General features: G+C 45.3%; 2 protein-coding genes across 2 annotated transcripts in view; both read left to right on the top strand.

Moving 5' to 3' along the window:
• The first annotated feature begins 297 nt into the window (after nucleotides 1-297).
• FCRL4 (Fc receptor like 4) lies at nucleotides 298-29785 on the top strand. The gene is made up of 13 exons (XM_025860607.2): nucleotides 298-493; nucleotides 591-972; nucleotides 2763-2783; nucleotides 5488-5742; nucleotides 6805-7062; nucleotides 7362-7646; nucleotides 8472-8759; nucleotides 21565-21678; nucleotides 22763-22790; nucleotides 23718-23800; nucleotides 24028-24096; nucleotides 28254-28285; nucleotides 28385-29785. Exons 2-13 carry the CDS (start codon nucleotides 942-944, stop codon nucleotides 28499-28501), a joined length of 1581 nt encoding a protein of 526 aa, XP_025716392.1. The 5' UTR covers nucleotides 298-493; nucleotides 591-941; the 3' UTR covers nucleotides 28502-29785.
• Nucleotides 29786-44358: 14573 nt separating this feature from the next.
• Nucleotides 44359-60948, top strand: part of FCRL5 (Fc receptor like 5) — a 34214-nt gene continuing 17624 nt past the window's right edge. Inside the window, exons 1-5 of the mRNA XM_025860599.2 lie at nucleotides 44359-44505; nucleotides 55045-55065; nucleotides 56289-56543; nucleotides 58876-59139; nucleotides 59417-59704. Of these exons, the coding sequence (XP_025716384.1) occupies nucleotides 44475-44505; nucleotides 55045-55065; nucleotides 56289-56543; nucleotides 58876-59139; nucleotides 59417-59704 (859 nt within the window). The 5' untranslated portion in view covers nucleotides 44359-44474. The remainder of the gene's footprint in view (nucleotides 44506-55044; nucleotides 55066-56288; nucleotides 56544-58875; nucleotides 59140-59416; nucleotides 59705-60948) is intronic.

Here is a 60948-nt window from a genome sequence, read left to right as displayed (position 1 = left end):
AACATACCGTTACAGAATCCTGATGGATTTGTCAAGACGTTCCTGTAACAGATTTTCGATTCTAGAACACTAAGTTAAAAATGTTACAGTCCATTCTCCAGGAAGAGCGAGATGAGGCTATCATTTATTCTGCAGTCTCTGTCCTACTCAGATCAAAGTGTGTCACTTCCTCTGAGACAAATGACTCAAGATATTTTCATATGTGTCAGACAGGGTATGAGTTGTCTTATGATTCAGATGCTTCACCATATATGAATGGTCAGTTGGAAGTGGTCCAGCAGAGGCCTCGGGGTTCAGAGGAGTGTCTTTCTGCATTGAAAGAGGACCTCTTGGGGCGCCTGGGTGGCTCAGTCAGTTGGGCGTCTGCCTTCAGCTCAGATCACAGTCTCAAGGTCCTGAGATCAAGTCCCTGCATCGGGCTCCCTGCTCAGCGGGGAGTGCACTTCTCCCTCCTCTTTGCCCCTCCCCCCGCTGCTTGTACACGCCCTCTCAAGTAAGTAAATAAAATCTTTTTTAAAAAAAGAAAAAGAAAGAGAACTTCTCCAGCTCTGGAGTGATTCAGGTACATCCTTGGATTATGTGAATCTCAGCAGGATTGCAGTCTTGTCTGGTATCTGGTAGCAGAGAGAATGTGTTGCCTTGTCCTTGGAAGACAGTGGCTGGAAGTTTCTGAAAATATGGTAACTAAAGCTTTGAGGAGCTTTTCACACCAAGAAGTCAGAGTACTACGTCAGGCATTCTGTTAAATAGTGACTTTCATCCTCAGGAGTCTCTGACACCAGGTAACATGCTGCTGGTATTTTAAGAAAGATTCCTCTACTTCCCCTTTTCACTTTATGACTGCACGAGCTGTTCTCAGAAGCACCTTGCTGCCTCGCTGCCGGGCGCTGGGCCTGCCCCTTGTTTGAGCTGTTGCTCGGGATCCCAGGGCATATGCTCCCATGCTCCCGTGGGCGTCTCTGCTGTTCCTTGGTAAGTGCTGGTGGGGAAAAGCCTCCGCTCGAGGAGGAGCCAGGGCCTCTCCACGAGCAAAAGGCTTCCTCTGTGGGCTTTGGGACAAGTGGATTATTTATGCTCCTATTTCAGAGCCACAGAGAATGAACAAAGGGGAAGATACTGAGGGGATTAGGGGGGATTGATTTCCAAAAGTGCGTCCGTCACTTGCGTTTAATTGCCTACAAAAAATTCCTCCTATTCGAGAAGTGGGCTAATTTTTCCATATTAAAAAAATCTACAGTTAGGGGCTGCCCGGCTGGCTCAGTCGGTAGAGCGCTTGACTCTTGATCTCAGGGTTGTGAGTGTGAGCCCCACGTTGGGTGTAGAGATTACTTTAAAAAAAAAAAAAACTTAAAAAAAATCTACAGTTAGATTCAGTTACCCCCCCAGTCACAGATCGTGAAGACCCAGGCTGAAAGATGAACTGAGTCTGTGTGAATGTCCTGATTGCGAGCTGATGTAGAAAGAGCTTCTGCTGGGAATAGTTATTTCCTTCTTGGCATCCTACGATCATGCCTGCTCTGATAATTGCAAAAAGCAGGAAAGGAGCAGAAATAAGATGGTTTCCCTTCGATTATTTCCCCCTGCTTCTGTACTATTTTCAATATTTGTCCAAGCGAGGCACTGATTTCCTAGTAGCTCAAACTAGGGAAACAAAGACCAGGCAGTCATACAGTAAATATTTATGAAGCGTGTTTGCCTTATTCCCAGCTGCATGTCCAGACCCTAACTAAAGGGACAGTTATTAGTGTGGCTGGCACATCATGGGAACTCGGTAAGAAGTGAATGAAGGAGGGCACTGGGCACAGCGCAGTGCTAGGCAGCGGGAAGACACAGGGATGTGGGGGACAGTCCCTGCCCCCAAGAGCTGACCCTCTAATGAGGAAATCAAGGTACAAATGCAAGAGCATTTGACTTGAAAATATAGACAAAAATATTACACAGTGGGTTATGAGATAATGTGTGATAATTATTCACTCTTGCTGATAGTAATTAATAATTAATTGCTGAGCCCTGACTATGCCAGACGCTCTTCAAGGAGTATCCCATGTATTGATCTATCCAGTCTTCTAACAATCAATGAGCTGGAACTGCTATAAATCCCATTTTACAGATAAGGGAGCCAAGGCACAGAGACAGTCTCCTGCCTTAAGCTCCGTGCAGTGGCAGAGTCGGGAGGGAAACCCACCCATGGCATCGGAACCACGCTGTTAGCCACCCTCCCGCGCTGCGTGTCCGATTTCCAGCCCCAGGGAGCTGTGACTGCAGTGTTCTGAGCCTAGAGCAGCGTGAGGGCACTGCAGCCCAGAGGCATCCAAGAAGGCTTCATGGAGGAGGTGGCTTTGCTCAGGGTGTCCGGGCTTGGGTGTGACTTGACTTTCCTTGGTGCTGAAGGAGACTAACGATCCGGGCAAGGAGACGGTGAAGCCCGGTAGGATTGGCAGCCGCAGCACAGTCGTGTCTGACGAAGAGTGACAGTGGCCATTCATGGAAGACTTACTAATTCAACTCACTGAAATAAGATTACGAGCCCACTTTTATGGTCCCCATGTGACCGATGAGGAGAGGGAGGCTTGGGAGCTTGCCGTAGCTCGCCCAGCACCGCACGGCTCAGCTTCAGGCCTCCGTGGCCCTGGCTTCTCCGGGTGGTGGAGCTGGGCGCTCCTCTCCCGCCCTCGGATGGGCTGGGGCGGGCAGCGGGCTCTCTGGGTGGGAGGGCTCGGCTCCATGCCTCTTGCTGACCTTGGCCCTCACCTCTCTTGCAGCCACAGTTGGTGGACAGCTCGGTAAGTAGGTCCCCTTTTCCTTTTTTCTTTTATGTTTCTAGATATTCTAGTGACCATCTCTGCACGGAATGCTGGTAAGAGGGGTGTGGTACCCGCCGCCTTGTCCTGAGGACTCCAGGCAGGGCAGCGTCACCCCATCCTACGACCCCGACCCTAGGAGCTGGGAGTCACACTTTTGGGCCAAACCCACCATTGTGTCGGGTGAGCCTAGGGGGCCTGGGACACAGGACATGGAGGTCAAGGAGGGGTGTGTGGGGTGCTGGCTAACCTGACAGAGTGCACAGCCCCTGGAAGGACACTAGGAAGAGGCTGAGACCCCAGTGGGGTTGGGGGGCGGCCCAGGGTGCAAACAGCTCTGCTTCTCCACCCTCCCTGGCCCAACCCAGCACAGCCACAACCACTTGCAACCACTGCACCCCAAACGCCAGCATGCTGTGAATAGCTCAGATCACGATGCCTCTGAGCACCCATCCTCTGGTCAGCAAGAAGGCCCCCTTTCTGGGGGAGCCGTCTCCAGGTGTTGTAGTAACCCCTGAAAATCCCTTCAAGAGCACCAGGTTCATCCTGGGGGCTGCTCGCTGTCATCCAGCCCCAGCCAGCTGGTGTGCACCTTCTCCCTGCGGCTCCTGGCTCCGCAGTCCTTCTGCTCGGTGCTGTGGACACAGACCATCGTCCACAAATCGCTGCCCAACTGGGAAGAGACTGTAACTTGACAGGACTTTGTTAAACACTCCGGGATGGAGAAATAAAATACAGAAAGTGTCTTAGATCAGCTGCTAGACGTGGTTAAGCTAGAGCTCACTGACTCAGTCCCAGCCTCACGAGGCCCTGACAAGATGTGTCTTCTTGCAGCACACGGCGGGGGCGGGTACGGGACCGGTGAGGAATCTGGCTGCACCCCCCCCCAAGCCGGAGCTTCCCCTCCTTGGGGCACGAGACCTGCTGCCCAGTCCCCGCTTCCCACCCCAGAGGCTTCCCAGGAACACACAGTGGGGATTTCTATTCTCTCCTGGAGAAACACGACTCACTGGAAACACGGGACATTCTATGCGATCCTCTAAAGAGAGAAAGAAAAAGTCTGCAGAGACACATGAACGTTTGCATTACCAAACAGAATATTGAGCTGCTTCATCTAAAACAAGCGTTCAGGTTACTCTATGATCTCTGCCCCCAAACAGGGAGGGTATATCTCCTTTACATTTGGGTGTAACTAAAAGATCTATTTGGGCATCCTTGCAGACAAAGGTAAGAATACTTCAAGTCTCAAGCTTTAGAAAAGCAACCATTTGTAGGTCCTTAAAAGTAGATAGTCCCCCTAATCTGAGTGTCAAGGTACTAAAGAAAAAACACACCTCAAGGGATTCCACTTAAAATTTTATGGTAAATTACATACCCCCATAATTGAGATTTTTAGTTTTGAAAAATAAAAATAATGCAAATGGAAATAATCTGGCTTATTTTCTGCTTCACAGAATTTAGATTACCACAGGCAATTTGCAGAACAAATTGAATCGAATATTGATTTTTTAAATGTGGTAGCTGTCACAACTTCAGGCGTCCTGATGGCTCAGGGCGGGAAGCTGAGGGAGGAGGGAGGCACCTAAAACTGTAAGAGAGCCCCCCCCAGCCCGCCCCAACCTTGACCTTGCTTTGCTCCCTTACTGCAGGGGTGAAACCTCCCACAGCACCCCCACCTCCAGCCCCCGCCTGGCTCTGTTCCCCTGACAACCCCTCACCCAGAACTCCATCCTGTGGCCACTAACTATTCCCAGCATCCTGAATTCCTGCCTCTCCGCCAGAATCCGAGAGGGCACCTTCCAATCCCGTTCCCTGGTGCAGCCGCACGCGTGCGGTCAGCCCATCAGCCCACGGATCTTCCAGCGGGCTGGACAGCAGCAAGACAGGGGAAGGTGTGCGAGAGCGTGTTTCCAATAGGGAGTAACATCTCAGGGAAGAACAACGTCTCTTTCCTCTTAAGTTTATCACTGGGGCCGGCCAGTTAGACAGACAAAAGATAGGTGAGCAGGGGAAAGATGTGTATTCCCTTTTCAGAGGGGCGTGCAGAAACTGCGAGCCAGGGAGACAGGACTTGGGGCTGGGACACCGTCTGAGCAGGGAAAGGGCTGGGAGGAGGACACCTACGGAAAAGCAAACGACGTTCAGGAAAGACAAGCCAGCCCTGTGGAGAACAGAGAGATGGCAGCTGAAGTTTGTGACAGTATCTGTTGAGTCCCTGGTGATCAGGGTCAGGGCTTCGTGGCAGCTCCTAGGGAGGCGGTTTATAACAGTATTCTTTGGCGAGGCTCTGCTGTTAGGCAGGTATGGGTGTTCAGAATAAAATATGAAACCGATTCTGGAATACTGTCAGCTCAAGATACTTTTTAGGCCACGGTGGTGTGTTCTGGATGCCTTCGGTGACCCCAAGCACGGGCGGGCAGGAGGGCGTCCCGAGGGACTTCCCTGAGGGCCAGCCCGAGTCTCTGCCCTCCCACAGTGCCTGGGGCCTGCTGGGGTTCTCCCCTCAAGGCCAGCCTGCTCCTACAGACCGCCGAGTGGCCACTACACTCCCAGGAAAGGCGGACACAGCTGGAGAACCCACAGTCCTCCCGGGGGGGTTCCAGGTCCTCGGCTCTGTCCCACACAGAAGATTGAGCTGCGGACCACAGGGGTCTCCATCACAGACTCTTGTCTCTTCCTTCCTCAGCACCTACACCCAAATCCGTGATTTCCCTCCATCCTCCATGGACCACCTTCTTCAAAGGAGAGGCAGTGACTCTGACTTGCGATGCACCTCGCGTCCACGCAGCAGAGAACATAAAATGGTACCGGTGGTACCTCGGGACAGAAATGCTACATGAGACCCCAGGAAACACCCTCGAGGCCCGTGTCTCTGGAAGGTACAAGTGCCAGACCCAGGGCTCGCTCCTAAGTGACGGTGTGAGCTTGATCTTTTCTTCAGGTGAGCAAGAGGGTGAGTTAGTGCAAACGTTAGAAGTGGCTCCGGTGCACCTAGTCCCCAGGATCTGGCAAGACCCAGGCTCCTTCCTGCTACTCTAACCCCCGACCTCCTCCAGCCTCATGTCCTTAGTGCTCCTCGTGTCTACCGGTGTTTTTCACAGTACTCTTGACATTAGAGTTTCACCATCTAACGGTAATCAGTAGACCTCCCTACGCATTTACACAGTGGAGGAAGGAGTTCATTTTAGGGGGTTCAAAACAGAAGCCACCTTAGCCCCGGCCCTCCGGGCATGCACAGCCGCCACCCGCAGGAGAAATGACACAGACAAGAATGCACTGAGCACCGAGCAGGTGCAAAAAGTGGCCTCCAACAAGAGTTTGGAGGAGGGGAGTCTCCGCCCCAGGCCTGTGTCCCCACCTGTCCTGACACCTGTCCCTTCTCTACTCCTGCTTTCCCATCGCGGGGGCACCACTCTTCCTGTCACGATTTGCCTGCTTTGCAGAGAATGATTTGGACCACTGCACAGCCCTGCGCTGGGGGAGAGGCCATCCCTCAGTCGCCTTAGACAGAGGGGAGAGAACTGACCTCTCACGAGGATCTGAAGAGCAGGAGCATGTCCGCATGGGACCCATTCCCCATCCCTCACCCCTGGGTCTGTGTCTGACCACAAGCCTGCTGCAGAACGAACCCCAGCACACAGTGACACTTTTTAGTCTGTTGCCTCCACGGTGACTCTGGCTCTGGGACCCGGGGAGCAGGCTGGTGGCGATTTTTAACCGTGTTCAACAATGTCTGAGCGTCGCTCACCTCCCACTCGGCTCTCCGTCCCCACGTTAGAATCCTCATACTAGGAATCTGTCCGTGAGTGTGAAACAGGGTTGGTGTGTTTGGGACTTATGTACAAAACAGGTCATGAGGATTTGGAAGGAAATGAGTGAGCCTGGGGCAGGAACCTAAATCCTGTGGAAGAGAAAAGAGAACCAGTCGAGCCTCGTGAGCCAAGCTGCACGGAGGAAAGGGGTGTCCCTGAGTGACAGGCTCTCGTCTCTGTGTGTTTTCCAGAATGGCTCATCCTTCAGGCTCCACACTCCATGTTTGAAGGTGACACGCTCGTTCTGAGATGCCAGGCGAAGGGGAGAGAGAAACTGGGCGCTGTGAAATACACCTGGAATGGGAAAGTTATCTCTACCTCTGATAAAGGCCAGGATCTTCTGATACCACAAGCCAGTTTGAACAACAGTGGCTATTACCAATGCATTGGATTTCTGGAGAGAAATCATTACACCTATAGGTCAAATAAGAGAATTATTAAAATTCAAGGTAAGCTCTTCATTTCATATAGATTGCTGAGTAATGTCAGGGTGGGGAGCTGGGTGTGATGGGGGATCCATACGTTGATGCCCCAACTCTGGATAATGAGAGGCGTAGGTCCTCCAGCAAACACAGTGAGCGGGGTCATTGTACTGGGAGCTGGGGCAGGACGATGGGATTGTGGGGTCGATGAGTCTCTGTCTTGCTGTGTGTCTGTCTGAAGTTCCCTGGGACCAAGAAGCCAAGCCTGCCCATCCCGGGGCTCTAAGTACCGCATTCTGAGAACTCGGTTTACCTCTTCTCTCCAGAACTATTTCCACGTCCAAAGCTGGAAGTCACACCCCCCCAGCCTACAGAGGGCGGCTCTGTAAACCTGAGCTGTCAGACACGGCTGCCCCTCGAGCGGTCGGATGCTCTGCTGTCCTTCATCTTCTTCAGGGACCACAGGGTCTTGCTATCCAACTGGAGCAGGTCCCCGGAACTCCAGATCACAGCCATCTGGAGAGAGGACTCGGGGTCGTATTGGTGTGCAGCTGCAGCTGGGGTCCCCAGCATCCGCAAACACAGCCTCCCGATGCAGGTCCGTGTGCAGGGTGAGTGTCAGAGAGCCGCTGGAGAGCTGGGGCTGTGGCACCCTCCCCGACAACTCCCCGTGGCCTGTGCAGGGACAGACTGCCCAGCACTGATGGATTTAGTCATCCTGATGGATGCAGGCTGGCACTGAGAAGTCAGGTACTATAATAAAAGAAATACAGGGCTCATTTCTACCACTATCTTTCTAAAAATTCAGACTTCCTTTGGAACTCTAGCACCTCGAAATAATAGAGTGGTTCATGAAGTTAGATACAAGAGTTAGGGAAAACAAACAAAAAGCAAGGTGTCCTGAGCTGACACATTCTAGAAGGCCAGATCTTGGGGCAAACTATTAAGGAGATCATCCTCAGCCTCTTCCTAATCAATAGCAGCAAATAATGGGAATGCCCACCACATGCGACGCACAATAAATATGGTAAGTATCGTCTGGTCTCAGGTACAAAAGTAGGACTCCTGGAAATGGGAGTGGTCCAGCCCGGCTCGGGGGCCACTCTCTCTGCCACCTGTCCCTGCGGACCATCCAGACTGCCAGCTAGGACATCAGACAAAACTCACAGGCTTCTTCAGGGATAACCAGTTTTTCTCTCCCGGGGCTCCGTGTGTCAGGATTGAACTCTTACATTTGGCGATGTTCTAGGTCCAAACTCCACAGTCTACAGGCTACAAAGCCAGCCCCTGCTGGAGTGTATCTTCAAGGCACATAAAGAGTGTCCCCATCCAACGTACCAGCCCTGCCCTCACCTGCCCTCTCGTGTTCACGCAGGCATCCCGGGGGCCCTCACCTGGCCTCAGCTGGCCTCACCTGCCCTGTCTCATTCACGCAGGTGTCCCGGTGTCAGCAGTGCTCCTGGAGACCCAGCCCCAGGGGGGACAGGTGCTTGCAGGGGAGCGTCTGGTCCTTGTCTGCTCCGTGGCTGAAGGCACAGGGTACACCACATTCTTCTGGCACAGAGAGGACACAGGGGAGAGTGTGGGGAGCAAGCGTCAGCGTTCCCAGAGAGCAGAGCTGGAGATCCCTGCCGTCGGGGGGAGCCATGCGGGGCGCTACTACTGCACAGCGGACAATGGCCACGGCCTGGCCCGCAGCAGGGCCCTGAACGTCACCGTCACAGGTGAGACTGAGTCTCCAGGGACCTTGTTCATGCTCAGTGTTCTCAGGTTAGGGGTGGACATGGCCAGCCCTCCTGGTGATTCTCCTCTTTCTGGCTCCATTGGGCCGCCTTCCATGGCGATACGCAGTTTCTTCACACAGATATTAATACTCAGGTTACGGTGAGGTTCTCCAGTGAGGGGGTGCCGGCCAGGAGCCTTTTCACGCCCCGGAGACGGTTGTGTGCGTCTGTCCTCTGCTCCATCACGTGTTGACGTCAAAGAGCAACGTTAGCCGGTTAACCGCGCTGCAGGGTCCTCGCCTCTCCGTGAGTCTTCACGGCTTGGAGCACCCCTGGGTAAATGTAAAACCCCACTCTCCTACTTGCCTAGGCCAAAACTCGGGGCTTCATTCTTCACTCTTCTTCTTATTTTGTCTTCCACATTGAATCCACCTGCCAGTCCTGCTGGCTCTACCTTCAGGACAGAGTGAGGATGTGACTCATTCCCCCCACTTCCACTGCCACCCCCTGGCCCAAGCCACCAGGGCTCCTTCCCTGGGTTACTGCGTGACATCCTCACTGGCCTTCAGCAGAAGGTGAAGGTGAAGCATCACCATTGCTGCCCACAGTCTATTCCCAGTGCAGCATCAGAAGGAAACTCTAAGTCATGTTGCTCTTCTACACAAAATCCTCCCTTGGCTTCCCACCTCCTTCAGAGTGACAGCCATCATCCTCATTGGCCCCCACGGCCCTGCTGCTCTGACCTGATCTCCCCACTCCCTCCCCTCCCCTCCTCCACTCTAACCACCATGACCCCCTGTCTCTTCCTCAAGCCTTCTAGTCATGATCCCACCTCAGGGCCTTTGCACTGCTCTTCTGTGATATCCTCATGCTCACCTCTCACCTCCCCCAAGAGTCTACTCCCCTCTTTAGGGAGACCTTCCCAAACCACCTGTGTAACACAGGAGCCCTTCACCCTGGCACCCCATCTCGAGACTCCCCTGGATTCTTCCTCAAAGCACTAATCCCACCTGCCCTGCCCTGTCTCTGTCCCTCCCATTTCCCCCATACTCGCCTCATGAAGGCAGCTCTTTATTCTTTTTTTTTAAATTTATTTATTGTTATGTTAATCACCATATATTACATCATTAGTTTTTGGTGCAGTGTTCCATGATTCATTGTTTGTTCATAACACCCAGTGCTCCATGCAGAACGTGCCCTCCTCAATACTCTTCACCAGGCTAACCCATCCCCCTACCCCCTCCCCTCTAGAACCCTCAGTTTGTTTTTCAGAGTCCATCATCTCTCATGGTTCGTCTCCCCCTCTGACATACTCCCCTTTTCTTCCTCTCCTGTTATCTTCTTCTTTTCCTTTTTTCTTAAAATATGTTGCGTTATTTGTTTCAGAAGTACAGATCTGTGATTCAACAGTCTTGCACAATTCACAGCGCTCACCGTAGCACATACCCTCCCCAATGTCTATCACCCAGCCACCCCATCCCTCCCACCCCCAACCACTCCAGTAACACTCAGTTTGTCTCCTGAGATTAAGAATTCCTCATATCAGTGAGGTCATGTGATACATGTCTTTCTCTGATTGACTTATTTCACTCAGCATAACACCCTCCAGTTCCATCCACGTCGTTGCAAATGGCAAGATCTCATTCCTTTTGATGGCTGCATAATATTCCATTGTGTATATATACCACCTCTTCTTTATCCATTCATCTGTCGATGGGCACCTTGGCTCTTTCCACAGTTTGGCTATTGTGGACATTGCTGCTATAAACATTGGGGTACACGTACCCCTTCGGGTCCCTACATTTGTATCTTTGGGGTAAATACCCAGTAGTGCAATTGCTGGATCGAACGGTAGCTCTAATTTCAACTGTTTGAGGAACCTCCATACTGTTTTCCAGAGGGGTTGCACCAGCTTGCATTCCCACCAACAGTGTAGGAGGGTTCCCCTTTCTCCACATCCCCGCCAACATCTGTCGTTCCCTGACCTGTTAATTTTGGCCATTCTGACGGGTGTGAGGTGGTATCTCATTGAGGTTTTGATTTGGATTTCCCTGATGCCGAGCGATGTTGAGCACTTTTTCATGTGCCTTTGGCCATTTGGATGTCTTCTTTGGAGAAATGTCTGTTCATGTCTTCTGCCCATTTCTTGATTGGATTATTTGTTCTTTGGGTGTTGAGTTTGATAAGTTCTTTATAGATTTTGGATACTAGCCCTTTATCTGATATGTCGTTTGCAAATATTTTCTCCCATTCTGTCGGTTGTCTTTTGGTTTTGTGGACTGTTTCTTTTGCTGTGCAAAAGCTTTTTATCTTGATGAAATCCCAATAGTTCATTTTTGCCCTGGCTTCCCGTGCCTTTGGCGATGTTTCTAGGAAGAAGTTGCTGCGGCTAAGGTCGAAAAGGTTGCTACCTGTGTTCTCCTTTAGGATTTGGATGGACTCCTGTCTCACGTTTAGGTCTTTCAACCATTTGGAGTCTATTTTTGTGTGTGGTGTAAGGAAATGGTCCAGTTTCATTCTTCTGCATGTGGCTGTCCAATTTTCCCAACACCATTTGTTGAAGAGACTGTCTTTTTGCCATTGGACATTCTTTCCTGCTTTGTCAAAAATAAGTTGACCATAGAGTTGAGGGTCCATTTCTGGGCTCTCGATTCTGTTCCATTGATCTATGTGTCTGTTTTTGTGCCAGTACCATACTGTCTTGATGATGACAGCTTTGTAATAGAGCTGGAAGTCCGGAATTGTGATGCCGCCAGCTTTGCTTTTCTTTTTCAGTATTCCTCTGGCTATTCTGGGTCTCTTCTGGTTCCATACAAATTTTAGGATTATTTGTTCCATTTCTTGGAAAAAAGTGGATGGTATTTTGTTGGGGATTGCATTGAATGTGTAGATTGCTCTAGGTGGCATTGACATCTTCACAATGTTGGTTCTCCCAATCCATGAGCATGGAACGTTTTTCCATTTCTTTGTGTCTTCTTCAATTTCTTTCATGAGTATTTTATAGTTTTCTGAGTACAGATCCTTTGCCTCTTTGGTTAGATTTATTCCTAGGTATCTAATGGTTTTGGGTGCAATTGTAAATGGGATAGGCTCCTTGATTTGTCTCTCTTCTGTCTTGTTGTTGGTGTATAGAAATGCCACTGATTTCTGTGCATTGATTTTATATCCTGCTACTTTACTGAATTCCTGGATGAGTTCTAGCAGTTTTGGGGTGGAGTCTTTTGGGTTTTCCACATACAGTATCATATCATCTGCAAAGAGTGAGAGTTTGACTTCCTCTTTGCCGATTTGGATGCCTTTGATTTCTTTTTGTTGTCTGATTGCTGTGGCTAGGACTTCTAATACTATGTGGAATAGCAGTGGTGAGAGTGGACATCCCTGCCGCGTTCCTGACCTTAGGGGAAAAGCTCTCAGCCTTTCCCCATTGAGAATGATATTCGCTGTAGGTTTTTCATAGATGGCTTTTATGATATTGAGGTATGTGCCCTCTATCCCTATACTCTGAAGAGTTTTGATCAAGAAAGGATGTTGTACTTTGTCAAATGCTTTTTCTGCATCTATTGAGAGGATCATATGATTCTTGCTCTTTCTTTTGTTAATGTATTGTATCACGTTGATTGATTTGCGGATGTTGAACCAGCCTTGCAGCCCAGGAATAAATCCCACTTGGTCATGGTGAATAATCCTTTTAATGTACTGTTGGATCCTATTGGCTAGTATTTTGGTGAGAATTTTTGCATCCATGTTCATCAAGGATATTGGTCTGTAATTCTCTTTTTTGATGGGGTCTTTGTCTGGTTTTGGGATCAAGGTAATGGTGGCCTCATAAAATGAGTTTGGAAGTTTCCCTTCCATTTCTATTTTTTGGAACAGTTTCAGGAGAATAGGTATTAATTCTTCTTGAAATGTCTGATAGAATTCCCCTGGGAAGCCATCTGGCCCTGGGCTTTTGTTTCTTGGGAGATTTTTGATGACTGTTTCAATTTCTTTAGTGGTTATAGGTCTGTTCAGGTTTTCTATTTCTTCCTGGTTCAATTTTGGTAGTTGATACATCTCTAGGAGTGCATCCATTTCTTCCAGGTTATCTAATTTGCTGGCATAGAGTTGCTCATAATATGTTCTTATAATTGTTTGTATTTCTTTGGTGTTGGTTGTGATCTCTCCTCTTTCATTCATGATTTTGTTGATTTGGGTCATTTCTCTTTTCTTTTTGATCAGTCTGGCCAGGGGTTTATCAATCTTGTTAATTCTTTCAAAGAACCAGCTCCTAGTTTCGTTGATCTGTTCTACTGTTCTTTTGGTTTCTAGTTCATTGATTTCTGCTCTGATCTTTATGATTTCTCTTCTGCTGGGTTTAGGCTTTATTTGCTGTTCTTTCTCCAGCTCCTTTAGGTGTAGGGTTAGGTTGTGTATTTGAGACCTTTCTTGTTTCTTGAGAAAGGTTTGTATTGCTATATACTTTCCTCTCAGGACTGCCTTTGCTGTATCCCAAAGATTTTGAACAGTTGTGTTTTCATTTTCATTGGTTTCCCTGAATTTTTTTAATTCTTCTTTAATTTCTTGGTTGACCCGTTCATTCTTTAGTAGGATGCTCTTTAGCCTCCATGTATTTGAGTTCTTTCCGACTTTCCTCTTGTGGTTGAGTTCTAGTTTCAAAGCATTGTGGTCTGAAAATATGCAGGGAATGATCCCAATCTTTTGGTACCGATTGAGACCTGATTTGTGACCTAGGATGTGATCAATTCTGGAGAATGTTCCATGGGCACTAGAGAAGAATGTGTATTCCGTTGCTTTGGGATGGAATGTTCTGAATATGTCTGTGAAGTCCATTTGGTCCAGTGTGTCATTTAAAGTCTTTATTTCCTTGTTGATCTTTTGCTTAGATGATCTGTCCATTTCAGTCAGGGGGGTGTTAAAGTCCCCCACTATTATTGTATTGTTGTCAATGTGTTTCTTTGCTTTTGTTATTAATTGCCTTATATCATTGGCTGCTCCCATGTTCGGGGCATAGATATTTACAATTGTTAGATCTTCTTGTTGGATAGACCCTTTAAGTAGGATATAGTGTCCTTCCTCATCTCTTATCACAGTCTTTGTTTTAAAATCTAGTTTGTCTGATATAAGGATTGCCACCCCAGCTTTCTTTTGGTGTCCATTAGCATGGTAAATGGTTTTCCACCCCCTCACTTTCAATCTGGGGGTGTCTTTGGGTCTAAAATGAGTCTCTTGCAGACAGCATATGGATGGGTCTTGTTTTTTAATCCAATCTGATAGCCTGTGTCTTTTGATTGGGGCACTGAGCCCATTTACATTCAGGGTCACTATTGAAAGGTATGAATTTAGTGCCATTGTATTACCTGTAAGGTGACTGTTAACTGTCTGTTGTCTGTGTTCATTTCTGCTCTTTGCTGCTTTTAGGTTCTCTCTTTGCTTAGAGGACCCCTCTCAATATTTCTTGGAGGGCTGGTTTCGTGTTTGCAAATTCCTTTAGTTTTTGTTTGTTCTGGAAGCTTTTTATCTCTCCTTCTATTTTCAGTGATAGCCTAGCTGGATATAGTATTCTTGGCTGCATATTTTTCTCGTTTAGTGCTCTGAAGATATCTTGCCAGTCCTTTCTGGCCTGCCAGGTCTCTGTGGATAGGTCTGTTGCCAATCTAATGTTTCTACCATTGTAGGTTACATATCTCTTCTCCCGAGCTGCTTTCAGGATTTTCTCTTTGTCTCTGAGACTCGTAAGTTTTACTATTAGATGTTGGGGTGTTGACCTATTATTATTGATTTTGAGAGGGGTTCTCTGTGCCTCCTGGATTTTGATGCCTGTTTCCTTCCTCACATTAGGGAAGTTCTCTGCTATAATTTGCTCCAATATACCTTCTGCCCCTCTCTCTCTCTCTTCTTCTTCTGGGATCCCAATTATTCTAATGTTGTTTCATCTTATCATATCACTTATCTCTCGAATTCTGCCCTCGTGATCCTGTAGTTGTTTCTCTCTCTTTTTCTCAGCCTCTTTATTTTCCATCATTTGGTCTTCTATATCACTGATTCTCTCTTCTGCCTCATTTATCCTAGCAGTTAGTGCCCCCATTTTTTATTGCACCTCATCAATAGCCTTTTTGATTTCGATTTGGTTAGATTTTAGTTCTTTTATTTCTCCAGAAAGGGTTTCTCTAATAACTTCCACGCTTTTTTCAAGCCCAGCTAGTATCTTTAAAGTCATGATTCTGAACTCTAGGTCCGACATCATACTAATGTCTGTATTGAGTAGGTCCCTGGCTGACGGTACTACCTCTTGTTCTTTTTGCTGAGGTGATTTCTTTCGTCTTGTCATTTTGTCCAGAGGAGAATAGATGAATGAGAGAACAAAATGCTAACAGGTTAACAACGTCCCCAGCAAATATACTGTATACAAATCAGGAAAGACCTGAAACCAGGGGAAAAGAAAGGGAAAGAAAGAAAAAAGAAAGAGAAAAAGAAAAAAAAAGATAAAAACAAAAACAAAACAATACAAAAAAAAGCAGAATATGATCAAATATGATCAGGCTAGTGCATAGATCAGTGCCACACACTAGATTTTGGGCGTATTTTGGTCTGTTAGAAAAAAGTGCCTCCTAAAATTTTAAAGGAAGAAAGACATATATGTACAAAATAAGGGTTGATACAATGAAGGGATGGAAGATGACTGTAAAGGTGAAAATTATAAAAGATTTTATAAAAGGACTTGGTAAGATAAGTTGTTTGAAAAAAGAAAGAAGATTTAAGAAAAAAAAGAAAAAAAGAAAAAAAAAGGAAAAAGGGAGAGAATTTGATCAGGCAGGAGACTAGAACAAAGCCCTACACTAGTGATTTAGGGTATATTTTGATCTGTTAGAAGAAACTGTACCTCAAAATTTTAAAGAGAGAACAACATATATATATATATATGCCAAAAATAAGGGTAACTACTATGAAGGGATAAAATATGACTCTAAAAATGAAAAATAAAAAATGTTTTTTTTTTAAAAAAAGGGATTGATAAGATGTTGGTTGAAAAAGGGAAAAAGAAAAATAAAAAAAAATAGTCAACAAAAATTAACTTTGATGAAATAATGGATCATGGTAAAAAAAAAAAAAAAGCCATGAATCTATGTGCAGTATTCCCCTAGCGCTGGAGTTCTCCCATTCTCCTTGATCGATCAACTTGGTCTTGGCTTGCTGGCTGTTTGTGCTGATCTTCTGGGGGAGGGGCCTGTTGCCGTGGTTCCCAAATGTCTTTGCCGGAGGCGGAATTGCCCCGCCCTTGTTGGTCCGGGCTAAGGAAGCTGCTCCGGTTTGTTCTCAGGAGCTTTTGTTCCCTGCAAGCTCTCCGCACAGCTTTGGAGGACCAGGGCAGAAATGGTGGCCTCCCAATCTCCGCCCGGAGGAGCTGAGAACTCGGGGCCCCGCTCCTCAGTGTGCCCCCAGAGAAAAGCAGTCACTTCCATGTCCCCGGTCTCCGGCCGCACTCCGTGCTCACCCGGCCTGTGATCGAGCGTTTCTATGTCTGGCACCCGACCCCGTGTGGAATCTCCAAACCCAGCAGATCCCTGCAGTGCGCTCCCGCACCGCTCCTCCCCAGGAAGGAAGGGGAGTCTCCCCGGATCTGCTGCTTGTTGGGTCCCTGCTGGGGGAGCCGTGCCCCGACTGGGCCGCAGATCACAGTTTATGGCAACCCCGAGCTGAGAGCCCGCGACTCTGCTCCGTCTGTGCAGCCGGCTTCCCCGCTCCGATCCCTGGGAGCTCTGGCGCACTCAGGCACCCCCGGTCTCTGTGACCCCAAGGGTCCTGAGACCACACTGTCCCGGGAGGATTCCACCCCCCGCTTAGCCACTGCAGTGACGTCCCTCCGCGGAGCCGACTTCTAAAAGGTCGGATTTTGTGCTCCGCGGCTCTAGCACTTGCCAGAAGCGGCCGACGGAGGCCCCCTCCCCCACCGTCTGTCCTCCCGAATATCGCCTCGGATTCACCTCTCCGCACGCCCTACCTTCCAGTAAGTGGTCGCTTCTCTGTTCAGAGAGTTGTTGCTACTCTCCTGTTCGATCTCCTGTTGAGTTCGTAGGTGCTCAGAATGGTTTGATCCCTATTCAGCTGAATTCCTGAGACCAGACGAAATCTAGGTCTCCTACTCCTCCGCCGTCTTGCTCCAGTGACCGGCAGCTCTTTATTCTGACCACTATTGTATCCCCGGTGCCTGGACTAGGGCTTAGCCCATGTTAGGCACTCAGTAAATATCTACAGAATAAATGAATTTTACACACGTTATTTTACTGACCATAGTAACAATCCCAGAAGACCAAGATATCAGTATCTCCATTCTACAGAAAAGGAGTATGAAGCTCAGAAAGGTTTGGTAATGTGCACAAGGCCACAAAGTGTATACCTCCACACAATCACTTAGCTCAGAGACACAGAGGGCATTGTCAGTCCTCCGAAGAAGGAGCCCACAGGCCAGTGCCTGCTGTCCTCCTGCCATGCTAAGCAGGCAGAGAACCGTGCAGTCTCTGTGAGCGCTGAGCCCTGACCGAGCTGTGACCCTGAACAGTTGGGGCAGCAGCTGTGGGAAGGGGCCGCTACAGGGACGGCCCAGCTGCTCTACAGTTTTCCCCTCAGCTCCCTCGAGGCGGGTCCTGTGACCAAGGGGCCCTCCCCAGGCAGGTCTTCCCACCAGCGGATGCCACGGGACTATGTGCCTCTCACTCTGGAAATTTCTCAGTGAAGAGTAAGAGTGGGTGCAATCCCCAGCACAGATGGGCAGAGACTGAGCCTGGTAGTCGTGTGGATGGCATTTCAAGAGGGAGAAGAGGTCAGCAGAGCAACAAGCTGCCAAGGGGCACCCTTCCCCCACCCCCCAAAGATCTGCCGGCCCGGAAACCCAGAGGGGCTCTGCAGGCTGGAGGGCTGCTTATCCAGGAAGACTCTTGTACTGAACAGTGTCCTTGGGGAGCCCAAGGCTACACTCCCTGAAGAGGGCAGTGAGGAGTCTGCTGGAAATGCACACCTGGGTGAAGGTGTTCATCCTCCCCTTGGAATTAAGGTCAGTAGAATGCGTCCACCTCCTGAGCTCCGGGCAGCCACCTGGCTGCTCACACATGGCACTGGGCTGGCTTGCATGAGTCTGCAAGGCAGACATCGTCCTCTGTTAAGGAAACAGGTGATCTCAGAGAGTAAGCAGATGTCAAGGATTCAGGTGACATATGGCAGAGCAGGAATTTCTTACTAGACCTTTTCTTTCGTGGACCATATGCAAAATCTCTGGGCTCAGAAATGGGAGAATTTCTAGCAGCAGAGAAACTCTGCAGTAGCCCGGAGCACCAGGCTAACGAGGGCTGTCTTAGCTCATGCAGTTTTAACAACAGAAATTCATTTCTCACAGCCCTGGAGGCCGGAAGTCTGAGATCAGGGTACCAGTGTGGTCAGGTTCTGGGGGAGAGCCCTCTTTCTTGCAGACAGCTGCCTTCTTGGAGCAGGTGTGTCCTCACACAGCAAAGGGGGTGAGAGAGAGAGAGGTGTCTCTGGTGTCTCTTCTTGTAAGGACACTAATCCCATCAGGAGGGCCCACCCCCCCAACCTCATCTAAACCTGACCTCCCAAAGGCCCCGTCCTCAAAACCAGCACCCTGGGGGTTAGAGCTGCGTCAGCACATGAATTTGGAAGTAGACACAATTCGGTCCATAGAATGGGTCAACGTTGGCCAGGGTGGTGCTGTGCGGGTGCAGGCTAACGTGTGGGGGTGTCCCCTGGCTGATTGGAGGGGAGCATGAAGTTCCCGAGAGCCTAGGCGCAGTGTGAGGGGCACCAGAGAAGAACTAATACATAGAAACAGCACGCACCACGAGCCAGGGATGTTTCACAGCACTTGACATCCATTAACTCATTGAATCCAACACCCACAGTGATACTTGGTTACCATCCTCCCCATGTTACAGATAAGAAAACTGAGGCACAGGGGGATTAAATACTTTTCCCTGGCCACACAGCTAGGACGTGGAGGAGCTGGGATTTTAACCTGCCAAACTAGTTACAGAGTCTACACTATTCTCTTATCTCCCACTTTCGTTGAGATATAATTGACATATAACATTGTATAAATTCAGGGTATACAACTTAGTAATTTGCTCGAGGTATATTGTGAGAAATGATTACAGCAATAGGGTTATTTAACCCCTCTGTCACCGCAGATAATTATCGTGCGTGGGTGTGTGCATGCATGTGTGCATGTGCATGTAGTGAGGATGTAGGTGGTATGATACAGTGTTGTTAACTAGTCACCACATTGTGCATTATGTCCCCAGAACTTACTCCTCTTATAACTGGAAGTTTATGACCTTTGACAAACGTCCCCCCATTTCCCTCACCCCCCAAAGCCCCTGGCAATCACCAGTCGTTCTGTTTCTATGACTTCGGTGTTTTTAGGTTCCACATCTAAGTGAACTCTTACAGTGTTTGTCTTTCTGTCTGACTGATTTCACTGAGCATGATGTTCTCAAGTTTCGTTCATGTTGTTGCAAATGACAGGCTATCGTTTTCACAGCTGGGTAATATCCCATTGTATATATACAGGATGATGTGTACCGTATTTTCCTGATCCATTTGTCCATTAATGGACACTTAGATTGTTTCTGTGTCTTGGCTACTGTGAACAGTGCTGCGGTGAACATGGGGAGGCAGATGTCTCTTCCAGATAGTGATGTCGTGTTCTTCAAATACATCTCCAGAAGTGAGATTGCTGGATCATATAGAAGTTCTATTTCTATATGTGTGAGGAGCCTCTAACTTGTTTTCCACAGTGGCTGCACCAGCTTACCTTCTCACCAACAGTGCACGAGCGGCTCCTTTTCTCCAAGTCCTCACTAACACTTGTTACCCCTTGTCATTTTGATAATGGCCGTTCTAACAGGTGTGAGCTGATATCTCACTGTGGTTTTGATTTGAATTTCCCTGATGATCAGTGATGTTGAGCCCCTGGTCATGTGCCCATTGGCTACTCATATATCTTCTTTGGAAATCTTTGCTTCTATATTCATCAGCCATATTGGTCTGTACTTTTCTCATTGTGTCCTTATCTGACTTTGGTGTCAGGGTGATGCCGGCCTCATAAAATGAGTTTGGAAATGTTCACACCTCTTCGGTTTTGTGGAAGACTTTGAGGGGTTTGGAGTTAACTCTTCTTTAAGTGTTTGGTAGAACCCACCAGTGACACCATCTGGCCTGGGCTTTCTTTGGTGGGAGGGTTTATTACTGAGTCAATCTCCTACTCATCACTGGTCTGTCTGATCTTCATGATTCAGTCCTGGCTGGTTGTGTGCTTTTAGGAATGTACCCATTTCCTCTAGACTCTCTTATGTGTTGGTGCATAATTGTTCTGTGCCTTTCGAACTAAGACAAATTTCAACTCCTCCCAGAGTAGACATTTCTTCTAGGAGATAGAGTTACCAGGAAGGGGAAAGATTTGCCCTCTGCTCATTAGGTCTGGAACCCCAGGTACCCAGCAGATGGCTGACTCTGTTTTTGCACAGGTGGTTGCCCCAGCAGGCAATCGGGAAGATTCACTCTAGGACACAGCAGCCAACCTGCTCTGCCCGTGGATCTCTCCCCGGCACTCCACTCCTCTGGTTTAGCCGTCATGGTGGGGAGGCTGGGCTCATGACCCCCATGAACTGCTATCTGCCAGCAGAACCACTCATAGGTCAGACATCGGGTTTGTTGATTTTGTCAGGAAGGGAAAGCATGGAGACAAATATCACCAATGGCCAGTGGCCATGTGTACCGAGTGTCTGCTTTGTGGCAGGAATCATAGATGCAGAACACCATGCCATAACCAGGAATTACCGTCCGTGGTGCTGTCGTTCTGATATGTGAATATTCTCCGTGTAATTCTGGGGTACTGGTATCCAAAGTCTGAACTTGGTTTACCTGGGGACCAAGGATCTGCATGCAAAGCACCTCTACCCGCCCCCCACTCTTTGCCCCTCTTATTCCACATTTGCTTTTTCACAAATGTATCTATGTGTTATTGTCTGCCTCCCCTCCCTGGGCTATAAACTCCTCCTAGAGGGCAGGGACCTCACTGTCCTGTTCACTGCTCTGTCCTCAAGGCCTGGCACATGGCAGGACTCAGTAAATGTCTGCTCAATGAATGAACAAATCTGCCAGATGAAGTCTCTTGAATGAGAAGATAGGAGAATGAACCCAACGGAAAAATCAGAAACCCCAACAGCTGAGGTTTTGCTCCCACCAGCTTCTCTCCTCCCCTTTGGAGCTTCTGTGAGGATGGAGACAGTGCTGTTTCCCTGTGGTGCCCCACTGTGGTTTTGTAATGGTGTTCCTGGTCCACGAGTGCCCATTGGGGAGTGCTGGTCCTACTGAAGGGCTGACACAGCAGTGTCAGGTCACACCTTCCCAGGTGGCCTGGGGAAATTCCCAAGGCCAGATTTCTAGAAGATGGGACATACAGAGAAAGAGAGAGATTCCCCTCAAATGCTAATTTTTGAACCAATGTCGATGGGTCGGTGGAGAGAGCTGGCTGCATTCTCCTCTTCTGCCACGCCCCGTCCCCCAGACCCTCAGCCTGCACCTCCTACCAGAGCACAGAGTCCCGTCCTGCTGCTCAGGCTCAGGCCAGCCGCCCAGAGTGGAAGTCTGCCTCCTGTGTGCACCAGCCCTGGCCTCGCCCTTGTCTGTTAGATTCCTCCCTCCCCCGCCAGGGTTCAGGACCCCAGCCCCCATTGAGGAAAGGTTCCAGGGCATCATGGCCCTAACCCCGGGGCTCACGCAGGCTCTTCCCCCTCAGGCACTCCGGGGAACAGAAGCGGCCTTGTTGCAGCAGGAGCCACTGGGGGGCTGCTCAGCATTCTTCTCCTGGCGGTGGCCCTGTGGATTTGCCACCGGCACCAGAGGAAGTCAGGTTTGTGCTGTCTCTTACCCTCTGCTAGAGGCCATGCCCTGTCCCTGCCAAGCACCTCGGGCACCAGCACACCCACCATTCTCCCTCTTACCAGCCCAACACCCACAGACCTACACCGCTCACGGAGGGGAGCTGAACAGATACTGTGGTTGAGGGTTGCTTGTACTAGTTGGGTTCACTAAGGAAGGAAGTACAATTTTTTATGTAAAGTTTCAAAAACTTAATCCAAACTGTTTCTCTGGGCAGTTTTTTGGCTCATACAGGCTCGTCAACTACACACTTCAGCCCATCCTAAATCCCCCATAAACGGGCAGTCACAATATGTCACAGGGCTCTGAGAATGGGAGCTGGTTAATCCGCATCCTTCCTCCTCCTCGGAGACTTCCCTGTGCCAAAGCCTGAACCCTCCATCCTGCGCTCCAAGAGCAGGGGTCCCCCTAGGCCAGGCCACCAGCTCCTCCCTTACCTGGGGGAGAGTCGCTCTTCCAGAGGCTTCTTGCCTTGGCCCAGCTCAGACTAGTTTCAGGTGCTAGAGAGCCTCGTGTGGGAGATGGGCACAGACGCTGTTCTGGCTCTAGAATAATTACCCACACCCCCCAACTCTGTCTCTTGGTTTAAATCAGTTCTGTTCAACCCATCACGTTGTTCTCAGCACCATCCCTGTGCCCTGCATGGGCCGCTTTGGATGACAAGCCTTCTCGGCGAGCTGGAGCTGGAGTGGGAGCCCAAGGCTCCTCCGGGCATGACCATGGATGCTCCTCAAAGTCCGCCTGCAGCCCCGCACTGCTCTGCCTGCCAGACTATTTGGTCCTATTTAGTGTTTCTTGAGGTGTATCCTCACAGCCTTCGACCTTAATCAAGTCTCAAGTAATTGCATGTTTGACCCAGGAATATGCAGCCCTGTTCCCAGCAAGTTATGCACTTTGTTCCATCCTCTTCCAGATCATTTCCCTAAAAATCGAGGACAGGGTGCATGTTTGAATTGACTTTTTCTGATGACCTCTCTAAGGCAGTTTGTGTGTGTGAACTGTTTGAGAATGAGCTCCCTCTGCTGACACGAACGTGCCTTTGCTTTGTTTTGCAGGAGATGGTTTTCTGAGAAACACAGCCAGGTGAGGCCTCAGCCTTCGGGTCTTCCAAGAACAGAATATGCAGAACTGTGGGTTCACACAATTAGGTCAAGTCCTGTCTCTCTGTCCCTGTGGCTAGGTGCCCGCATTTTCACATCCCTTGAAATGACCCAAATCACAACTTCTAGAACCTTCTAATAGTTCCTATCGTGGATTTTGCAGGTATTTGGATCCATTTATGTGAAATTTATCCACTCATCCAAATGGGTGATACCAAAGATGACAGATCTTCTAGGGGGGCACACAATATTTCTGGCGCAGATGACACCCTAGTCAGACGATGCGTGGCTGTAAATATGTGCCCAGTGACTGTGCCAGATTTTCCGGGGAAGTCTTGGTTTCGAATCATTTTCTCTTGTCCCACACATGCACATATGCTCCTCAGACTCTGTATCTTTAACTTTGGTTTGGAAAACATGGTCCTGCATGTCTCAGGCTTGGGTGGTAGCCAGTGACTTGGGGCACAGACTGTGTCCAGTTCCTTCCTGACTTGTCCAGGCGGGACAGTGTGAAGACATGGAGTCACCACCTCTGGGGATAAGGCGAGGATTTTAACCAATTGAGAGTGGTCGCTCTGTCTCTGAGCTGGTTGTTAATAAGCTGTCAGAGAGTGGTCAGCCTGTTCCCAGCAGCCCGCCATACCGGTCCTCCGGTTGCTCTCAAAAGAACAATCGGGCTCTATATGGACCTACTGAACGTCCAGTTAAACCATTCCCGGTCCCGGTCCCCTGCCATCTGCTGACCCCTCCCGTCCAGCTCTCCCAACCCCGCTATGCCCCTCCCTCTCTGGGTCCCGGGTCCCCTGCTTTCCGCTGGCTACCCCCCTCCGTGCCCCTCCCTCTCTGGCCATCCCGCTGCCGTGCATCGTATGACGTTCCAGGGATGATCATGCGGTTACGTGTCTCGCAGGAGCCCTCCCGCCGCAGACCGAGGAAAGGCACTCCGTGCAGGGTGCCCTGCTCCTGTGGAACTGCAGCGGTTATATGACAACGGTGAGGAGCCCCGCGGGGAAGCCGCTCCCGCTGGAGCCAGGGAGAGATAATGTGCCTGAGGCCTGGGGGAGGCCTGGTCTCCTTACGGTGTCCCAAACCCAGACCCGCAGGAAAGCACCGCCTCATCCTACGTCCAAGAAGCGTGGGGACGAGCTTTAGAAGAGGCCTGTGTAGCGCATACTTCTGGGGTGGGGGGCAGCCTAGAAAGCGCTGTTTCTCCTTTGCAGGGCACTCCGGACAGGGAGGCTTGGTGTATTCTGAGATCCAGTTTATTCAGCTGCGACAAGAAGCGGCTGGTAAGTCTCTGGGGAAGATTCTGGCTGCAAACTATATTCCTTCGTTCAACATAAGCTAGGTGCTAGGTACTGCGGAATGTACAAGGAGTCAGTCAGCAAACAAGGCAGATAAAAACCCCTACAGTGGTGCTTAGATTCTAAAGACAGAAAAAAGACACTTAAAAATGCATCATATATCTTTGCTGATGATCAGAAGAGAAATTGAACATCCTTCTAATCGATATCATGATCGTGAAGGTGTATGTTTGAAATTTTTTTAAGATTTATTTATTTATTTAACAGAGAGAACACACATGAGCAGGAGCGGGGAGGGGCAGAGGGACAAGCAGACTCCCTGCCGAGCAGGGAGCCGGATGCGGGGTTCGATCCCAGGACCCTGGGATCATAACCTGAGCTGAAGGCAGACGCTTAACCGACTGAGCCACCCAGGTGCCCCAGAAAATTTCTTTTAAGTAATGAATTAAGTAGTCAAGTGATGAGGTTTACAAGCCACCTACTATGCGGTGAGAACATTTATAGATACATGTTCACGTAATGTATATATATATATATACACACATAGAGAAATGCTCAGTTAGTCCATATAAACAACCCTGTGTGACCGATACACTGAACAAGTAAGACCTGTGACTTCATTACAAAAATTGTGTTTCCCACTGTTTCTTGAAACTTTACTTTGTGGGAGATCTGCCCAGGCCCTTCGGATGAACATTTTGGCAGCACAGGCTTTTCAACACATTCTCCAGTCTCTTAGGTAACAGACAGCAAGTGGACACTGTCAGAACACTTAGCCCTCCACTCGTTCAGGCAATTTCAGGATGGGAGCTTGCAGGGGCAGGAGGGTAGGATGGAGCTGGCTTCTCTGTTTCTGTGGCTGGCCACCCCTCAGTGGCCTGGAGGGCGCTGGGAACCTGAGCGTGAAGGACGCACCCAGCTGGTGCTTGGGAGCTGGCGTCCACCTGCCTGGCTGGCCGGTGCAGAAGTGGGCCCTGTGTGAGGTGCGTGCACGCTCTCTTCTGAGGCTCCCTGTCAGATGTTCCTTCCTACAGCTCCTTTGGTGCCTCATTCCCCCATCACTCACATCCAGCTTCCTGCTGCTGGCGTCCCCTGGTACCCGTCGGCCCTGCTAGACAGGGCCCCCTTGGCTATACTCTTGTCCTGTGTCCAAGCGGGATCACATCTGTCCCTGGACACATGCTGCCTCAGCAATGTGTTGATAATACCACCAGCTGCAAGTCAGCGCTCTCAACCCTCTAGACTGGTGGCTCTCAAACATTTTTATTGTAATCCACAGGAAGAGATACAGATTGTATTGTTAGCCGGTGTGAACATGCACACACACAAATACTAACGCATAAGTGCAACACAAGTTTTATAATTGTACTTAGTGTGATGCCCTCGAGTTTCTATTCCACTCAAATTTATGGTTTTAATCAGATTTATTGAGGTATAACCTACATACGGTATAATTCACTAATTTAAAATGCACAATTTAATTAATGTTAACAAATGTATCCAGTCCCAGACCCACCACCACCTTCAAGACGTGGAACGTTTCCAACACCCAGAAAGTCCCTTCCTGCCCCTTTGCAGATAACTTTTCCAACTCTACCCTGACCACCACTGACCCACTTTCTGTCCCTAGAGCTTTGTTTTTCTACAATTTCAAGTAAATGGAAACCTATGGAAGGTAGTCTCTTTGTCTGGCTTCTGTCCCTTAACATAATAACGTTCTGCAACTCATCCATGTTCTAGCATATTCTAAGTAGCTCACTACTTTTTTTGACATGGAAAAAAGCTGTACATATTTAATGTATACAAGTGGATGATGTGAAACCATCAGCATATGTATCATCTCCTAATGATAATTCCTAAAGTTATCTTCCACCCCCATTATTACTCTTAATCTGTGTGCCCGGTTAGAACATTTAAGGTAAGATCTACCCTCTTAGCTAATTTTAAGTATACAAGACAGTACCATTAGCTGTAGGCATGATGCTCTCTAGTGGATCTATAGAACTTGTTCACCCCGCATAGCTCAAACTTTGTATCCTTTGACCTTTACTTCCGTTCCCCCTCCCCACAGCCCTTGGTTACCACTGTTCTAGTGTCTGTTTCTATGAGCCTATTTTAGATTCCAAATATAAAGTGAGGATATATAGTATTTTCCTTTCTGTGTCCAGCTTATTTTACTTAGCATAGCATCTTCCAGGTCCATCATATTGTCAAAATGTCAGGATTTCCTTCTTTTTTAAGGCTAAATAATACTCCACTCTGTGTGTGTCTGTGTGTGTCTGTGTCTGTGTGTGTGTGTGTGTGTGTGTGTGTGTGTCACATATTCTTTCTCTATTCATCAGTTAATGGACACTTAGGTTGTTCCCATGTCTTGGCTACTGTGAATAATGCTGCAGCAAACACAGGGTGCAAATATCTCTTCAAGATCTTGACTTTAATTCCTTGGGGTATATACCCAGAAGTGGGGTTGCTGGATCATGCAGTAGTTCTATTTTTAATTTTTTGAAGATTCTCCATATTGGTTTTCCACAGTGGCCGCACTGCCTTACACCCCCACCAACAGTACAGGAGGGCTTCCTTTTCTCCACATCCTTACCAACACTTGTCATCTTGTCTTTTTAATGACAGCCATCTTAATAGGTGTGAGTTAACATCTCATGGTAGTTTTTGTTTGTATTCCCTAATGATAAGTGATGTTGAGTACCTTTTCAATATCTGTTGGCCATTAGTAAGTCTTTGGAGAAATGTCTATTCTTTGCCCATTTTTTAATTAAGTTAGTAGTAATAGTATTTTGGCTATTTAGTTGCATGAGTTCCTCATATATTTTGGATATTAACCCCTTATCAGATATGTAGTTTGCAAATATGTTCTCCCATTTCATAGGTTGCTTTTCCAATTTTGGCGCCTCACTTGGGAATTTAAAATCCCCAATATCTTTGTGCCTCTTAGAAATTTCAACTGTAACCTGATCTTGAACTTCTTTTACAAATGATGGCAAACATCATTGCTCCCAGTGATCCCAAAGTCTGCAAAAGACAGAGCTAAGACCAAGTCTTCTGTCTTTGCCGTATTTGCTGATTATAGAGCCCATCACTATATTTGACCAACCCGGATCACCTGCTTTGTTAGTCACTTTGCTTTCTCAGCCATCCCCACTAAGCAGGACCTTTTGAATGGTAGAATTAGAACTGCCTCCAAGTTGTTTGGGTTAACTGAAAGCATCATATAGACTTAGCTTGATCACTTGCTGTTCTTTGCACTCTTTCTTTGATGTATTTGTCAAAACACCATTGAAGCTGAGCACTCTGTTGGTGGACTAGTTCTGTTTCAGGTACTTCATGTATTAATGATCTGTGGCAAGATTTCTTCCCCAGTTCCTTGAGGTTTGCATGAAGCCCCTAAAATTGTATGCAAAGTTCCATGTATATGATTAACATTCTGGGAAAAGAGTACATAGTTTCTACCACGTCGTTAAAAAGATCTATAACCCTGAAAAGTCAATGGTAAGAATATGGTGATAAAGAGAGAAGCCCCAATTATCCCGGAGGCACTTTTTTTTGGTCTCTGTCTCCATAATGGCTCTGATGCTTCCATCCTGTTCTCCGAGACCCTTAATTTCTAACATGTAGGATCTGGCGAATCCCACCCGCTAACCCTCACTGCGGCTCCATCTCTAGAAAACCATGGAAATAAACTAAGAACTAGAACACACTAATGTGAGGGAGGGTTTTCCCATGGGCACACACCTGAAGCATTCTCATGGGAACTTGCTGAGCAATCACGGGGGTGCTCTGAGGTTAGAGTGAGATGGAGGAGCTCTAAGTTAAGAGAGGCAAAAGTTAAAACAGAGACATGTTATGTGTTGATACCTGGTAAAGGAAGGGAGCAAGGTTTCTTGGTGTGGTAGTAAGGAGGGACCTTACAGATCAATGGAGCTTATAAAGAACTTGCAGAGGATTGGGCTAAGAAACGGTAAAAGAGAAAATCACATGTGCCATAGGACACATTGGGGGTCGGCGTGTGGGAAACATAACCACGGGTGGAAAAGGTTCAGTGGCTCCCATCCTCTGAGGAAAAGCTTGCAGCCTGTTCTAAACGGGTCCTGTTGCCCGTACTTCAGTGAGACCCTTTCCCTCCACAGCCAGCACGTCCAGAACATCTCTAGAGGACAAGGTGAGTATCAGTCCCTGACTGTTTTCTCTCCCACCACTACCTCCAGCCCCATCCTCCCTCTCTCTTTCCAGTTCTCCTTCTATCTCCTTTCCACCCCAGCACACCTCAGTTGTCTACTCTTCGGTGAAGACACAGCTCCCAGAGGACTCAGCTGGAGAGGTCAGGTCTCAGGATGAAGACGCCGTGGAAAGTTATGAGAATGTCCAATTCGCATGACTTGTCCCTGATCCAAAACCCCCAGCTCAGCGCCGTCTTCGGGGTCCTAGGAGTGACCAACTGGTTCCAATGTACCAGTTCTTCTTGCCCATGTTCATTCACATCCGGGACTACTAATTCACCTGCTCTGAAATGGTGATGGGGCGGCCACTGAGAGACTTGCTCAAGTGACCAGAGTGCACGGGTGAGACAAGACCCTGCGCACCTGCTCTGAGCCTAACCTGATGTGTTCCCCAGGGTCTGATTTAGGGGAAAGGAAAAATGGGGAAGAAGTACTCCTGTTGAAAGCAGAAGCACAAATTTTGGTTAATTGGAATTTGCACATAGACACGACTGAGTGACTCAGGTCTCTGCTCAACGAGTCTCCGACAACTGTCCCACTGGGGATCATCTGCATCAGTTGGCTTAGCCATGAGTAGTGCCTAGGTCCTTCCCAGACGATACCCAGAGCCACCCCTCCAGCTTATACTGTTTACACCGTCAGGATTCAGTTGCAGACAAAATAATCCACTCCAGTGGTTTACAGAGAAAAGAATTTAAACAGGATATTAGGTACTTTACAAAATCATCTGAAGAGCTAGAGAAGCAGGCTCGAGGCTGAGCTTCCAAAAGCAAAAGGCAAATATGTTAATGTTATTTCAGACAAAGATTTTTAACAGTAGAGAAAAGAAATTTTAAAAATCGAATTAAAAAGTTGACTGATAGCCATACAAATCTAAATTTGAGTTGGAAGTTATCAGCATAAGCTGATGTCAAACCTTGTTTTTTAAAACAAAGATATTTATTTCCTAGGTCTGTCCACTGAAAAGGCCTAGAAATAATTAGCAATCCGACAGCAGTGAGCACATTTCCACGGGTTGTATTCTCCAAATGCTATTTCCCCACCACCAAATAGTTGATGTGGGAATAAATAATTCTTCCAAGAAATGAAGAAAGAACGAAAGAAACAGCAAACCACTATTTTGACCAGATATTTCATGGGACACCTACTGATTAGGCTCTATCAAAAACCAAATTATATTATGTGCCTCCTGATGGAAGTATTTAATGTTACCTACAAAGTATTCATGCCCAAAATATCAAAACTGAATCCAATCAAGCTTCTAGATGCAACCACCAGTTTACAGGAAATACATGGAACTACAACATTACACCATGAGATGGCACCACAGGGCTACAATCAACAAAATCCACACAGTGGAAAAGTCTACAGGACAAATGACTGGGTTTCTTCACCAAACCAATGACAGAAGGAAGGAAGGAAGGAAGGAAGGAAGGAAGGAAGGAAGGAAGGAAGGAAGAAAGGAAGGAAGGGTAGAGGGAGGGAGGGAGGGGGGAGGGAGGAAGGGAGGAAGGGAAGGAAAGCAGAGGGAAGCCCTACAAACTCAGTGAGCCTTGACACACATAAACCAAAGGGATGGCCAGCCTTCTTCGGATCCTGACTCAAACCAAGTTAAGAAAAATACCACTTAGGAAATTCTAAAGGAAATTTGTACACTAATGTTAAGAAATTATTGTATGTTTTGGATATAAGTGATAGTGTTATGGTTATGTTTTATTTTAAAGATACAGTATTCATCTTTAAGAACTCCTACTGAGGTGTTTGTGGATTAAATGATATAACCTTGTTTGAAATAACCCAGTAAGAGCAGGGTGGGTGCGATGAAATGGGGCTGGTTGTGTGTGCACCATTTCTGAAGCTGGGTGGCAGGCACATTGTGGGAGGAAGGGGGTTTTGCACTAGTTTCTGCTTTTGTATGTTTTTAGTTTTCCACAATAAAATACTAAAATATCCATACCCAGACACCGTTGCATCCTGTGACCACCAGCACCCCACCCTCGTGGAGGCCCCCTTGCTGGTGTCATCCCTCCGTGCCCCCCATTCTTAACACCGTGGTCACGTGCTCAGACCCTTGCAGTGAGTTCTCTCCTCCGCTTACGTGCCCACATCGCTCTACCGACCTCCCCGCCGGGCCTCCAGGGCCTCATCTCCTGCTTCTCTCCCCTCATCACTGAGCTCCAGACGATGCATGCACCAGGCAAACGCCCCCCTAAAGCCTGCGTGGGGAGCTCTTCCTCCCAGATGTCCATCAAGGCCTTGGGGCCCACCCGCAATCACATGTATCTTGGAAACCGTTATCCCCCATCTCCAGCACTGCTAGTCTCCTTATCTACACCACTTGACTTTCTTCCCCATAGCACATCACTTCAAAACATACTACAAAATTTACTTATTTATTACACTTCTTGTAACAGAAAGTAAGTTTCATAGGGACAACACTTTCTGTCTTTTTTGCTCACTGATAGATCCCGATCACCTACAATGGTGCCTGGCACACAGTAGGTGCTTAATAAATACTTTTAGAGAATAAATGATCATTGAAAAAAATCCTGTCCTCCCTGTGATGGAAGGGATCTGATGTAAACAGTCTACCACCACATAGCAAGCTGGCCTCACGGGGGTCTTCCACTCCATCAAAAGCTCAGGTTTGGCCCCTTTGTCTGCCAGGGGCCAGTCTGGCCTTGGCGAGCAGGTGTCTGTAGAACGTCTGCATCCCCCATCAATGTCACTTCATACGCGGTGCACCCTCAAGCAAGCACAGGGGCGCGGCGAAGAGACCGACGCCCCCGGCAGGATAGAGACCCCCGCCTGCAGCAAGGCTTGGTGAGCGCTCACACAGGACACAAATGGTCTCCTACTCTGGGCCCATTCCCACAGGCCCGCCCATACAGCTTGTCCCTGATCATCCTGTTGTGTTCTTTTCTGACCTGCGACCACACGGCCCCCGCTCACAGGCTAGAGCAGACCGGCCTCTGGGTAAGTCATCTTGCAGGCAAAGCATGCTGAGGGTGTGCGGCCGGAAGCCCTCCCACTGGCAGAGTTCTCCTTCAGCCTCCTTCCAGGACTCCCTGGAGGCTGGCATATTTAAACCACGAGAGACGTCTTTTCCTCCTTTGTCAACTGGTCACAGGGAACCCGCCTGTAACAGTAAGAGTAGTTACTTGCCAAGGCCATAGGTTTGCTTCAAAATCCTCAAGTCATCGATGGCTCTTCCCCGTCGAGGCTTGCTGCACACGTCTGCACCCTTCGGGTACCCTGCGTCGTAAAATCCAGGGACACACTGATCGTGCTGTAGCCAGAATAAGCGAGAGGCGTCTTGCTTGCCCAGGGCCCACTCAGAGACGCAGCTTTATGGCTTATCCGGTTATGCAGTCAGAGCAGGGCAGCCCAACGTGACATACGTTGCCTCCGATGTCCAGTGGCCTGTCCAGGGTTGGGCTTCTCTCTGAAGAGAATGGGAGCAGCCACCAGTCTGCTGGTGAAAGGATGTGCTCAACATGTCACGGGGGACCAATTACACTCAAAACCCTGAAGGGGAGGGATTGCATGTCCCAAGAATTAAAAGACCTCACTCATGTATGACAGCCCAAACCTGGATATTTTGCCAAGGCTAGGAAACCAGGGACAAGAAGGGTAATTTAGTCTGTGGCTCGGGCACTGGGATTTGGCGCACTTGCCAGGGTCTGGGTTCCCACTCCGTGCATGGTGGTCCTCATTAGCTGCTCTCTTGGAGGGGCAGACTTTGACTGTTACTCCGTGGCGGCCCGGGATCCGTGCAGTTCGGGTAACAGCGATTCCTTGGTGTAGTGTAGTACGAGGATTCAGGATTTATGCAGATGAGGCTGTGGAAGTGGGTTTATCGTGTTCGAACCCCTCACGTACACCCTGACTGCGTCTCCCAAGAGGGCCCAGGGGACAGGGCTTTGCACACATGGTGCTGAAAAATGCGCGTGAGGAAAATCCAAGCCTCTCTGAAAAGCATCATAGAAAGACGCCCAGGACAGAGGTGAAGATATTGCTTCGGAAGTGGGCTCCTTGATTCCGACGGGTCCGGGGAGGCCGAGCCCCAGGAGGGCACGGCACCTACGAGAGCAAACAAGGCCAGAACGGTCATCAGAATACCACAGCTGAGCAGGACTTTGGATCACGGGATGGGAAGAGATAGGCAGGCCATATCTGTGTCACTGAAAACGTCTGGAAGCCTGGCCTGAATCGGACAAGTGAGTCTTCGCCACCCCATATTTTGTGCTCATTGCTACATCAGCCAGGGTTCGGCGGCAGACAACAGAATCCACTGCAGCTGCTTTATGAGGAGAGGGATTTAATATCGGGCATTAGGGGAAGGCAGGAGTGTGTGCCTCTAGGGCCGAGCCTCCAGGAGCAATAGCCAGCAGGTGGGCAGGAGAGCAGCCCCCCTCCCTGACAGCTGACTCCCCCATCAAGGGGCCTCTGTGGCTACCAGAGAGCTGCTGCAACCAGGGGAGCCGGGGCAACCATGCCACTGATGGGTCAGCCTGCTCTGCACACCATCCTCCCTGGTTCCCCTCCATGTCGCACTTCATGGGCCAGGATTTAATGTTCCCCCCCAAAACTTCTAGAAACTTGGAGATTCACATCGGTTTTCTCTCCCCCAGCCTATTTTTTTTTTAAAGAATTTTGAGTGCTTTTGACAATTCTTTGCCTTTCCACTTGAGTCTAGGTAGAAAGTTGACCTAGATGATCTCTATGCCCCTTCCAACCACGTATCTGATGACCCCGCAGGGCACACCATCGGCCTTCAGCTCATGTGAGCTCCATCCCCGTTTCTTGCTTATTATATTTAATAAAATCCAAAAGGCTGAGTGTGAACTGGAGATAAAATATAAAACAGCCCCCAGCCAAATGTCAGTTCAAGAGTTTCAGAAAGAGGAACCCCAAGATAAATATATCATTTATGTTTATGCAAAAGTGTGTTGGGTCTTTGGACTTCCCAGAGGCATGGAAAAATAACACCTGAAAAATTTACATAAGCTGGAGGGCGGGGGAAGGCCTTGAACCGGTTGGCTTCTGTTATTGTCTGGTTTAAAAAATGAGAGTTTTCATTAGGAAAGGAAGTTAGCTCACTGGCATGGGGCCCTCCTTCCCCGAGAGCACAAAAAGCCAGTGCTCCCCCCAGGGGCTGCTCAGGACCACAGATGAGAGAGCAGGGTGTGGGGCAGGGTTGCGTATACCTGTAGGGGCCAGTGAAAAAGGGAAATGCAAGACCCCTTGCTCAAAAGGCAAGGGAAAAAATTGTTGTTCAAAGTACAGAAATATAAGCTTCTTTCTTTTTCCCATGGTCTCTGCCTCCACTTGTCATGATGTTTTTGGTATTTAATTCTTAGTTGCGTTCTAAGAAGAGGAAAAATACAATTTTAAGTCATTACTGTGAATCTTATTGTTCATCTTTATATTTGAACACCAAATACAAGAGCATTTCCTGCATCTGTGGAATCACTGAGGTTAGACAACTCACATCGCAGAGCTGTGCATATGCATTTTGTTCTTATGAGAGGGTAGAAATGCGGAAAAACAGCCTCTTGGCTTTTGCACTCATCTCTTCATATGTGCGCCCCCTGCCCACACTCTGTGCCCTTGGGAAGCTGGGAAGGAAGGAGGTCTGGGAGGTAAAGGGCTGCACACAGGCTGGTCTGACTTCCTCTGTCCTTCCTGCTCTTTCCAGCCTGAGTGAGAAGCCAACGCAGGGCAGCGGCATAAGGAGGGATAAGCAGGTTTCCTTGTTGTCCAAGTTTCTCACTGCATTTGAAGCCAAGTTCTGGTTCAAATGGAAAGCGTGGCTTCTCGGGGCTGTTAGTCATCAATGTTATGATACGCTTGCTCTTCAATCCCTTTGAGCCTTGATGACTCGCACACCCTGTGGGTCCACCTGGACTTGTGTGTTCACGGGCCCTGGGAACATGTTTGCGGATGGGCAGCAAGGAAGGCGGGCACGCATGTGGCAGGGATTTCCTCTGCCCACGTGTTGACTCCACGGTCCCATCAGACTTCATTTACAAAACACAGGTGCGGGGCCCCTGGGTGGCACAGTCAGTTGAGCATCTGATTCTTGATTTCGGCTCAGGTCATGAGATCAAGCCCCGTGTCAGGCTCCATGCTCAGAGTGGACTCTGCTTCTCTCTCCCCACTCCTCTCCCTCTCTTAAAAAAAAATAAAATAACAAAATTAAAAAAGAAAACACAGGTTCAAAAAGAAAATTATCCGAAATTTCAAGACGGCAACCAAGCTCAGGGCCTTCCTGAGCGCAGGGCCCCGCATGACGGTGCAGCTCCTAGCCAGCCAGACCAGCGACAGTTCCACGCTTCATGTCGTGAGGCGTGGGTCAGCAGTCGGCTCCAACTGGGAACCGACCTCCTAGGATCAAACAGGCCCCAAACAAGTTCTAGCTCTCTCTTTCTAAATTCTTCATAACTCCATGAACCACTGTTGGCTTTATAACTGGGTTAGTCCTGGGGTTAGAAAGCACTTGCACACGCGAGCCCAGGGCTGAGAGCAGCCTGGTGACACAGCTACCGCGTAAGTGGAAAGGTCAGAGGCCAGAGGTCAGGGTGGGGGGCTCGTGAACTCCCTAACTGCCTTTTGTTCAGCCTCTTCTCTGTGCTGAGAGCACAGACTTTCAAACATCTGATCCAGTCCCGACGACTAGGCTGCAAGGATAACTAACACCTGCTTTATGAATGAGGAAATTGGGGCTCAAACTCTTGAGGTTTGGCTTCGTGTCGGCCCGATGCGAGCACGCATAGGCCTCCCACACAGCAGGCTTCCTCCCTGGCCAGCCACCCGAGTCCAAACAGACGAGACAGATGGGGTGTGGAGACGGCTAAGCTGGGAAAGAGGCACGCAGAGCAGAGGGTCTCTGTGCGGAGGGTTTAGGTGAGGCTCACCTTGGCACACCCCCAAGGTGGGGGGGATTTGCTTGGCAAATCTCATGATGGCTGCCTGTCTCCATTAGTTTTTCTAACTATAACCAGGCAAATTAGGTAATTAAGAGAAATAAAAATCCACGTAAACAGACTAATAGAGGGCATTCGGAGGTTGAATTAGTGAGAGATCTGGGCGTGACTGGAGGACCAGCCACAAGCTGGAAGAACGGGGACGATAGTGCCCCGGAGCCCCATGCAAGGTGACCGGGCCCCTGCGTAGAGAAGGGGCAGCATGCAAGGACCACGCTGAGGGCCCGCCTAGCTTGACCTAATATCCCCTCTGGACGTGGTCAGAACGGAAGTAGCAAGGGTGCAAGTTGACCCAAGGGCGTGGGAGGTTCGCCCCCAGCCCCAGAAAGTCTGATGGCAGATGGCAGGCGTGTCCTTTCTTCATTATTTCTGGCTCTCGCTCTCGTTTATCAGACTCAAGTTGCTGTAGGCACTACCCTAAAGGAAACGGTGAAATCCTCCAGGAGACTCTTAAATCTTGTTATCCCAGCCAAGAACACTCAAACCTCAAAACATCCATTCGCCAAACACTGATGCTGACACGGGGATGAGCCTCAGAAACGTATACTAAGTGAAAGCAGCAAGACCCAGGAGAGCACCTATCACATGAATCCCTGTGTTTGGTCAGAAAGACAAACCTACAGAGAAAGAAAATAAATTAGTAATCTGCCGCCTGGGGTTGTGGGTGAGAATGGAAAGTGCAAATGGGCGCCCGGTTTCTATTTGGGGTAGTGGAAATTTTTACAACTTAGGTGGTGGTGATAAGACAAGAGAATTTTATCATTGAAAATTGCACTTCACTGGAGTTATTCAATATATACATATTGGCCCAGTGATTTTTCATAAGTGTTCATTCCCACACATGAGGCCAGTTAGGTAGAATCACTGAGGTGTAGAAAGCTGGAGAGAGCAAGAGGCTTCGGCACAAGCTGGCTGGGTTTTGAATTCGCCGAGGATGAAGTTTTCACACCAACCCCGGCGCATGGGTGTTGTTGCCCTCGTCTGTAAAGACAAAGCAACTTGGGATCAAGTTTAATAATTTGTTTAAGGCCATGTAGCTGGTAAGAGGCAGAGCCCCGAGTCTCTCCGGGGACAGGGCCTGTTCCCCACCCTCTGTCTGTCCCGACAGAACAGTCTGTTAGATTTTCCCTCAGGAAAATGACCTCGTGGTACCATTTAAAGAAATTAAACTCTCCTTTCATCCAGATTTGTTTACGCTGCGAAGACTTCTTCCTCATCTGTGTGCCCTCCCTTCCCACTACGTTCCATGAGACCTTTCCCTGTGGTTTCCCCGATGATGGAGGACCGTCTAGGAGGTGCTGCCCCTTTCCCCGATGGACTCACAGAGCCCTGAAAGGATCAGATGGGGCTAACCCCCCCTTCCTACTAATCTGTCTCTCCGGTCCTCCACAAGCATTTACTCTGGTCCGCAGAGACCTAGTGCAATGGTACGCATACATATAAATAGTCCAGTGTGTATTTATAAGTTCAGAAACGGGGTTTCAGGGTTTCCATTTCCTGCCACCAGGGACTCAGAATAGGCCCTTAATTGCTCTTGAGAATCATTTAACCACAGAAACTGCTGCATTAGCCGTGTCATATCTAGATCCCTGCTCAAATGTCAATGGCCATGGACTCTCTTCACTGGATTTGCTTGGCTCCCGCTCAGACAGATGTGGGTTCCAGTCCTGGTTCCACCACTTACTGGCTGCGAGGCTCTGGGTTCACAGGGTCCTTGAAGTTAAGGTACCTAATGTTTTTGAGCCTCAGTTTTCCTCATCTATAAAATTAGGAGAGTAATGCCTGCCTGAGAGAACATTGCCTGTCTTACCCCCCGTTCAACGTGCTTCAGCTTTGATGCATAGATTAAATCAGGGAAGAGAGACAAAGTGCCTGGTGTGACGCTGTATTACAGTAAGCGTCCACATAGGGGGCTCTGGATAAGGATCTCGTCCAGTTCAGAATAAAAGCTTATCTACCGCATTTTACTTTCTAAAACCAAGCACACATGACAAAAAGAATGAAAAATTCTATCTTCAATGAAACTTTTGGAAAAGTCTGCATTCTCTCTCACAAATTAGGAGGAACGGCTTTTAACCCCGGTGACATTCAAATTTAAAACCACACTAAGGGAAGAAAGAAGGTGACCGTAACCCTACACACACCTCTAGGAAGACCTCCAGCTCCTCCAAAAGTTGGTGGCAAAACCCCCGAGGTCCAAAGCTTCAGTACGCGACTCCTTACCCAAAAGGCAAGATTTGGGGAGTTTAGGGGCTGGGAGACTGGACGGTAGGGCTGAACAAAACACCACACAGACACAGGCAGGGATGGTGGGTGGTATTGGCTCTGCAGGCGCAAACGCCGTCAGCTGGGGAGAGGTATGTGCCAACCCCATCACACGGAAATGCCGCGAGATACTTCAAGCCAGGACCAACTGCCCCCATGACAGAGGCCGTGGCAGAGACGGTGAGGAAATGCCCTGAAGCGACATGAGTAGGCGGGAGCTGTCTGCTGCCCGGCTCACATCCCTGATCTTCCCCCACAGCCCGAACCTCATTCAGAGAGAAGCTGCCCTACAGTGTTACTGGCATGGGGTTCACCTTATGGACAAGAGTAATTCTGAAAAAGAGCATGGCCAGAAGTAGAGCCATACCACTAAGTCAAAGGGGGGAAATCAGATACTGTCTTCCCCACGTTATCAAAGGAATTCTTTTAAAATTTCTCTTTTTTATATAAAAGACATTTGGGGAGTGAAAAACAAAAGAAAAGAAACAAGGTTGGAGGTAAATGAATAACGTTTGAAAATGGAGGAGGGAAATCAGCCATATTTAAATCAGAAAACAGAAAAAGAACGAACACTGCTACAATGTACCGAGTGATGAAAGATAGGTTTGAGAAAAGTAAGCAAACCGAAATCGGAAAGAATCAGAAGGTTAAAATTATTAGGGGAAAATAACTGAAACAACTGACAGATGGAAGAGCCAGCATACCCATTCATGGCACGCTGAGCGAAGCCAACAGAATAAACAAAAATGGAAAATATCTAAAGATGTAATAGAAGAGAACATCCGGAACACCGGAACAGGATTGCCAACGAGACACATTCTGCTGAAGGGAAGAGTCCAGCAGGGTGAACAGGAAGGAGTCGAGGGGCGGGAATCCAGCGGGGAGGCAGTGTTCCGACCCACACCACAAGAGGACAGGTCGAATCTGCAAGAGAAACATATTTAACCCAAGAATTTTAAACCCAGATATCTTAAGAATAAAGACAAAGACAGACTCTTTCTAACATGCGAGAGCATAGGGACTACAGTACAGTGAGCCCTGAGGACAAAATACAACCTAGAGTTGGAGGTGAGTCTTCAACCCATGTAAACATGGCACCAATGCTATGCAATCGTGAAAATTATGGTTGTAGCACTCGGCACAAACGCTGTAACTTTGGAAAATGTGGAAATTATATTATTACTAACCAGGAGGTGAAAGAGAGGAAAACATGGGTAGAGGTACAGTGGGCTGATTTCTTTCTTTTTTTCTCAGGAAATAGAGTCCAATTAAGAAAAAGAGTTTTAAGAACACTAAAGTCGTAGAGTTAAACCACTAAGAGAACTAAAGAGAAGCTATAACCTCTTCAAGGTATGAGCAACGTAATACAACCTTAAAAGAAAATGCAAACCAGGGACTAGAAAGAAAATAAAACAACTAGAAGAGAAAGTTTGGTAACACAAAATTAAATGACAGAATGAAGACCAACATAGTTGTCATATGAATATATATGTGATAAACAAATGTTATAAAAACAATAGACACATTTGGGATCTAAAAATAAAACCCAATAGGTTTTTGCATATACTATATGCAAGAAATAATTCTAAAACAAAGTGACCTAAAAGGTAAAGTAAATTGATGCTGAAAGCATACCCAAGAGACACACAAAGAGGAAGAGGAATCTTGCAATTAATACAAAACAAATCTAATTCAAGCTAAAAAGAAAAAAATTTTTAAATTGTACCAAAAGAAGGGTACTGTATGATGATAAGGAACCTGAGATTGATCATGAGTTTCCATCTATCAGATCACATAATTTTACAATTTATAAATCAACCAAAAGTAAGTGTTACATGAGAATACTAAAGTTTTACTTAACATATTTAATCAGCTGGTTCTCCTAAATAAATGTAGAACTTTCTTTCTTGTTTTGTTTTTTGTTTTAAAGATTTTATTTATTTATTTGAGAGAGAGAGAATGAGAGACAGAGAGCACGGGAGGGAAGAGGGTCAGAGGAAGAAGCAGACTCCCCGCCGAGCAGGGAGCCTGATGTGGGACTCGATCCCGGGACTCCAGGATCATGACCTGAGCCGAAGGCAGTCGCTCAACCAACTGAGCCACCCAGGCGCCCTAGAACTTTCTTTCTTTAAGATAAAGAATACACACTCCTTTTAATGGAATATTTAAGAACAACAACAAAGACCACTTTAAGGTCACAGAAACTCCCAGTAAATTCCAGAAACTAGGATATGTACACACCATATTCTTTGATTAAAATGGAATGGTTAACAAAACATCATTATTAATATCAAAAAATAGAAAAAGAAAAATCTACCATGTAGGTATTTGAAAACTAAAAATTCCTGTTTCAAAGAGAAAATCAAAACTGAAATTGTAAACTATCTAGGACATGCTGTAATAAAGACTGTATCAGAACTTACAAAATATAGCTAAAGCACAGAAAAAAAATCCATAGCCTTAAGTATTCATACTGTTCAACAGGAAAAAAATTAAAATAGGTTAACATTTTACTGAATAATTTGAAGAAAACAGTACATCTAAGAGAAGCAGAAATGTATAAATTACAAAACAGGAAAAAGAACTGTAATAAAATTCAAGAGCTGGTTATTTTGAGATAAGGAAGAAAGTCTGAAATAGATAAATTATCATGGCAGAAATTTAGACCATTACCAAGGAATAACCTTATTAAAAAACCATCAGTTCAAGATAGTTTCACAGCTAGATTTTTGTAACACCACTGACTATATTCCCTACTGTACCCTAAAAGTTAAAGTTTTTATTTCAAGTTACATATCCAATATGAGTTGGGAGCTCCCCCCAAAAGGGAAGATGACCCGGGTTTCACTTTGTACTTGCGCTCTCTGGAACACACGGGCTGTTGGGACACGCACACCTGCTCTTGTCTATTTTAGGCTGGAAGTAGCAGGGACTGGTTTCACTCACAGCCCACCAGACAGGTCTATGGTCCTCTGCTATTTGGAAGCTGGGACATGGGGAGCATGTGGCTATCTAGTGAGTGGTAAATGTCTAGCGAATGATTAAAGGCCAAGAGAAATAAAATATAAAAATTAGAAAGAATAAGGTAAAATTAAAACATACATGCATAAAAAAAGCAGAAGCTGAGGCAGACTAAAATTAGGAAGAGTGCAGATTTGAATGACATGATTAACAAGCTTGATCTAATTAGAAAAATAAACTTGAAGACAAAGGCATTATTAGGGATAAATGAATTATTACTTAATGATGAAACAGTATTCCTTCATCAAAAGCCAATCTCAGTTACCTATTGCTGCATATAAAACCACCCCAAAACCTTGTGGCTTAAAACAACAATGATGCTGTTGGTTGTCCATGCACCTGGATCAGCTAGGGTCCCTCAGGTAGCTGCATTCTTCTAGGAATGCAGCCGGGTGGGAACACGCGAGATGGCTTCATTCACACGTCTGGTGCCTTGTCTGGGGAGGCTGGGGCAGCTGCAGTTGGTAAGACTCTCCAGTAGGGCACTCCGACTTCGCAAGAGGTAGTATCTGGCTCCAAGATAATAAATATGAACATTGCCAGGACTTTGAAGGGCCAGGCTCCAACGTGCTCAGCTTTACTTCTGTCATGTTCTATTGGCAAGTCACGGGTCAGCTAGATTCAAGCGTAAAGGATATACAATGAACTTTCTGATGGGAAGAGCAGAATGCACATACAGTTGTGAGAAGAGTTGTCTCTTTGGAGACAGTGCATCCTCTGGCCACAAATATTCACATCCTTCTTATATGAAAAATAAGCCCACCACCTCCAGAGACCCCCAAAGACTTATCCAATCACAGCATCAGATTCAGATTCAGATTCAATCCTCTAAATCAGGTCCAAAGGTAGATGAGCCCCCTCCAATGTGGTTCTCAGGTTAGAAACATCTAGAGAAACTGAGGTTTGCTGGAGTGGGGGTAGGATGGAGGGTTGGGGAAACTGGGGGGTGGGCAGTAAGGAGGGCACTTGAAGTGATGAGCACTGGGCGTTATGTGCAACTGATGAACCACTAGATTCTACCTCTGAAACTAATAATACAGTATTTGTTAATTAAATTGAATTTAAATTTAAAAAATTTTAAAAGAAACATATAGAGATAAGACAGACATTTAATACGGTGTGTTAAACCACTAGGAAGAAATAATAATTCTAAATGTATATTCACCCTATGAAACTTCAAAATATAAAATGAAAACATGGATAGAAATGAAAGAAGTAGACAAATTCAAAATTATAATGGGAAGCTTTAACATAATTCTTTTGGTAATTGACAGAAAATCAGAAAAAAAATGTAGCTATATACCAACAATAAATATTTAGAAAAAACCTTTAATGATGTCATTTAAAATGACATCAAAAATACATATCAACATATTTTAGGAATAAGCCTAATGAAAGATGTAACTTCTACAAGACAGTTACAGAAAATTCTTGAGAGAAGTTCAAGCTGACCTATATAAATGGAGAGATATTCCATAATTATGGATTGGAAGAGTCACTCCATGTTAATTTATATAAATTGACTTACCAAGTCAGCACAATTCCAAGTATTAAAAATCCAGTGGGTTTCTGGTTTTGTTCTGTTTTTTTGAGAAGGTAACAGTAGGAATTCATAAGTTGATTTTTAAATGCACAGAAAAATATAAAGAGACCAAAACAGCCACAGATTTGTTGAGAAAGAATAATATTGCATGAAAAATTATTAGATAATAAGGCTTGCTAAAAAATTAAGCGCACCTGGGTGGCTCAGTCAGTTAGGTGTCTGCCTTCGGCTCAGGTCACGATCCTGGATTCGAGTCCCACATCGGGCTCCCTGCTCAGCGGGGAGCCTGCTTCTCCCTCTCCCTCTGCCCCTCCCCCTCTGTTAGTGCACTCACACTCTTTCTTGCACTCTCTCGCGCGCGCTCTTTCCCTCTCTCTCTCTCTCAAAATAAATAAATAAAATCTTTTAAAAAAACAAAAATAAAAAAGCAATATTAATTAGGACAGTGTGGTGTTGGCATGAAAACAGACAGCTGACCAGAAGAGAACAGTTTCCAGAAGCAGACCACATGGGTGTTGGTTTTATGACAAAGGGGAAATTCCACAGCGCTGTGGAAAGCCTGAATTTTCAATAAATATGAGAACCAGGCAAAGTGGCCATTTGTAGGTGAATATAAACCCTTACTTATAGGCAAAAGTCAATTCCAATGACACTGTAGATAAAATAAAAGTAAGATAAATATTTCTAGAAACTAACAGGAGAACAGCTGCAAGAGCTTGGAGTAGATAAAACTTCCTGGAAGGGACGGAAAAAGCTCTAACCATAAAGGAAAAGATTGATAAAGGGCACATCAGAGTTAGAGTGGTGGTTTGTCAAAGGCTCTTATCACAGAGGGAACAGGCAAACCACAGACCAGGGAAGACATTGCAATAAGTATCTGAAAAAGGACAGACATCCAGCTTTAAAAGCCCCACAGTACAGAATGAGAAAGACTGAAAAACCAATAGAAAAATGGGAAAGGATTTGAGCAGATGTTTCACATTAAAAAAGAATATCTAAATTGCCAACTAAAATATGAAAGTTGCTCAACTGCAAAATTCACCAGGGACACAACAATTGAAACCATATTGAGATCATCCCAGCAGAAGGGCTAAAATTTACAAGACTACATATAATACCAATATCATCAAGGATTTTAGAGCAACGAGAACTCGCACACCTTGGTTGATGGGCTGTGCATTAGCACAACCACTTTGGAAAATAATTTAATGGTACCTTCTAAAAATACATGCAAGCCTTACAAGCCATGGATTCCGCTCCCAGGTGTGTGCCCAGTAGAAATGCGTGCACACACGCACCGGGAGAACTATTCAAGAATATTCACAGCAGCGCTGTTTGTATCCAAAAGCATGTAAAGCCTCTTTGCTGGACTAAGATGGATTAATCTCTATTTACCCTTACATACTTTTCTTGTCTCTGAGCACAGTAGGTGGGAGGTAGCATTATATATGTAAGGTGATGTGCATTTGTAGATGTGAAATGTCCCCTTAGGAGAGCAAGGCATGAACCTTGAAAAAAGGGGTAAGAAACATTATTGGAAAGGAAGAAATTGGCATTCCTCATGGTACTAATGTCTTCAGGCTCTTTGTTGACCAGGATGGAAACTTGAGTTAAAAACTTATAAAAGCAATACACATACATATAGAAAGACATAAAACAAATATTTCCTTCCCATCCACAGTTCTTTAAATGCAACTACTATTTTAAGTATACTTTTCAGGAAAAAAAAAAGTGTATTTCTCTCAGTTGATGCACGACATGGATTCCGTTTCTCACATGTACCCCCCTGGGACCACACTACATGTAACAATCTCCACCTTACTTTCTCTTCTTCCCCCTGGCCAGGGTGGTGTTGCCTGCTGATCTGTGCGGGTTGGCCTCCTCCTTAATAGCTGCGTTGTGTATTGTTGTAAAGATGTATCAGAATATTTATAAACAGCCCCACCTTCACGATCTTTCATGTGCCTGTAGTGCTTTGGCAGTCATGAATGACGCTACTACCCACGTTCTCTTAGACTGTGCATATTTTCCTTGAGGTAATTTCTCGACATTAAAAATGTGAGGACAAGGATATGTGCTTTTTAAAAACCCTAGCATTATTTTCTCACTTTGATCACAGGGCAGGAAATTTTGATGAAGAGTTAAAATGGGGACTTTCACTTCCTGTTTTCTAATTCACTAATGCTTCTTGCTCTTTGAAAAAGAAGTTTTTCGGATGTGCTCCTTGGGGCTGCCGGGCAACATACTACTCTAAGACCAAAACTCCTGAGAAAACCTCTCTTTTGGTCTCAGCCCTAGGCAGGCCAGGTCTTCATGCTGCTGTGGGTGTCCGTGCTGGTCCTGGGTGAGTAGAACTGCTAATGGGGTCCCCAGGTGGGGCACGGACAGCCTCTCCCTCCCCCTGGGCTCTCTCCCCCTTCTTGGGGCTCAGACATTCTTTCCTGTGTGGGGAGATTACATTCTCAGGATTCACCATCCAGCTCAGGGGCTTCTCCCTCGGGGCTGAAGGAATGGTCAGAGCTGGGATAAACCTTCAATCCTACAGGCGAGGGAACCCAGTGACCCCAACAGTTAAGGATCTATTCACTGTTTTCCTACAAGAAATATTACTTCAAGAAGTCCAGAAAATGTATGATATTTGCTGTTCCTACTGCCTTATTCACAGAAGACCTTCCTTTTCTCTCTGCAAAGGACATATACTTATTGCTTGCATGACAAGCCCAGGTCCTGGTCCTGGGCAGGGGAGGGCATGGTCTCTAACACAAAAGAGATCTCCTTCCCCTATACTCGAATGCGAACCACAGCAGTGATGGGCAGATAAAGAACACAGGGGCAGGGAGGGACCCAGATGGGAGGTGAGTAAGGCACAGGGAAAACCTAAGGCACACTGCGTTCTTTTTCCCCAGGCTTATTGAAGTATAATTGACAAATAAAAATTGTGCATATTTAAGATATAAAAGGTGACGTTTTGATATACATATATTATTAAAATAAGTACCAGAATGGAGCTAATTAACATTTCTATCTTTTCACTTACCTTTTGTGTGAGTGTTTGGTAAGAACTCTCAGAACCTACTCTCCTAGCAAATTTCAAGTATACATTACTATTAACTATAGTCACCATGCTGTGCATTAGATCTCCAGAACCTATTTATCTTATAAATTAAAGTTTCCTTTGACCAGCATCTCCAGTTCCCCCACCGCCTGGAAAACATCAGTTTATTCTCTGCTTCGGTGAGTTCAACTTTTTTAGGTTCCACATGAAAGTGAGGTCATGCAGTATTCACCTGAGTCTGGCTAATTTCACTTAGCGTAATGTCCTCCAGGTTCATCCACATTGTCACAACGGCAGGATTTCCTTCTTTTTTGAGGGTGAATAATACTCCATTGTGTATCTGTGCCTTGTTGTCTTTATTTATTCATTGGCTGGTAGACATTTAGATTGTTTCCATATACTGACTATTGTAAAGAATGGGGCAGTGAAAGATCTCCATCGACAGATGAATGGATCAAGAAGAGGTGGTATATATACCCAGTGGAATATTATGCAGCCATCAAAAGGAATGAGATCTTGCCATTTGCAACGATGTGGATGGAACTGGAGGGTGTTATGCTGAGTGACATAAGTCAATCAGAGAAAGACATGGATCATATGACCTCACTGATATGAGGAATTCTTAATCTCAGGAAACAAACTGAGGGTTGCTGGAGTGGTGGGGGGTGGGAGGGATGGGGTGGCTGGGTGATAGACATTGGGGAGGGTATGTGCTACGGTGAGCGCTGTGAATTGTGCAAGACTGTTGAATCACAGATCTGTACTTCTGAAACAAATAATGCAAGATATGTTAAGAAAAAAAAAAGAAGAAGATAGCAGGAGGGGAAGAATGAAGGGGGGAAACTGGAGGGGGAGACGAACCATGAGAGATGATGGACTCTGAGAAACACACTGAGGGTTCTAGAGGGGAGGGGGGGGGGGGGATGGGTTAGCCTGATGATGGGTATTAAAGAGGGCACAGTCTGCGTGGAGCACTGGGTGTTATGCACAAACAATGAATCATGGAACACTACATCAAAAACTAATGATGTAATGTGTGGTGATTAACATAACAATAAAAAAATTTAAAAAAAAAGAAAAAGAAAAAGAATGGGGCAGTGAATGTGGGAGAGCAGGTGTCTCTGGAAGATACTAGTATCATTTCCTTTGGATAGATATCCAGAAGTGGGATTGCTGGATCCTATGGCAGTTTTATTTTTAATTGTTTGAGGAATCTTCATAATAACTACTCCAAGTACATTCCAACCAATAGCACACAGGGTTTCTTTTCTCCACTTCCTAGACAGTGCTTGTTATCTTTGTGATAATAATCAATCTGACAGGTGTGAGGTGATGTCTCATTGTGGTTTTTGCTTTGCATTCCCCTGATGATGAGTGATGTTGAGCATCTTTTCATGTACTTATTGGCCATTTGTACATCTTCTATTGAGAATATCAATTCAGGTCCTTACTTGTTTTTTAATGAGGTTATTTGTTTTCTTGTTGATTTGTTAGAGTTCCTTATACATGTTAGATATTAACCCCCCTTGTCAGATATAAGGCTTACAAATATTTTCTCCCATTCTGCAAGTTACCTCTTCATGCTTTCGATTGTTTCCTTTGCTGTGCATCAGCTTTTTATTTTGATGCAATCCCATTTGCTTATTTTTCTTTTGTTCCCTGTGCTTTTGGGGTCATAACCAAGAAATCATGTCCAAGACCAATGCCACAAAGTTTTCTACCTATGTTTCCTTCTGATAATTTTATAGTTTTGGGTCTTATATGTAAGTCATCAATATATTTTAAGTTTATTTTTGTACATGGTGAGATATAAGGGCCCAATTTTATTTTTCTTCATGTGGACATTCAGTTTTCCCAGCACATTATACAGAAAAGACTATTCTTTCCCCATTGTGTGTTCTTAGCACTCTTGTTGAAGACCAGTTGACTGTAAATGTGTGGATTTATTTCTGGGTCCTTGATTCTGTTTCATTATTCTATATGTCTTCTTTTACGCCAGTTTTGGATTAGTATAGTTTTGTAATATAGTTTGAAGTCAAGAAGTATGATGTCTTGGGCCCTGGGTGGCTCAGTCGTTAAGCATCTGCCTTCGGCTCAGGCCATGGTCCCAGGGTCCTGGGATTGAGTCCCACATCAGGCTCCCTGCTCGGCAGGAAGCCTGCTTCTCCCTCTCCCACTCCCCCCTGCTTGTGTTCCCTGTCTCACTGTGTCTCTCTCTGTCAAATAAATAAATAAAATCTTTAAAAAAAAAAAAAGAAGTATGATGTCTTCAGCTTTGTTTTTGTTCAGTATTGCTTTGACTGTCAGAATCTTTTGCGGCTCCATATAAATTTTAGGATTCTTTTTTCTAGTTCTGTGAAAAAAAATGCCATTGGAATTTTAATAGGGATTATATTGAATCTGTAGATTGCTTTGTATAATATGAACATTTTAACATATTAATTGTTCCAAGCCATAAACACAGGATGTTTTTATATTTATTTGTGTTTTCTTTAATTTCTTTCAATGTTTTGTAGTTTTCAGTATAGAGACTGTTCACTTCCCTGGTTAAATTTATTCCTCAATATTTTATTCTTGTTGATGTTACTGTAAGTAGGATTGTTTCTCTCTTTCTTTTTTCAAATAATTTCTTGCTAGTGTATGGAAATGTAACTCATTTTTCCTTCAACTGTACTGAATGTGTTTATTAGTTCCAACAGTTTTTTGGCAGAATCTTTAGGGTTTTCTTTTTATAAGATAATACCATCTGCAAACAGAAACTTTTACTTCTTCCTTTCTGATTTGGATGTCTTTTATTTCTTGTTCTTGCCTATTTACTCTGGCTAGGACTTCCAGCACTATATTGAATAGAAGTGGCAAGAGTAAGCATTCTTGCCTTGTTCCTGGTCTGAAAGGAAAAGCTTTTAGCTTTTCACTGTTGACTATGATGTTAGTTGTGGATTTGTCATATATGGGAGATAATTTCCTTCTAGACATAATTTGTTGATTTTTTTTATCATGAAAGTATGTTGAATTTTGTGAAATGCTTTTTATGCATCTATTGAGATGATCCTTAGATTTTAATCCTTCATTCTGTTAATTTAGTGTATCACATTTATTGTCTTGCACAAACTGGGTCATCCCAGGGGTAAATTCCACATAATCCTCTTAATATACTGTTGAATTCAGTTGGCTAACATTTCATTTTAGGATTTTTTTAATCTATGCTTATCAGAGATATTGGCCTGCAATTTTGTTTCTTGTAGTGTACTTGTTTGGCTGACCTCATAAAGTGTGTTTAGAAGTGTTCTTGCCTCTTCATTTCTTTGGAAGAGTTTGAGAGGGTTGGAGTTAATTCTTTAAGTGTTTGATAGAATTCACCAGTGAAGTCATCTGATTCTGGGCTTTAGTTGTTTTTTTTTTAAGATTTATTTATTTGAGATACAGAGAGGGAGAGAGAGAGAATGTGAGTTGGGGGAGAGGCAGAAGGAGAGGGAGAGAATCTCAAGCAGACTCCCCATTGAGTGCAGAGCCTAGCACAGGGCTCAATCTCATGACCTTGAGATCATGACCTGAGCAGAAATCAAGAGTCAGATGCTTAACCAACTGAGCCACCCAGGCACCCGTTTGTTGGGAGGTTTTTGATTAACAAGTAAATCTCCTTACTTGTTATCAGTCTGTTCAGATTTTCTATTTCTTCATGATCCAATATTGGTAGCTTGTACGTTTCTAGAAATTTATTGATTTCTTCTAAGTTTTTCAATTTGTTGATATATACTGTTTATAATAGTCTTTGTTTATAATTCTGTGGTATCGGTTTTAATGCCTCCTCTTTCATTTCTGATTTTATTTGAGTCTTCTCTCTTTTTTTCTTGGTCTATCTAAAGATTTGTCAATTTACCTTATCTTTTTTATTTTTTTTACCATTTCTCTCACTAATATCTGTTTATTTAAATACAGAATAAATCTGACAATTTGCCATTATTTTTTATTGTGTTATGTTAGTTTATCTTTTTTAAAATATAGCTCTAGTTTTGTTGTTCTTTTCTATTATTTTTTATTTTCTATTTGACTTATTTCTGCTCTAATTTTTATTATATCCATTCTTCTGCCAACTTTGGGCTTCTTGAGATGTAAAGTTAGGTTTTTTACTTGGGAGCTTTATCTTTTTCTTAAAGTAGGCCTTAATCACTATTAACTTTTCTCTTAGAATTGCTTTGCTATAGTCTATAAGTTTTACTATGTTGTGTTTCCATTTTTTTCTCTCAAGATATTTTCTGATTTCCCTTTCAATTTCTTCTTTGACCCATTGATTGTTCAGGAGCTTGTTGCTTCACTTCCATTATTTGTGAATTTTCCAGTTTTATCCTGTTAATGATTTCTAGTTTCGTACCATTATGGTCAGAAAATTCAATCTTCTTAAATTTGAGACTTGTTTTGTGACCTAATATATAGTCTATGCTGGAGAATGTTTCATGTCCATTTGAGAATGTGTATTCTGCTACCGTAGGATAAAATGTTCTATATATGTCCATTAGGTTTACAAATAGATACATAGATTCTCTAGTCTAGAGTTTTGTACAAGTCTGCCATTTCTTTATTGATTTTCTGTCTGAATGATGTACCCACTGTTGAAAGTGGGTTATTAAAGTCCCCTAATATTATTGTATTGTTACTTATTTCTTATTTCAAATTTGCTATTTGTTTTATATATTTAAGTGCTTTCATATAGGGTGCATATATATTTATGGTTGTATATCCTCTTGATGAATTGTCTATTTTATCATTGTATAATACCTTTCTTTGTCTCTTGTTACAATTTTTTTAATCTTTATTTTTGTAATTTTATTTATTTATTTGAGAGAGAGACAGAGAGAGTGAGAGAAAGTGAGAGAGAGAGAACATGAGCGGGGTGAGGGGCAGAGGAAGAAGCGGACTCCCTGAACAAGGAGCCCGATGTGGGGCTCGATCTCAGGACCCTGGGATCGTGACCTGAACCAAAGGCAGATGATTAACTGACTGAGCCACCCAGGCGCCCCTCTTGTTACAATTTTTGACTTAAAATCTATTTTGTCTGATAAAAGTAGAGTCACTCTTGCTCTCCTTTGGTTACCATATGCATGGAACATATTTTCCATCCTTTTACTCTGAGCCTATGTGTGCCCTTAAATCTAAAATGAAACTCTTATAGGCAGCATATAGTTGTATTATTTTTATTTATTCAGCTATTCTGTGTTTTTTCTTGGAAAATTTAATCCTTTTAAATTAAAAGTAGTTATTTATAAGTAAGGATTACTCTTGTCATTTTTTCATTGTTTTCTGACTGTTTTGCAGTTCCTTTTTTTTCTTTCTTCCTGTCCCATTGTCTTCCTCTGTGATTTGATGATTTTCTGTAGTGCTGTACTTTGATTGCTCTCTTTTTATCTGTTTTGTATCTACTATAGTTTTTTTTCCCTTTGTGATTACCATGAGGCTTGTATAAAACATCTTATGGTTATAACAGTCAATTTGAGCTAAGAAATTTATTTCAATCATGTATGAAAACGCTACACTTTTACTTCTCCTTCCCCACATTTTGTTATTAATGTCACAATCTACATATTTTTATATTGTGTATACATTAACAAATTATTGTAGCTATAGTTATTTTTAATGGTTTTGTCTTTTTTAACTTATACAACAGTTAAAAGTGATTATAAATCACCATACAGTATGCTATGGTCTGTGTCCCCCAAAATTCATACGTTAAAATTATGACCTGTCAGGTGATAGTGTTAGGAGATGGTGGGGCTTCAGAAAGTGAGTAAGTCTTAAGGGCAAAGCCCTCATCAATGAGATTAGTGCCCTTATAAAAGAGGCCAGAGAGAGCTCTCTCACCCTTCTGCCTTGTCACATCAGAAGATGGCTGTCTATGATGAAATGGGCCCTCACCAGAAAGGAATCGGGCTGGTGCCTTAATATTGGAGTTTCCAGCTTCCGGAACTGTGAGAAATAAATTTCTGTTGTTCATAAGCCACTCACTATGGTATTTTTGTCATAGCAGACTGAATGGACTAAGATACTATATTTAGAGTATTCTGAATTTGACAACATGTTTACCTTCACCAGGGAGTTTTTTACTTCTGTGTGTTTTTATGCTCCTAATAATGTCCTTTCTTTGGTGTTCTTGAAGAACTCCTTTTTGCTTTTCTTGTAAGGCAGGTCTAGTGGTGGTTAACTCCCTCAGCTTTTGTTTGTCTTGGAAGGTATGTATCTCTCCTTCATTTTTGAAGGACAGTTTTGCTGGGCATAGTATTTTGATTGGCAGGGTTTTTTTTTTCTTTCGGTGTTTTGAATATATCATCTCACTCTACCCTGGCCTACAATATTGCTAAAGAAATCCACTATAAGTCTTATGGGGGGTTCTTTGTATGAGACTCCTTCATGAGTCATTTTTCTCTTACTAATTTCAAAACTCTCCATGTCTTTGACTTTTGAGAATTTGAATATGATGTGTCTTGGTTTAGACCTTTGACGTTCAGCCTATTGGGGTTCTTTGGGGATCATGAACCTGGATACACATTTCCCTCCCCAGATTTGGGAAGTTTTCTGTCATTATTTCTTCAAATAATCTTTCTGCCTTTGTTCTCTGCTTCTTCTGGGACTTCAATAATATGTATATTGATTCACTTATTGTTATTCCATAAGTCACTCAAGCGTTTTTCACTTCTTGTCATTCTTTCTTTTCTTTTTGTTCTTCTAACTGGATAATTTCCAATGTTCTGTCTTCAAGTTTGCTTATCCTTTCTCCTGATCAATTATGCTATTGAAGGTCTCTATTGAACTTTCCAGTTTGGTTATTTTATTCTTTAGACCCAAGATTTCTGCTTGAGTCTTTTTTGTTTTCTATTTCTTTGTTAAACTTCACATTTTGTTTAGGTATTATTTTCCTGATTTCATTTAGTTGTGTCCACTTATAGCTCACTGAGCTTCTTTAAGACTATTATTTTGAATTATTTGTCAAGCAGTACATGGATCCCCTTTTCTTTAGAGTCAGTTGCTGGAGCTTTATTAATTTCCATTGATGTTGTCATATTTTCCTGACTCTTCATGATCTGTGTAACTTTGCATGGGTGTCTGTTTATTTAGAAGAACAGATAATTTTACAGACTGGTTTTGGCAGGTAAATACCATCTGCTGCTTCCCTGGACTTATGGGACTGCCTTTAGGACTATGGTTGAGCAGGGCTGGAGCTGGATCTCATGGCCATTGCTAGGTCTGCAGTTGGGTCCACAGTTGGCAAACCTGTTACCAGGGGCATGAATGGGTGTGATTTCTCCTGGGTCCCTGAGTATTCTCCCAGTGGGTTGTTAGGCTGATTCCTGGATGGCCAAGACTACCTCTAGACTGCAGTAAAGTGGGACTGGAGCTGGGTCACAGGACTGCTTCAGCAACAGTAGTCAGGTCTGAGATCAGTGGGCCTGCTATCGGGGCATGGATGTGGATGGTTCCTCTTGGGTCCCTTGGCAATGGGATCTAGAGGCAAGACCATGGATAAATTGGACTAGAGTTGAGTCCACAGGAAGATGAGGTAGCTCTAGGTCTGCAGATGGGCTCATAGTCAGTGAGTTTTCTACAGGGCATGTGCCTGCCTTCTCAAAGTGATCCTCCTTGGTCTTTGGTTCCGGTGGGATTTTGCAATCTCCTACCTGGGTCTTACACCTCCCCACTTTTATCTGTGGATGGCTGCCAAATATGTGTTTCTGTGGGAGACACAGGTTTTAGACCTCCTATTCCATCGTCTTGTTCCTGTCACTTCTGGTACTTGACATTGTAATTGCACCTGTTGATGCGTCTCAGTTTCTTTTAATTCATACATATAAATGGGTTTGTTTTTACCAAAGTTTAAATTATTAGAATAAAATATATTTATTCATTTATTTAACAAAAATTTTAGTAACATTTATGTACAGCATTGTACTTGGTGTTGAGAATGATGGGAAAGCATAGGAGGCAGCATTTCTGTGCTTAGGAAGCTCATGATATAAAAGGGCCTCCAGCCAGTCCAGTGTACAAGAAACATCCACCTAACCAAGATCCCCGTTAAATAATTGTCCAAAAGTACCAATTATAGTGCAAGTAAATAATAAACTATATGCCAAGTAGCTGGTAATAACTTCATGAAACAGAGGGAGAGTGGGAGCTGGAAGGGGCAGGGATGGAGTGGGGCACAATATAAGAAAAAAGGCTCCATGGAAGCTGAATGAAACATTCCAGAAATAGGAAACACATCCCAGTGTGGTACCAACACAAAAGGGCAGGATCGGCCAGGAGCACATGCTTTGGGACCAAACAGGATGTGTTCAAACAAACGGTTCAAAATTCCACTCTGCTGCCTACTAGCTACTTAGACCAGTTTATGGCCTGTAAATGGGGAAAATCATAGAACTTACTTCATAGAGGTATTAACAAGATTACATGAAATAATATATGTGAAAGTCTACCACATTAGAAACACTCAGAAAAGTTTTAGCTACATTTAAAACAACACAAATTCCATGGTGACCAAGATATTTGGGTAATGGCAAATAATCCATTGTTCTCTATAGAACACTTAGGTTTGGATTACTTCTCCATTATCCTCATGTGGAGAGGGACAATATCTCTCTTGCTTACTGATGGATTTCCTTTGTCTTATCCAATCCCTGGCATACAGCTGACATTTCAAAAATTTCTGTTGAGTAAACCAAATCTGTCCCTCATCTGAAATGCCTATGCAATTTATAAACTTGCCAATTTTTCCCCCTTTGTCTTTCTATTACCCGTTTCTCAAGGCTGTATCCTCCTATCTCTACTAATTACTTAATTGTTACTCAATAAATAAATATTCAATAAATATTTATGGAATATCTCTTATATGCCAGGCACTGTTATAGGTACGGGGAGGGGGGCATATGATGAATTTAAGAAGTTCCTGCTCTCACAGAACTTCTATTCCAGAGAAGGGAAAGTAAGCAAAGTAAACAAGCAAATAATTTTGGATAAACACTCCAAAGAAAATTAAATATTATCATCTCTTGTCCTGCCTTCTAATTAGTCTCTGCTTCACATTTGGTCTCATTGATGTTTACCCACTGTCATAACGCTCCATCTAAGTTTCAAATTCTAACTTTGTCACTCTCTACTTGAAGACTTTCCATGTCTCTTGGTTATAATAATAAAACTGTAGCTTTTATAATAAAACCATAGCTACCTACCACCCATGACATGAGCCCTACATGCCTCTCTCACCTGATTCCCCTTCATTCCCTACCTTTCAGAACTTCATCTTAACCCCTGAACATCAATGCTATTTCTTCACTTCTGTGCCCTTTATGCCTCTATTACCCTCTCCATCACCTCTTGTCATGTACAGACACCTTTGCCTGGCTGACTCCTATGTGTTCACTCAGTTTTCTCAAGCATCCCTCCCTCAGGTACCTGTCATAGCCCACCCTCCTCCACCACACACTCACACACACCTCACACACTGGCAGGGGTGGTCCTTCTGCCCACAAAGTGCCCTATGTGTACTTCCATTGCACTTACATTCTGTATTATAATTATATAATTTTGCTTCATATTTCTGCTTCCACCTTCTGTCAACTTCTTACCAGCAGGCACCATTTTTTGTTCATCTTAGAAGTCCAAGCACAATGACTAGTATATACAGAGACATTTGACAAACGTCAATTAAACTTTTTAAAAATGAATTTCTAATGAAAGAAATAATAAATGGATAGAAAAAAACAAGCATTACTTTTGAAAAGCCAAAGAATCCTTGCTCTGTATTCATCTCTGGCTCTTTTTTTTTTTTTTTTTTTTTTGCTCCTCCTGTCAGTGGACAATTTGGTGAGTTCTCCTTTCTTTTTCTCTTCAGTGTCTCTGGATAAGAGTGTCTCCCTAATAAATATGAGGCATTTGCAATGGCTATCAGAGGATCTCTAATATCTCCTGTTCTTGCTGAGGCCAGAAGGGATGTGAAAGTGTTACGTGGTCTATTGGCATCACCCAATGGCTAAGATAGCCAAGTGGCCACCCTCTGACTCTCCCTGGAAGAACAGACAAATGCACAAGCAGCTCCTGGCCTTTGGTAGGCCCTGCACTTACCTCTATCACCAATGGACCCCACTTGACCAGGCAGGATATCTTCAACTCCATGGCAAACACGCAGGACTTGGGACAGGGTTTTCTCCAATCAGCAAGCCAGAAATACTTATCTGGTAACATCACACGGTGAAGATATCAGCAGGAATATTACATCCTCTATAGTTTTAGAAGTAAAATCCTCCAGGAAATGTGTGGAGAATGGAAAAACATACAAAAATTGGGGCCTTTAAAGGAAGAAATGCAAAAAAGAAGAGATCGGGGGAAAAGATGTATTATCTGTATCACACATGTTCTTAGTTCTGACTCTTATTGCCATTCTCCTGGGTCAGAGAGTGGCCCATGAATAGCAAGGAAGATCTACATCCTCTCTCCTTGTCCAGAATCAGCTGACCTGGGATTTCTTCCTTGTCTGGGTCACCTCTGGATTCCAGCAAATGACTTGTCCATTCCTTGCTCTGCCACAATTAGCTATGATGAGAGGTTCTGGGCATCTGAATCATCTATGAAATGAAGGTGTTAAAAAAGTTAATCTCTCAAGCTTTACTCAGTGCCAAAATCTTCAGAAAATATGATTTATCCTTTTAGGAAAGTACAAACCTGTGATTTACACAATTCCTTTGGAGGTTCTTATGAGTTCGTGAACACGATGAACCAATATCCCATGTGGGGCAGGGATGGCTTTCTTTAGGATCCACACCAGACTAACTAGCTATTTCTCCCACTGGCATTTGACAGTGGATCCTGCTGGTGTTGCCTTCTTGAAATCATTTAGCTCATTGCCATCCCTGAGCAACCATTCTCCCCTGGGGGCTCCGGTCCACAATTGGCCTTAAGCAATCACTGACCTTCCCAGATGGCTTCCTTGGGAATTCTCCAAAGCCTGGTCCTTGGGTCTCTCCCACACAGACAGCTGTGGTGGGGACCACAGGGTTCTCTATCTCAGACTCTGTCTCTTCCTTCCTCAGCATCTGCACCCAAACCCGTGATTTCCCTCCATCCTCCATGGACCATCGTCTTCAAAGGAGAAGCAGTGACTCTGACTTGCCACGTACCTCACTTCCTTGCAGTAGAGAACAAAAAATGGTACCAGTGGTACCTTGGGAGAGAAATAATACGTGAAATCCCAGGAAACACCCTCCAGGTCCGTGATTCTGGAGAGTACAGATGCCAAACCCAAGGCTCGCCCCTAAGTGATGGTGTGAGCTTGACTTTTTCTTCAGGTGAGAAAAAAAGTGAAAGAAATAAAAACTTTAGGAACCATACAGTTACACAGAACCTGCCCTATAGTTAGTGAATCAAAATCTCTATAGATAGGACCAGGTAAAAAGAAATTTTTTTAAATTTTTTATTTAAATTCAATTTAGTTAACATATACTGTATTATTAGTTTCAGGTGTAGAATTTAGTGATTCATCAGTTGCATTTAACACCAGTGATCATTATATTAAGTGCCCTCTTTAATGCCCATCACCCAGTTACTCCTTCCCTGCCCAGCAACCCTCAATTTGTTTCCTAGAGAAAGAGACACTGATGTCTCTTATGGTTTGCCTCCCTCTCTATTTTCTATTTTATTTTTTCTTCCCTTCCCCTATGTTCATCTGTTTTGTTTCTTAATTTCCACATATAAGGGAAATCATATGGTATTTGTCTTCCTCTCACTGACTTATTTCACTTAGCATAATATCCTCTAGTTCCATCCACATCATTGCAAATGGCAAGATTTCATTATTTTTTGATGGCTGAGTAATATTCCATTGTGTATCTATATACCACATCTTCTTTAATCATTCATCTGTCCATGGACATCTGGGCTCTTCCCATATTTTTGCTATTGTGGACATTGCTGCTATAAACATTGGTGTGCTTGTGACTTAGGTAAAAAGGAATTTGAGAAGTAATTTATTTGAATGGTTTCTGAATCTATGCATAACTTTAACCTTATAAGATTAACTTGGAAGGGCACCTGGATGGCTCCGTCAGTGAAGCATCTGACTTCAGCTCAGGTTATGATCCCAGAGTCCTGGGATCGAACCCAATGTTGGACTCCCTGCTCAGCTGGGAGTTTATTTCTCCCTCTCCCTCTGCCGCTCCCCCCCTCCCCTACTCGTGCTCTCTCTCTCTCAGATAAATAATAAAATCTTTTTTAAAAAAAGATTTACTTGGGGTAATAAGCAGCATGAGAATTTTTCAGCTAGGTAGACAGGCAAACAGATAGAGGTACAGCTGACCCATGCAAACATGGGTGTGAATTGCACAGATCCACTTACATGCAGTTTTTTTTTTTTTACAGGACAGAGCTATAAATGTATTTTCTCTTCCTTATGAATTTCTTAATAACATTTCCCTCTAGTTTACTTTGTTATAAGATTATAGCCTATAATACAGAGAACATACAAAACACGTGTCAGTTGACTGTTCATGTTATCAGTAAGTCTTCTAGTACAGCTGGCTATTAGTAGTTAGGTTTTGGGAGAGTCAAAACTTATACTCTGATTTTCCACTGCGTGGAGGATCCGTGCCTCACCCCCAATTGTGCAAGAGTCAACTGTATACAAAAAGCAAGAGAGAAGGAAGAAACATTTCTCTTTTTTTCTGTGCCCTAAAGCCACCTGTTTTGAATTTGAAGCAGTTATAATGCTGTTTGCTTTCACGAACAAGGAAACAGTATAGTAACAGGGAGAAAATAAGATGCTTATCCGCTTTGAACTGGCAATTCCTCTCCTAAGAATTTGCCTACTGAAATCATAGATATGCAGCCCCCAAAATGAAGGAAATTGAATGGTCAAGAAAAGGAAACTCACTAAGTAAATTATATCATGTCACATTGAAGGAAAACTTGGAGGCCATTAGAAGTCAGGTTCACTAATGATATTGATGGCAAAGAAAAGTGTTCATAACACAGTAAGTGAAAGAGCAAGTTATCAAATATATATATACTACTCCGATTTCATAAAGAGAACACAGTACACACAGACTCTCATGAACTTGCACATGGAAAAGAGCACCAGAAAAGTGCACACCTGAGAAGAGATTTTTATTTACCCTTCTGTTTTCCAAGTTTTCTCAGGGCATATGTGTTCATCTTAAAATCAGAAAAAAAGGAATTGTAATTATTTTTTTAATTTTTTTCTTTAAATTTTTATTGTTATGTTAATCACCATACATTACATCATTAGTTTTTTTTATTTTTTATTGTTATGTTAATAACCATACATTACATCATTAGTTTTTGATGTAGTGTTCCATGATTCATTGTTTGTGCATAACACCCAGTGCTCCACGCAGAACGTGCCCTCTTTAATACCCATCACCAGGCTAACCCATCCCCCACCCCCCTCCCCTCTAGAACCCTCAGTTTGTTTTTCAGAGTCCATCGTCTCTCATGGTTCGTCTCCCCCTCCGACTTATTCCCCTTCATTCTTCCCCAAGGAATTGTAATTATTTTATGCATTTTTTCCCCCATCCCTTATCCTATAAAATCTTTTCAATATACTAATGACAAGAAGGGAGAATCAGTGGAGGGGACCAAATGACCGCCTTGCATTTCTTGCAGCTAAACTGATCCTGCAGGCTCCCCCTTCCGTGTTTGAAGGTGACTCTGTGACTCTGAAGTGCCGAGCAAAGGTAGAAAAAGTAGACACAGCCCGGAAGACCAGGACCCTGTATAAGGATGACAGTGTGCTGATGGACCTTGGTGAAAACTCCAACTTCCACATTGAACACGCAAGGCTGAAAGATAATGGAGAATATCACTGTACTGAATCTGTGACCTATTGTTGCTCTGTTTCTTCAAACACAATCAAAATCCAAGTCCAAGGTAAACCCTTCATTATTTGTGAGAAGGGTTCATGGGAAGGAAGTTCCCTGAGGTGGCTGAGAGAGAGAATGGTGGGCTGGGATATCACCGAACCCCAGGGCTCATTCCTGCAAGAATCAGAGAAAGTGCAAGAGTGCTTTGAGCTGAAGAGTGTTGGGCTCGTAAGTGCACCCCTCTTTGCCTGCTCTGCTCACGGCAACTGCAGAAGAGCTGTGCTTCTCTCCAGAGTAGCTCCAGGCCTCACTGCTCTGGGGCCTGTTGTGATTCTTCTCTCTAGATTTGTTTCCACGTCCCGTGCTGAGGGCTAACCCCTCCTTGGCCACCCCCGGGAACCCAGTGATCCTGACGTGTGAGACCCAGCTCTCCCCTCAGAAGTCAGACGTCCAACTCTGGTTCCGCTTCTTCAGAGATGGCCAGAGCTTGGGGTCAGGCTCGAAGAGCTTTCTGAAAATCTCAATCCCCTCCGTCATGGGGAGCGAAGACCCACCGTATTACTGGTGCGAGGCATGGGCAAGCATTCCCGGTGTCTACAAACAGAGCCAGAAATTCCAGATACCCGTGCAGAGTAAGTGTGGGCAGGTGTTGAGATGTGCTGGGAAGAGCTGGGCAGAGCCGCACAGCAGCCCTCGATTGTCCCGTCAATCAGTGAATAAAGGCCCTGCCACTCCTGGTCCCAGTCCTCTTCCTGCTACCCAACCCACCGCCCCCCTCACCTGCTTCCTGCTTCTTCCCCAAGTCGCCTGCACTCGTCTGCTCAGCTGCCTGATCTAAACACCACAGGCTGCATGGCTTACACAACAGAACTGTATTCTCTCAGGGTTCTGGGGGCTACAAGTCCAAGACCAAGGTGCCAGCAGATTGGTGTCTATGGAGAGGCCGTCTGTCCTGCAGGTGGCCACCTTCCCACTGTGTCCTTATCCAGCCTCGTTCCTCTGTCTCCTCCTCCTCTCCGAGGATTCCAGTCTTATCTGATTAGGGCCCCTTTAGCCTTCATGATCCCCTCAAAGACCCCATCTCCAAATAAGCCACACTGGGGGTTTGGGCTTCGACATATGCAATTCCAGGGAATAGAGTTCAGCTGATAACACATCTTGATGTCTCTGCTAGCTCCCAGATCTTTGAACGTGTGTCTGTCTCTTGTGGGCCTCATGCTTTATCCAGCCTGGGACCATCACACCACTCGGTGTGTCTGTAGCATCTCTCCCTCTCCCTCTCTCTCCTTCCCTCCCTCCACCAGTGCACTCAAGGCCATAAGGACAGTCGTGGCCGTGAGAGGTCACAGCTTCTACAGAGGCGTCCCTGCACTCAGGGCCAATGCCAGCCCACTCCCAAGAAGACATGGGATTCAGCACTAGGACCAGGACTCAGGAAGGAGACAGATCAAGGTCCTGGCTGGCTCTGGACACAGCCTGCTGAGTGGCTGCCAACTAGTCTCTGAGCTTCTTCCTGCGTTCTCTATCTGGAAACAGAGGGGGTCAGTCTGGGTACAGGGAGAGTGTAGGAACAGACAAGAGGGTCCTGGAAGAGTGTGTGAATCTGGAAGGAAGAAGGGTGAAGGGATCCCTGAGTCCAGCCCCAGTGAGCGGAGAAGTGGAAAACAGGGACAGAGGAAGCCTTCTTGACTTGGGGGGAGGGGCAGCTCTTCCAGGGTCACAGGCAGGAGGAAGGAACAGGTTAAGGGTGGGGCCTGGCAGCCGCAAAAGAAGGAACTTCTTCCCCAAGAGCGTCATTTACACTGGGAAGCCGGACTGAGGTCACCTAACAAGGGGCGCAGGTGGGGAGAAGGGGCCACGGGTGGCGGGAAAGGGA

The sequence above is a fragment of the Callorhinus ursinus genome, unplaced genomic scaffold (assembly GCF_003265705.2).
Source record: "Callorhinus ursinus isolate GAN/ISIS: 27379988/994484 unplaced genomic scaffold, GSC_fseal_2.0 scaffold88, whole genome shotgun sequence".
Classification (NCBI taxonomy): Eukaryota; Metazoa; Chordata; class Mammalia; order Carnivora; family Otariidae; genus Callorhinus; species Callorhinus ursinus.
The sequence above is the reverse complement of the archived record's forward strand: the minus strand, read 5'-3'. Positions and strand labels throughout refer to the sequence as shown.

What these genes read in the sequence shown, in the direction of transcription:
- FCRL4 (XM_025860607.2), top strand. Translation starts at nt 942, where the DNA reads ATGCTCCCGTGGGCGTCTCTGCTGTTCCTTG. An exon ending in GAGAATTATTAAAATTCAAG is followed by an intron (nt 7,063 to 7,361) that starts GTAAGCTCTTCA and finishes TCTTCTCTCCAG; the next exon opens with AACTATTTCCACGTCCAAAG. An exon ending in TTTCTGAGAAACACAGCCAG is followed by an intron (nt 22,791 to 23,717) that starts GTGAGGCCTCAG and finishes CGTGTCTCGCAG; the next exon opens with GAGCCCTCCCGCCGCAGACC.